The sequence below is a fragment of the Mugil cephalus genome, chromosome 3 (genome assembly GCF_022458985.1).
Source record: "Mugil cephalus isolate CIBA_MC_2020 chromosome 3, CIBA_Mcephalus_1.1, whole genome shotgun sequence".
Taxonomy (NCBI): Eukaryota; Metazoa; Chordata; class Actinopteri; order Mugiliformes; family Mugilidae; genus Mugil; species Mugil cephalus.
The window spans coordinates 5,074,178-5,135,125 of NC_061772.1; the positions used below are offsets into that span (position 1 = coordinate 5,074,178).

The following is a 60,948-nucleotide window of genomic DNA, read 5'->3' on the forward strand; positions in this document are numbered from 1 at the left end:
CCTGCCGCACCATCCGAAGTATGATGGATGTCTTCTTTCCTGATCACACCAGGCTTTCCCCAGAAACCATGTGTCATTTGGGCCAGATGGGTGCGCCTTTGTCTTGGGGGTTTTAAGTTTCTGCATCAAGTTAAAGAGCACAAGTTTTGGAGGTGATACACTCAGAGTCAGGAGCCTTGCCTCGGTGAAGTCTCTCCAACTGTCTCATTGCTCTGGTCAGTCATCACAGTTGTTCTGTGAAGCTTGCTCATCCCTGTAATCGTTGGAGTTTGGGGGATGATTAGGAGGTGGGGGTGGAGGGAAAAGCAGGGACTGGTTTGTCTCAGAAGACTATGGAGGCCCAGTTGGGGTCCTTTGCCGAATCTTTTAAACACACATTGCGCATTACAACATTCATTCCGAGTCATTTTCAGAGGTTTGACGAAGAAAAGCTTCCATATACATGCACATGTAAAGGGATTAACAAGGATGGCGTACTGGTGGGTTGTCTCTGACTGACTGGGGTAAGCCACCTAGCCCAAGAATGCCAGTCAAGCGCTGGGTCAAAGTAAGGAGGCAACTAGTACAGAGTCCAACATTTTCTGGACAGTTGTGGAATTTGCTTGTTCTGACTCTTTGAAATAGAGTATTGATATAGAGGATGGTGGTCTGCCTCTGAAACGATAAGGGTTTTAAACTTCATCCCACCCATCTCCTCACCCACTCAGGGCTGTTAAAGCCTGGGTGACCTCCAAACTATCAGAATGTCCCTAGCAGTCATGAGGGACTATTGATCTTAAAAGTGGGTCACAGGCTGCAGCTATCACAATCACTTTGTACTGATTGGAGAACAATAAGGTTGGAAAAAGGAGACACAGGCTGCAAGGCTGATCACACTTGTTGATACAAATCTAAGTAACAGGAACCATTGGTGCATTATTTCTAAAAACTTGTGCGTTCTCCTTAACCTCATATTCCCCCTTTACTCTCTTGCACAATAAAACTACATTTCTTAGGCATCCTTAAGAAAGGGCCCATTTCTTGTAATCGGAATAATGATTAACTGGAACAAAGAGGCCATTGTGCGTGGTCCTTAAATATCAGGTCATCTAAATGCTTGTTTGACTGCATCCTTATAGAAGAGGAGGTTAGTGCATTAATAACAATAATAGTAATGGCATTTCAAGTGGCGAGAATGTTGCTAGAACCTTGAGTCGTGAAGATCCTAAACGAGGATATTGTGTAAAATTTGAATAAAAGAGAACTCAAAGATTGTCAAATTAGTTTAAAAAGATGACAGGAGCATGTTTACCCCTGTGTTGCATCACCTCTTCTCATAACAACACTTTGCATCTGGAAACTCTATCACACACAGCCAGATGCTGTGCACGTAATATCTACAACTAAATAGCCGCCATCTCTCAGCCCTGACATTCTGTTATGACTCAACAGTAATACAATCTCAGAGCTCTATGTCTGTCACTGTGCTAAAACTATAATCATAGGCTAGTATCTTGATTAGCCATGTGTTCTTGGGATGGATTAATCCTGAGAAGACTTCCCTTCTTCATTGTGCAACCATATGTGCCAGAGACTGGAATATATAGCTACGATGGTGCATCCTATAATGAGGGTGAAGTTATATAGTTGGCTCAGACATTATGTAATGTACTTGACTGTCATTATGTAATGACTGCTGGTTAACTGTCAGTTGTAATCTTTATTTTTCCTCTATATTTCGTCTACATATTTGATTTTCAGTCTGAGCAATAAATCACACTTCTGTTCAGCCCACCACATCCAGTGTGTTCACATTAGATGGGATTAACATTAACTAATTACATATATTACTCTTTTATTCTACTCTTACGTTGCATGTATGCCACTGGTGTATATTTGTAACACCTTACTTTCCAGAGTGGAAGCTACATATCATTTCCACTTCATGTGGCTTTCAACTGATTCATTGATTAGGTGACTGATTATTTATTTATTTTTTAATTAATGCATCAACTATTTTCTGAGTTGCGTATTAATCTTTTGATTAACTACTAATATGCAATGGAGCATTTTCTAATACATGTTATTCAAATGATTAAATGATGATATATTTGAACACCTGTGAATGAGAAACCTATTTCACATGGTACTGTTTAACAAAAAGAAAAGATGAAAGATGTTCATTTAGTACAGTCTGTTATTAATTAGTATACTTAGTATGATTTAACTACAGTAACTTGTGCTGATTGTAATTTGAAATTCTAATTCATTCAGTTTTATTTATATAGCGCCGATAACAATACAAATCGTCTCAAGACGCTTCACAAAAACCAGCCTGCAACCTCCAGAGCAAGCCTGAGGGCGACGGTGGCAAGGACAAACTCCCTTTTAACAGGAAGAAACCTTGAGCAGAACCCAGCTCATATGGAGGGACCCATCTGCCGAAGGCCAGCCGGTTAGAAACAGAGAAGATAGAGAGAAAAGAAGAGCAGGAGAAACAAGATAAACAAACTTCTGTCATAGATACATACATCAAGCTGAAGGAAACATGTAGGATCTAGTAATATAACACATAGCTGATGATCTGTGACAGTTTGTGAGTATAACAGGAATCTTGGGCAGGTTGGTGAATTGTTCATCTAGGTAGGAGTGGACAACTGGAGGAGGCCATGAAGACTGGGGCAGATGTAGTTTATGGAGCTCCACAGGTCTGATACACAGACTCCAGACCATGAAGGCTGGGCTGGTTGATGAGGCCACAGCAGCAGATGTAGCTTAGAACTCCACAGGTCAGATATTCAGCACTCCAGACCAGAGACCCTCACAAGAAGATGGAGGGGGAGGGGAGCGGAGGGGAGAGAGTAAGACACAGTGGTTAGTAAATTATAAAAGATAGAAAATAAAATGATAAGATATTAGAGGACAGGAGCCAGAGAAGAAAGAGGAGAGGACATGTCCTCAGTGTATCGTCCCCCTGCAGCCTAGGCCTATAGCAGCATAACTAAGGGATGGTTAAGTCCAGCCCTAGCTATAAGCTTTTTCAAAAAGGAAAGTCTTAAGCCTGACCTTAAACGTAAAGACTGTGTCTGCCTCCCGAACCCAAACTGGGAGCTGGTTCCATAGGAGAGGAGCCTGATAGCTGTGTTGCATCTGTATTATAATGCAGAGGGTTGCCATTCATACTAACGTTAAAGAAATATTTTTTGTGAGTTGCAGCAAGGGACATCCAGAGAAGTAGTTGGGAGAAGGGCTGCAACAACTCACCTTTAATGATGTCAACTGTGTAAATACATCACTTCACTTAGACGCACACATTTACTAATAGTTGAACTACTCCCAGCTATGGTTGAGCCGCTAATTATTTGTACTGTATTACAGTGAATTTAATCTGATGGTTGGTTGGTGGTCAGAGGCTGGGAGTCATTGTTGTCAGTTGTTTTTGAGAGAAGAACTCAACAAAAACTGAAAAGGAGATGCTAACTGGGATGCTAATCATTAGCATGGCAGCTGCACATATAAACCTATTAAAAGAACTGACATAAGAATTCAGTGACTTCACTCTTAGCATTTGGAAGTCACCTTTGGTGTTGCATCACAGCATGTACGTCTTAGGTTCTAATCTGTTGTGAAGTTTACATGTTGCACCTGTGTCTGTGTGTTTCCTCTCACATGAACATTTGGGTTATTTTAAACTATTACAGTGTCTGCTGACATAGACAGCATTAGTCAGAGCATGAGCTAATGTCTGTCATTTGTGGCAACATTGTAGAGTCTTGTCTGTCATGCTGTGTTCATATTACCAGTCAAAAAACAAGAAGCCCTTTTCAGTGGAAGCCTTGTCTGCTTTTTTTCAGGATGCCACAATGTGGGGATCATCAATCATTTGTGTTTCTTTCAAAATTTTTACCAGAATGACAACGTTAACAAGCTCTTGAGCACCACACCTGTGTTGCTAGCCACACTTGGCTGTTACATCAGGAGAGACTTTGTTCTGAATGAACAGTAAAGATTGTAATTGATAAAGAGCACAATAGAAACATGTAAAAGTATGGACCTCCTGCAGTCACCTGGCCTTCTATCTCTAATTCTGTAGGAGCCACTTGTATAAAACTGTAGTTGACAGTACAGCAAGATTGTACATGTCTGATCTGTTGGGGTCATGGCCGGCTAGACCAGCTTCCGTGTGGCGGTGCTCCCTGAGTTTATAATCACAAATCAAATTAAACAATGGTAAACTTACATTGAAAAGGTTGTTTTAGTCTTTTCACAAATGACAGCGTTGTTCAGGGCAGCAATGAAAAACAATATCATTGTTTGCAGTGGCAGAAATGGTATAGTCCACTATATATTGTTTCACCACAATACTGTATGTGTCATTATTATAGGAGTTGCCTCTAAACAATAGGAGCTGTGTTTCCTGAGTTCATTGTCCATCTGACAGTGACTGAAGATTTGCAACATTCACACAATGAGCTAAAAAAAAAAAAAAAAAAACTAACTGGACATCAGTGTGACGATAAAAATAACAATAAAATGACTCACTCAGTAATTCCATTCAAAAACTTTTCCTTTTGCCCTGCTAAAAGTGGAGATCGTATGGTTGTTTGACAGGTTTTTCTCTGTTGACTGTCAGATCTGGATTCCCAGATTTAAAGAAATTATATTTCTGGCACAACTTCACCTGCTGCCAAGGTGTTCAGAGGAGGAAAAGAAGTTTTATAAAGGTCGAGGCCGCAGCAGCACTGGCACAACATGGAACAACTTTATTAGACTGATGTGTTTGGGCTCTTGGCCTTCATCAGGATCATCAAGAAACACACTGCAAACAATTATTTGAAATAATGTATAAAGTAAAAATATGTGTCATTTGAAATGAAAACAGCCAATCACATACATCCATATTCATTTATACCAGTCCACTAAAGTGAGTATTGGACATACAATATTGTCGTCTGGTTAACCTATAAACACTATAAAAACAGTATAGACAATGTACACAAAAGATACAAAGAGACACGGAAACAAAAACAAAAAAAGAAAATAAAATTTGAACAGTCTTTTTGTTGCAGGTATTACTAATTCTTGTGAAGAGGATTCATACGTGACACTGAATGGGGGGTTGATTCATAGCAGCTAAACTAATATCTTGTAGGCTCAACCAAGCTGCTTGGCAGAAAATGATGCAGTAATGATTTTTCAGAGTTTGATCACATTCTCCTTGAAAATATCATTAACATTTAGAACTTCATTGTGCAGTGATATAGTTAATAGCAACTTTAGATGCTATTAAAGGAGAGAGACCCAGAGAACAACAATGGCGGACTTCTTGAAGATGATTGGGCATGAGGGGAGATTATCCATGTGGATGAGTCATCTTGAAAGTCGAGAGCAAACAATGGAAATCTTACCAGAGATGAAGCAGTGGGTAATTACATACAATCCATAACCATCGTACAAACAAAGTAGTGAGTCATAGTCCTAATCTCCAGGGACAGGTTTGACAGTCCATCTGGGGCAGATGGACAAGGACGGCGCGCGATCAACATTATCTTACGCCCCACTGGTTGCCCGGCTGCGACCCTCCTGCTTTTGATCCGATTAGCAGGTGAATGAGGAGATGGACATCAAACTGACAGTCCAGAACTGGCTTCTGTTTGGACACCTGACCTGCATACTCATTAGCCCACACATATGCTGCTCTACAAACTAGCATATTGCGAAAGGCTTCAACTAATTCCCCTAAACTGTTCAGTGTGAGGGGAAGTGTTTGTCATCAGTGGTTGGGGAAAAGATGATGCAGTGAGGTAGACTATGCAAGGTCGATTAATAAAATGCCAGAAGATTGGTGGGAAGCCCTCTTAGATTATTAATGATTCAGCATTAGTTCAGTGACTGCTGTCAGAGGGATCTTAGCACTAATCAGTAGATAAACTATGATGTCTGGAATTTCTAAAAACATTATAGACTCAATTATCTAGAAACTGGGACAATATTCTATGACATTGCAGCACATCCCTAGTAAAATGTTGCCTAGTAACATGGTTGATGTAGGCGCCAAGAGGCATCAAAAGTTCATTGATAATACAAGCATGGTCCTCGCATTTAACAAAATCATGAGACTCACAACCACTTTGCCTTCGTGAGTTTCCGAAGCATGACCACAAAGAATATACACACAGAAACAGAGGAATACCTTCATTCCTCTGACCGCTCCTCTCTAATAATACTCTCTGTTCTATTAAGTGCCCCATTAGCAATAAAACAACTACATGGTATTCAGTCATTGATTATTTATCTGTGTATGTCCTGCTGTGATGTGTCTGACTTGTATTGATTGATGGATTAAGCGGTGGACATGCAGAACTGATGGATACAGTTCATCTTAAAAAGAACCACACTTCACTGAATGCTTAACTAAACCAATGCAGAGCCTGGTCACTTTAGATGAGTTTCTATTTTCACTGCAGACATGCTGAAAAACTACTGGTTATCACTGTTGGTTTTACAAACAGTAAATTCTCATTACTTGAGAAGGTGATCCTCATGAATGTTCTGATAACAACAACTAATTACATCAATTATTTACGCTTATTGTGAAGTAAATTCAAGTCACCAATAGATCAAAGGAATAAAAATGTACAACCAATAGTGCTACAGTAAATAAAAACTTATGTTGGTAAAGACAGGCTGCTTGATACTGCACAATGTTGTTAGCTTGGCTTTGCGTTGATATTGTTGAACTTTTCAACAAGACAAATGCACTAATCACAACGTGGAGGCACACTATAAACATATTGATTTTCAGAAAATGGATTGTGCTGCAGTAAGTCCCCCTGTCCAGGGGAGGGTAGTATAGTTTGTGTGTGTGTGTGTGTGTGTGTGTGTGTGTGTGTGTGTGTGTCCATCTGCAGCAGCCAGCTATGAGCCTCAGAGCAGCAGCCTGTCCTTTGTCCTACTCTGCAGTGAATGTTTTGGACTCTTTTACCTGCTAAGACTCACTGCCTTGGCATTTGACACTTTAGTTTGGGGAGTTCCAGTAACCTTTGAAAAGTACTAAGTAATAGCCTTGTTAGCTTTTTGCAACAAACTCTTCTGATCCAAATCATTTTTTGTTCTTAGACACCTAACCTCCAGTTATCATCATCTGGCACGGGCATGTGAATGTGTGTATGAATGTGTGAGTAAATGGGTAGATGTGTCACTGTGACTACAGTTTGAAAGCACAGGTACAAAAGCTCCATATTAAAACAAAACCACTTGATTGAAAATGGGTTAAACTCCCATTAGTTCATGATTTTATTATAGATTCAGTTCTATTCATGCAGCCCATGTTCTCCACTGTACTGTAGGTATAGGGGTATGTTTTTAGTACGCATGATTTGATGGAGTTCTCCATCAAACACATAGGAGCATAGTTTCTGTCTTCCTTTGGCTCCTTTAATCCCTCTTTTATCTCCTGCACTACACTGTGTTGGAGCAGCTACTTTTTAGCTGGGCTGAGATGAACAATTCATGACATGATTGGATGTATTCTTGCAGCACTCCTGGGTTTGTTTAAGAGATTCCTCTCAACTATGTTGTGTTTGTTTTATAGAGCCTTGTGGATGTTTTTCATAGTCTTTCAAAGTTCAAGGTTTTTATTTGAGATATACTTAATATACGGGTACAGCAGACACCACATTAAATTGCAACATCTCCCCACAGTGCAAATTATTATTATTGTTATCATTAGTATGCTATATTGGAATGTCGTTGCTAACTTAAACTTGTGAAGTTTCACAGTTAGTGGTCTGACCACATCTAGCAAGTAGAGTACTAAAACATTGTCACTACTGACACCCTCTTGCACCTTCTAACACCTCTCCTGTGTGCTTGTAACTTCAATGAGAATAGGATTTTATTACCCTCTGGAGGAGGATTTGATTAAATGAGTTGCATGTTGTGCAAACTATGACATTTAACTACAATGAAATGTTATAAATGTTAATACAATTCTTTGAAAATACAGCAAATACACAGATATTATTGAATTATTCAAGTCTTAATTTCTCATGTTAGCATTGTTTGGTTTTTGGTCTTCTGTTTTCTTTGCAGAGTGTTAATTGGTATACTCACCTCACACTGGTTAGTCACCGTTAAATAAATAGCATGAAAGACACTAAAATTAGTATCATTATTTTGTATATCATGGTTGCCATGTCATTATTCACATGCACAGCCAAGACTGCAATGGCAGGACCAGCTTCTTCAAGGACTACAGCAGCATAAGACCTAATTTGAACTGAGATCTGTTTGATCCAATACTTGCTGCTAAAATATAGAAGTCAACCAGGGAACTGTCAACTGTGTTCCAAAGAGAGGTCAAAGCAAAAGGGACCTTATCCACAGTTTGTGGCCCAAATACAACTGGTATTGACAGACAGTGATGCCATGAAGAGTGATAAGTAACATACACCCTTCAAATATCAAGCTTCCTTTGCCATAGACTCTGGTCTGACCACTATCTAGTCAGTGCACATTCTTACTGATGCGCTTCTAAGTTTTATGTGGCAGTATAACATCCCGTGACCAACTTGTGAGCCTGTACAAGACACCATACCTTGACCTGCTGGAAAATAGAACTATTTAACTTGCAATAGCATGGTCATAAACAAGACTTACAAAGACTTAACAAAACAAACCTGTATCAGGCTTAGGTTATTGTGAACCTAACCAACGGCTGTGTCTTCACTACCTGCTCTAGCATGACTGGAGAAGTAACGTGCATCTTGTCATATCTGACAACCAAGTTAATTACATATATATTATTCGTGATGATCGGTAAAATCTTTTCATTTTATCACATTTAATCGAGTTTCTCCTGAGACCAATCTTTCCTCTGAGTGGCAGCTGGTTTACAATAAAATTTATAATGGAGCCATTAACTTTACTTCTCTGATTCTGGCACCGAACAACACAGCAAGATGACATGTTGATAACAGAAGCCTTCTATTCTGCTCTGCGGTTTTTGCCTCCAGCTAACCCCTGTGATGTACCCCATAAAAGGGTCTATATTTATTTGTTAGTCCATTTGAGACTGTTGAGACTTTTAAGTTAGTGTTATCTCGTTTTAGTTGTTGGCCCACCTCAGATAAATGCAAATTCTTCTTTAGCAGTTAGCTTATCAAGCTAGGCAGGGACAATGTGTAGAAGCTGCCACAGATAACACACGGCTTCTACAGTTATGAAAAGGCGTGGTAATGAATGGAGACACATTTTGCACAGCAATTACAAGTCTGATTTACATTTGAACTCTGCTGCTACCCTGCTGCAGTGACAGCAGTTTTGTTATGTTATATTGGAAAGAAGAAAAGATTACATTTACAATATTGTTTCTCATCTTGAGGTTTGGAGAACCTCAACCGAGTTGGTTCATAAATGTAATTTGTTCATCCATAATAATTAGCAAGAGGGATATTATTACTCCATTTTTATCGAAATACAGAATACCATCATACTACTTCAGCTATCAGGCTCCTCTCCTATGGAACCAGCTCCCACTTTGGGTTCAGGAAGCAGACCACCTTTAAGATTAGGCTTGAGACTTTCCTTTTTCATGAAGCTTATGGTTAGGACTGGACTGAACCATCTGTTATCATGCTGCTATAGGTTGTGACATGATGCACTGAGCACCTATCCTCTACTCTCTTCTCTGATTTCTTCTTGTATGCATCAACTATACAGTACCGTGTGTCATGATCAGATTCTTCATGTAAGCTTTCATGATGTCTGTATGTATATTTGTATCACAGATGTATGTTAGTCTTGTTCCACCTGCTGCCTTCTTCTCTGTCTTTTTCTGAGTTTTGAGCTGATTTCACTGCCACCTCAGTGCTTGATTTTGGGGTTTCAAGCTCTGGGTTCTGTAAGTGTCTTGAGACAATTTGTATTTTTAATGACGTTATATAAATACATTTGAATTGAACTTAACTTGAACATGGGTTCATTTACAATGTAGCACTGCCATCTGCTGATCATAAAATATGTTCAAACTAATCTTGCCGATGACTACTCGTGCTGCCAAGACATACGTGTTGGGGAGGGTAGGTTGTATTTGGGACAATTACGTCCCTTTGGCATATACACGGCAGAAAGAGAGAACACACACAGGATATTCAACCACAATGCTTAAAAGCTACTAGTGCTAAAATGCAAGGCAGGGACAGTAATAAACTGCTGTTGATGTTAAAGCAGCCATACAGTTTACAGAGCATATGACTCATATGACTGAATTAAAGTTGCTAATGCACGTATCTTGAAAAATGAACATAGTGTCTTAATAGTCTCTAATTCCCACTAGCCGCACTACCAGCTGACAACAGGCAAAAAGGCTGATCTGAGAATAGTCCCAGATATGGAAGAGACTGGAGAGATGGTAGATCATTGTCGATAGTGATTGATTTAAATGTTACAGGTTAGGGTGAGGCAGAGTGCCGTCTTGTTGAGGAAGATTTTCTCTTTTGATGTTCATGTGCAAAGTGGTTGTACTACAGTGAGTGGAGGTATCATATTTGGTTACTGAATCTTTATTTAAAGAATTATCACCCTTTTTGAGTTATTTCAGCATATCGTTAGCCTAATAGCATAATTATAATGTCCCAAAGGACGATGACGATGACGATGTGTTACAACCCAGCTCAGGTAAGGATAAGGGAATCAACATTAAAGTCAAGTGAAATAGGTTTTAGTTAAGATTTATTGTGAAATTATATAGGTAACAGAAAGCACAGCACTAAGGCTGGACAAGGGGTGTTGAATAAATCAAAAAACATAGTAGAACGAAACAACACTACACAGTTAATCCAAGCCTTAGCTAAAAATAAGATCTCAAAAGAAAATCCTTTCTCCTTAACCAAAACAAAACATACAAATAAACAACACTAAAACATAAAAGTGCCTATACAAAGAGAATCTAGCTAGTGTGACCACAATTCTATGGTGAGCTACAGAGTCTGCTGGGTGGCAGGACAGCACAGGGCTGGCTGATTGAAGCAGCATGGCCCTAGCATCCCCCCACTCCCCACACACACAGCCGCCCAGACCTCCCCATCCTCTGTCCTGCAAGCATTTAACCTCTGACCAGCAGGGCCAATATTAACTCTTGAGTGATTCTTTCAGTTCAGCTGACTTCCCCTGGCTCAGGCCCTGAGAACATTCCTGTTCCATCAGTCAAAGAGTCTTGTCACACTGCTGACCTCCACCACACACAGCCCTCACACCACCTTCTAGATAGCAACTTCTAGTAGTACTAGCTTACTGAGGTGTATTTTAGGAACTTGAAATGACCCATCTGATCACATAAGCGACATGTTAAAAGGGCCTTTTCTCTACATTCAGGTTTAGCTGACTTTAAGGGGAAGAACCCATTTTCACTCCTGTCTCCAAACTCATTCCCACCGATAGCTTCATCCAGGAAAGCTGTAGCCAGCCTGCAGCTTCTTTTAAGAAACTGCTCCACGATGATGGTCTCTGTAATTTGATCTTTTGTCTTGGCATCAAGAGCCATTCACTTGCCACTGAGCTTAACTTCCAAGCTTCCCTAAGGCTTAAGAGGTTAAAGGCCTTTCAATCCTCACCCTGTTGGAAGAGAAAGGATAGCTTTTTGTTAATTTTAACAACACACTGCATCCCATCTTTTTTTACCTTCACAAGGAAAGACGAAAGGTGATCACTCCTGGAAGATCAGCTGCTGTATATCGTGCAACAGAGCCAGGAAATGTTTGAAATGTAGTCAAGGTCCAAACCAATCACAGTCAAGGATTCACAAAATGGCCATGGCAACATTAGCACATGAGGTATTACACAGGGACATCCGCCTGCATAACTGTACAAGTGACACAGATTAACAAAGAGCTGCATTAACAGAAGGGATCTTAACACACACTCACATACATTGTGCTTGTTGAACTGACAGATGCTATTGTCTCTGTTCTAACCTCCTGCATTTTCATGACCAAAACCCATTCTTTACATGGACTGTGTCTGCTATTTTGCTCCTCTTTCTTCTCACACAGCCTCCCATACACACAGCTTCACATTCCATCATACACATATGCTTGCCTGCTGGTGTGTGCTAGTGATAGGGATAAAGAGGTGACGATATAGATAATGCTATAAATTAGGCACGGTTGTTAGTGGTGGTGGCCTCAGCACGGCACCTTGGGGAGCTCCCTGTAGCTTCATTGCACGTAAACGTAAACACTCAGAAAAAGTACAAGAAAGATAAAGTGAGGTTAAAGTAAAAAATTACAGAATTAGCATTATGAACAAATGTACAAAAAGTAGTTAGCAAAACAGTGCCCAAGGTGATGTGGTTGTTTGGCTAGTTGCATAGCAACAGCAGCATGGATCGTCTCGCATGGTGTTTCCTCGTCCTTGTCGCGACTGTTTGGAGGCACAAGGGACACCTACACAGTGGGTCATAATGTTATGCCTGATCAGTGTATACTCTGATAAAAAAACACATACTGTATAAGCCCAGCTAAGGACTGCAAAAACAATATTGTATTGCACTGGGTCAGCCTGGGTCAGGCTGTAGGTAGATGGTTCTTAATGCCCACTGCAGGTGGGACTGATTAGGGCAATTAAGTCCATGAAGGACTCAAACCCCTTGAGCTGCCACTGCAAGGCTGTTAAGGGTGCAGAATGACGTAACAGCTTGTTCTGGCATTGTGCAACACTTTTTTGTTTCCACTTAACACACTGGGAAACATAAAGGGTATGTACATGGTTATGTATTAATATTCCCAAAGGTCTCTTATTGCAAGTTATATTAGAATGAAAGAACGATCAGATACCACCATGACAATATGCAGAACAGCATTTTTATTTGTTTTAAATGCAAAAACTAATGCATCCAGCAAAAAATAAAATTAATGACATTCTATTATCAGTCTAAAAGGCCTAACATTAATACAGATGTTCACCAAGTTTCATCTAAATAATTTAGTTTGATGCTTTCCTTTTTGTACATTTTCAATATTTCAAAATATTTGTCTTTGTATGCAAATAATTTGACTGTGCAATGTTAATGCCAACATTTATTATTTCTGAATTAAATTACTGTAAAAAAAAGATTTATAAGAAATTATACTGTTACACATTACTATATTTATGTAATATGTTCCCCTTTTTCATGTTGTATATTAACTTTCTTATGATACATCTTCCATTCATGATGTCCACTCATCTATAATACAATGATCATCATCAGTGATGTAGTTTTCTGCCTCTGTGCTCCTGTTTATCCATTTAACAGTAACATTATGAGCACACTATATACTCACTCAGTTGTTTTATAACGAATGCATTAATATCTGGTGATGTCTATCATTTTCAACATCTTCATTTTCAGTGAATAAGCAAGTATCATGCGGCCTCCTTGCATCATCTGTGTGTGGTATGCTGCATTATGCTTTATCCAGGTACATAAGGTTGAGATGCTTGCTTCTGACTCTGTTGACTTATTTTGAAAGTGAGGAATCTTGCATGAAACAGTGTCAACATGATGGAAAAAGTACGAAAAATTGGATTTGGGGTTTGAACAAATCAAGGGGGTATTTGTGATTTACTGAGTATGTAGGTCTTTTGCACAAAAACCACTTACATATTGTCTTAGTTTTTTACATAAGCATCATTCTACATTACAATACAACGTAAAACCATGGTTCTCTTTTTCTGGAACAAGCACACATGCAGTGGGATGCATGCGCAGATTTAACAGAGGTTTACATGCAAAATTATATTTAAATTCCATTGAAATTGTAATTGTCTATTAAAACACATACACACATACATAATTGTTGAATTTAATTGTTAACACTAACTAAAGATTCCTTTATATCTTTGAAACTTTTGTTGATTTGTGAATAAGTGGATGCATATATGCCTATAGTAGGAAGTAGGGCCAACTGTGAATAAGTCTGAGATTAATTATCTTGATGGTGGATGCACAGTCTAGTCAACAGTGGTCAACCGGAACTAGATGCCATCCAAAAATAAAATAAAGAGATCTGGGTTAGATGCGGAGTGGACTCTGATGAGCTGGAAATGAGTTTACTACCACAACAGGGCAGCAAGCCGGAGGCCACGGGGCTGGTGGGCTGCAGTATTGTGTTGGGGGCAACTGTCTGCTCTGACCTATTGTCTGGATGAGCGTGACTGTCTCTGAGACAAAAGAAGCACCTGCCTGATCATCCACACACATATAGTGGTCTGCCATGTGTCTGACACAGGGGCTTGTGTGTATGTGTGTCTGTCTGTATGCACACTAAAATCATGGGTATTGCCAGGAGAGTGCTGTGTGTATAGTGTGTAGTTGAGCCTTGTGCGTTGGGGGTGGGAGGGTTCACCCTGGGGGTCAGTTTGGCGGGAACGTGAGGCTTGTTGATCATACATATGTCCAGCAGTGTACCAGACTGTGTGCTACAGAAAACACACAAGCTCATTCACACATTTGTGAGGAAGAGAAAGGCAGCATTTTGGACTTGTTCCTTAATTAACAACAGATCAATCTTTCCATTTCTGTGTGTGTCCATGTGTGCACTGAAACATCTGTTGTCGTGTTAACAGCTACCACAGTTAAAGAGGGTCTCTGTTGATCCAACCAGTCAGCCATAATCATCCAGAAAGGCATAGGCAGACTCACTCGGGTCCTGTTCACACCTGGCATTAACATGCGCATTGTGGAATCTGATTATAAGTGGGCAGCTGTAAGTGTTCACACCTTGCACTACAATGTGTTTCAATATACATATACCAAACAGTCCCTTAGGATTTACTCATCCACGTTAGCCCCTGATGTTGGTTTGTTCAGAGAGCCACAAAGTTCAGATCATAACTTGAACCGTGGATGCATTCAGATGCAGGAGAATGTCCCTGCTGCACTGTTTGCTGTCTTAAAAGTGCAAGAACCTTGGCTAAAAAAAAAAAAGTCTGGACATAGAAGTATAACATTAACTTAATTCCACTTGGCTACTTTACAGACATCACCATGAGGCATCATCATTTATAAAACATTACTCACTTAGCAAATGTCCGCAGCTAATGATTGGTAGCTTTAATTCTGGAGGATTCATGCAGCTGGTAACACTGCTGGTACAGACAATGCATCCCATTTTCACATCATTGTCAAAAATACAGTAGCATGCTGAATCCTAATTGACAGCTTTCTCTCAAACACCACTTCTACAGTGCTCAAACTGGACCTTCTCAGTCTGAAGTTGCAATCTTCGGCCTCACTTTACTTCAGCGATAAAACACTATTTAATCACCAGTGTTGACTGATCTCTGGTCAAGTAATTTTACTTGAAAAAGACATTTTAATTACTGTTTCATGCTACATGAAAGATGGAAAAAACAAGTTTAAATTATCTGTTGGGATGCTTTGTTCAACTTTGATGTAAACTGACAACATATCTATACAGAGAGCTCCCAGCATGGAGACCCAAGGCAACTGCTAAAGTTAGCTAGCTAACATGAACTCGCTAGCTATCTAGGTCATTAGTTAACATTAAGTTAACTAATGTTAGTTAGGCACTAATATCACCTTACCTAATCTTGCTAGCTCAGCGTTAACTAGGTAGATATCACTATTACTTTAGCTCATTCTAGCCTTACCTTGGAGCAGAGGTATGTATGCTTGTTTATTTTCTTGAGATTAAGCTGGGAGTGGGGCCTCCCACACTTTTTGATCCGCTTAAGGCGTCACTGCTGTTGTGTTTTCGGTTTCAGGAAGAACGCAACTTCCCCAGTCAAACTCTTATTGTACCTAGTGTCGGACTTACATGTGCTACACACACCGCTTCACCATTTTGCTTGTTGGGGGTCTGCAGCTTGATAGACTTTGTTTACAAAGCAACAGTTGCCAAGATATATGATTGGACGATGAGGTTTGGGGGCGGAGTTTTGTTAAAGTTCAGTTGATAGATAGGCCCAGTTCTGTTTGTTCTGTCAACATGTATGATTTTGCTTTATATTTTGATTCATTTTAAATGAGCAAGGTTTATATAAAACTAATCCAATAAACCATGCAAAATGAAAAGGCAAGTGTAAGTGTATGCTTGTCCAATGTATGGTTGTCCAGACACACTTGATCAACTGAGTCCACAAGAACTCAAGGTTACGCAGGATTTAGCCCTGTCATTGGCCCTGTTAAATCTGTTAAATCAAGTGAAAATAAAGTGCACATCCATCACCAAAAAACAATACCCCCGACATTATCTTGCTAAGCAGAGAAATCTCAAATCTAGGGCTTAGACAATCAACACTGCTAATGTGAGTTAATGCTATGAAGCTGAACTAAAGCTAAATGAAGTTGGGATGAGCTTATTGAATTATGTAGAGACTTTTCGACAGGAGACATAACTAAGAGACATTTGTGTCAAACTGTAAAAGGCTGGACTGGGACACACATAGTGGGCTTGTGTGTGTATGTGTGTAGACAAACATGTATATATATATATTGCAAATGTGACGTATTGTTCTTTGTGACATTTATTTTGTGATTGTCTTTTGATATACAAAATTTTGAATATTTAAACTGTACATATACAAAAACACCATTTAAATCACCTAGTGTGAGTTACTTGATATCAACTCAAATTTGATAAAAGGAGAATATCATAACATTATATAATATTCTTAAAAACTGAAACAATATACTGTAGTATAGGTACCAACTCATTTATTTATTTGTGTTATTTGGTCAAATTTAAAAGCAAAAAATAAAAAAATAAAAATACATTAATACATTAAGCGTGCCACAGTCCTGGCCCATAGTACTATAACACGCAAATTATTTAAACTTCTGAGTAGTTACATGGGACAGGTGTTACATTTGGGTTTTCTTTTGTGCATGTGAGTGAATGACTGAGCGTAACAATGGGAATGCATCTGAGGACTCACTACAAAGTATGTGTTGTTAAAGCAATAACTGATTGTCACCTCATCTTTAAGCATAGTCATCTGAATCACAGTTTTCTCTGAGGGTAATATGATATGGTTGTGGTTAAATAGAAGAGAACAGCCAGGCCTCTAGATGATCATGTCACAGCAGCTGTAATATTAATATTACTTGACCGTTCATGTATTTTTTGGGTATTCATGTATTTTTTTACTTGGGCATTCATACATTCATGTTTGATTTTTTTTCAAGACTGGTGTAGAAAAGTAAAGCAGACCAAAGGTTCATTACAGTAACAGGAGAAAATGTGAGTAGTTACTTCCTCCCTACAGTGTCTGTGTGTGTGCATGTGCCGGTGTCCTCTTTATTTTGATAACAATGATTGCTCTGTGGAGGGCTGCTCCACTTCAACCCCTGATAGAGAGATACAGGGAGAGGGAGGGAGCAGGAACAGAGACAGCATGGAAAAAGTGAGGACTTATTTGCGGAGTGTGCCTCGCACCCTCTTGTGGGCGCTCCCTCTGCTCTCCTCCGGTTGTCTCTTTCTCCTCTCTTCTCTCTCTTCTCTCATTCCTTTCTTCTAAGCCACTCTGATGTAATCCAAAAGCCTCCGCAGGAGCAGCTGCACAGCGAACCAGCCCCAGCTCCCTCCCTCTCCCTTTCTCTAAATGTCTTTCTCTCTTTTCTTTGCACTTCCAGAGGCATGCAATGGGCAAAGTGAGGGAGAGGAGGGCCCTCAGAAACAATTGGGGTCTTTTTCTGCCCTGAAAAAAGGGGGCTATCGCCTCACATCTCCTTCTGTAGCCCCTCTACTGTAATATACTCCAGGTGGGTGGCTGCAGGGGCACAGTGTCTTGGTCTGCTGTTAGTATAAGAAGACAACTGCAAATACTGGAGCCAGACAGAGGATTTAGCTGCAGACAAATAGCAATGGCTTTAAAAAGGCTCATGTACAAAACCAAACTCAATACATATCTTAAGTTGAACTCAAGTAATCAGTATCCCAAAGCCAATCAAAACATCAGTGACAGTAACACCCTGCTCTCTGCAATGTTAGTACACGTCTAAAACTCTCTAAAACTCACTTTCAATTACTCCTCACATTAAAGTAGCACTGGAGAGATTAGTGTGTAGAGTGTAGTTCAAAAATCTTTCTGGTGATCTTTGTTAGGGGTGTGTAGTTCACAAAGATTGTTGCGATCTTCCCTGTTCTCAGATAATTTCAAAGCCAGCAAGAAACTCTTAATTTTGCCCAAACAGTTCTGTCTTTAATGTATTTTTTTTTTCTTTATTGCAGGCCTGGTCTTTTTGGAAAATCAGTGACGCCATTAGTGGGAGCTATGAGACCTCTAGTGTGTTCAAAACCATGTATTGACTATTGTCTTGTAGGACTAACAGATGCACGTTTGCTTCTAAACTTCTGAAAGAGTGTGGGACTTAACTTCCAGTTGTTGTTGAAGGAACTTGAAACTGTATATCAGACAAGTGGCATTGATCTGTGCCACTGGGATGTGCAACACTCACACCCAGCTCTGACAAATAGCTTTGATATGTGTTGTTTTCTTGCTATTCTATACTATCAGTCTTTACAAGAATATGCCTTTTTTTGTCAACAGCAAACCAAGAGAAGCAAGCTTTGCCACACTGAGCACTGCTCTGCAAGGAGGGGAGGGGCCTTGTTTCTGCCCTAAAAGTTGCAAGATGGAATCAAGCTCTACTGTAGTTGTACTCCCAGTTTTCTGTGTAGTTCCATGAAGCGTGGCCCAAGAAGGGGACATCTCACTAGTGGTAAATGTCCCAACCTCAATTGTAGCTGTTCAGTCAGACTTCACTAATCAAGTGTTCATAAGCAGTCCACAGGTACCAGACCAGCAGACTGTACATGTGCCTGGCATGATCAAAATACCGTAATGAGAATGGAGTAACCACTTCAGTGAATTAGATTACATGATTGTATAATTCAAAATATAGAAAATAATCAATTCATTCACTATGTTGACAGTTCATGGCCTGACCATGTGGTTAGTTTGTTACATAAGTAAAAAGAAACCTGTTTTGACTGTAGTTGCACAATGACAGTAGTACCAGCAACATTTATTAGCGGTTGAATGAGGTAGAGGGCTGTGATCCTTTTTACCCTTCTGTGTGTAACTAACTAAAAACCCTAACAAACCTAACTTTTGGTTTGTGCCAGCTAGCCTATACAGTTTCCTTTTTGGGTGGTGTTCCATGCTGGTTCCCTCACACCTTCCACCTTCAAACACACTGCATCACACTGGACAAATGTTCTAGCGGGATCAAGCTTCTGTTGTCATTACGGCACCTAGTTAAAGGTCCAGTCAAACCGCCTTCATGTGTCTTGTGAGGAACTCGCCATGGGGTCACTTTTGCTGATAGCTAGTTGTATTGCTCATCTTTGTAGAACAGGAAATTGGAGCCTCCCCTCTGAATATGTCGATGTATTTAAGGACTGTTTGAAGCCTGAGTCTGTGACCCTAATAGTACTTGACTATAAGGGTCACAGACTCAGGCTGCAAGCAATTGTGTACAGAATAATTGTGAAAGCTGTGTTAATGCTTGCTCCTGGGGGTTCAGACTGGGTTCTGTTATTGGTGCTATATAAATAAAATTGAACTGAATTGGATTAAAATCCATCATGCTATGATGTCTATTGTGACCCTTCCAAGACACAAATACTTACACAAACACGAACACACAGTCTATTTTCTATCACTCACAAGACATAACTGTGTAACTGTGTGACATAATTGAAGAATTTTGTGACAATGAAGCCTACAGGGACTAATTGGGCAGGCTTTTCAAAACAAAAGCCCTAAACTACTTTTTAGAAGTCACCAGAAAGTGTTGATGTGTGCCAGATTGTCCACTATCTACGTTTCTAACAATTAAAGTAGCATTTTTTAATATGGTTCCACGTGATGTTAGGGTGTGGAATACATTTAACAGTTTAGACAGCTTGTTTTTGTTGTTGTTGCTGCAGAGAGAAGAAGAAGCAGTCTGGAGAGATGCAGATGCTGCAGTAGCATTAGGTCTGCAAGATGATACATCCAGCAGGGACCATACAGAGACCGACAAGAGCAGGTGGTGCCTTAGCTCAAACTACACCAATCTCAAACCGAACCATTCTGCTGACGTGAATTTGGCTGTGCACATTGTGCGTGTTAATTTTGTGTCTGTTGGATGCTGTAGTCTATGCCAGGACCAAGGGAGATCATGTGTGTTTGTGCCGTACAACGCACAAAAATGTCTCTCATCACTTAGACAGAGGTCTGTTGGCAACTTGCTTGAAAGCCTCCAAAACCGTTAAAACCAGCAAGGCTTGGCTGTTGTTACTTTTGCCGTTTAATCCAACTGGCCACCAAAGTTACAGTTATAAGCTAAGTTGATGACAGATGGCAACACTAAACTTTTTAATATACACTATTTGGATTACACACTTCCAGTGTTATTCAATTTATGGTGTTTTTTGCCTGTGTTCTGAGGGAACAGTCACATGATGTCATTTACATTTTGGACTCTGACATGTTTGAAGCACACGCCCACCTACCCACCACTTGTACATGCATTGCAGTACTGGCTTTGTGAATAGGGCAACTCAGAAATCTCTGTTTCTTTGTCACACACAGGGAATGTTTGCTTAATTTGACTGTAATCACCATTAACAGTGATGGATATTCACAAAAAGTTCTTAACCTCTAAATTTGCTTTGGATACAGATCAGATCCTTTCCTGGGGAAGACTCAAAGGTCCTGTTGTGGCAAAATGGATTTGGCATTTGAACTTGTGCATCTTCAATAAAGTATAATGTTCGTGTTTGCCTGCCACTCAGATCATTTCCATGTTGGATGTTACAAGCACAAGCCAAGATGAAACTTTATAGCTCGACAGCTAATCCTGCTTTGACGAATGAAAAACCACTTCAGGTTTGATATGTTATGTTTATACACTAGACTCGGCTCCTGTAGGGGTTACAGAGGTGCATTTATTTAAAAGGCTATGAGCAGGTTTGACAATATGCAGGAGGTGGTACTGTCACTCATATGTGACTATCATACATTTCTTTGACATTGACCAAATGGCAAAATCGCAAATGATGTCCTGTGCTTCCATCTACTGGTGGAAATGCTTTAACATAGTTTGATGGTGAAATCTGCAAGTACCATATTATGTAAATGCTCTTACGGAAAAAATAAATGAATTAAATCAGGACACTCACCACCAACATAAAACAAAGTATAAGAGTTAAGAACTCCTGAGTACTCCAATAAGAACAGTACCATCAAGAACAAGACAAAGAGTGCGCAGCCAACAAACCTGAGCACAGGAAGGACTGGATTTGTATTTTATGGTTGTTGCTTCCACACAAGTCTTGCTGTTTGACCAGCAGTTTCAGGCCCTGGATTCTGTGTCTAGAGACAGTTATAATTGTTATATGGAAATAAAACTAAAGCACCACTACAAACCTCAGTGCAATACTACTGACCGGTTCTGTGATAAAGTTTGCTCCGAGTTTATAACATACAACACTAAGCTTTAAAATACTGGATTTTTTTTAAAGCTTTTATTTCTGGTTGTCCTGGACTGTTCTTGCAGGACCACTCAAATAACAAGTGGCATGGTCTACATTATCACTGTTGGGAATTATCCAAACTAATGAGATATTACCAAGGAATTTGGCATGGTAAGAGAGCATCCTCAGGTTCATGGCAAAGGGACCTACATATAGGGCAGCTGGCAAACCTCAGACTGGACGTACAACTAGGCCAAAGCTATTCATGCAGAAATCAACCACATGATAATAGTCAGTGGATTGGCCCACCGTTCCAAAACTCCATTATCTGCCATTTGAATTTACTGAATTAAATGTGGTGCTTATTTAAATACTTATTTACACCTTGTCTCCGGACTTTTAGAGATTTAAATTTACAGTCAATACAGACAATAGTGTCTAGTAATTGTAACTGAAGAGGCCTTTACCAAGCTTAACACTATTTATGATGATTGAAATCAAATTCTCCAAGAGTGCTGTTGAGTACAAAAATGACATTAATGTTAGATCAGCAAATACATAGTGACTTCTTGTCTGATTACTTAAGTATGTGTAATAACAGCATCCATAAGCATAAAGATTTTTGCTGAAATACAGGAAAGAAAGGATGATGGGGTGCTGGTGACCAACCACTGCAGTTGTGAGGAAGAGACATCTGTGCTCCTTGGCAAACCATTGCTTCACACTCCCATCTACTGGCAAAAACCTGCTACGTCAGACCAGTTAGTCCCTTTCACACCCACATTTGTCATGCAGACAGACAAATATATATTTTCGGCAGGAAAAATAAAATACAGAAACCTTCTCAAATTGGTGAACACATCAAAACTAAATAAATGACATCTACAAATATGTGATCACTCTTAAATGGGCATCACACACTCGCACAAATGAGTAGTTGCGATTCTTGAAAGTGTTTGCTCTCAGATCCACTGAACCATACCCTCTAAAACTGAAGACTTGCTCCAAAAGGGAGCTGGATGTGATGTGTCTCAGGCCTCTTAGTGTTTACACACAGACATTTTTAAATGACATAGCATGCACATCACTCACTTTCCTTTGTCATAAAGTGCCAATAGAACCTTAAACTCACAAGGTGGAGTATGGTGTACTCATTGTTTGCCAACATGGCCTATGTCATTATGGAGACGTTTGAGAGCACTGAATCTGAAAGGGAAGAGTAACTGCCTGAGTCCATTCACCTGTAAAGGAGAGCATGTTTGAGGTACAGCCTCGAGAATGAGCTTTTGGGTGGTGCCGTTTTGCAAATTTTATCAGTTAATTTCTCAAATGCTCCTTCACCTGACCTTCTTGCTAACTGACACGGTAACATCAGTCCTTGTCTGGCAAGCTGGTTTAGAGTTAAACTAAACTAAACCTCAGTAGGTACAGTAGGAGCGTTTGTTGCCAACCTTTACAGCATGGCCTCCACCAATCTTACATTTAATTCTGTAGTCAGCAGGTCACCCCTGAAACCTCCCCTGACCCTTTTTTGGAAGAGGCTCTACAGTCAGACCCTGGGTATTTCAATGTAGATACATTATTCCACATGCCATCTGGTTTGTGCTTAGTGGAATCATGATTGTTTTTTCAAGGACAATGACCCCGATGACAGTCTATGGGTGATTACAACTAAAAGTGCATTTTCACTAATGCTACACAAGTACACAGCTACACTGGTATTGTACTGCAACAGAGAAAGTGGTCCAATCACGTGACAGAGAATATAAACTTCCCAAACTTCTCAGACCACTGAATGTGCTCAGTGATCTGGCATCTGGTCAGTAGTGGCAATCTTGACGGTCTCCATTCTGTAAAGGTCATTAGACCTAGAAGGAGAGTGATGGAGGGCTGCTACAAATGACCGGAGCTCCACAATCAAATGACCTGGGATGAGTTGGACCAACAAGCCAACAAACGCTCAAGACATGTAGGAACTACTGTTGGAGATGACAGGAATGAGAGAATGTGTGCAAAGCTCTCACTGAAGCAGCGAGTGCAATCTAAATCATAAAACATGATTAGTTTGTGAGCACATAAAACACGCTAATGCAATCTCGGAAACGAACTTTGACCTTACAGTAATTACTACTCTATGAATACCATTTTAGATTTTATCAGATGTTTCATTGACCATAATTCAAACATTGTGGTTGTTGTAAGTTTAAAGAGACAGACATATCTTTATTGTGTCATTGGCTCAGCTTGTAAGAATGTACAAGTTATACATAACCATCCAGGTTTTGAATGTGATGCCTTGTCAACAGTGTGGCAATCCAAATTTGATGAAGTCTTTTAAAGTGCATTTTATTGTTAGATTAGGCCATTTAAAATAAATCCAGTATTTAAACACATATTATACTCACTGACCATACACTCAATGTAGTCATCTGTACAAATGTTGTGGCAATTTTTTATGTGAAACATGGCTTTGTTCAGCTTTGTAGACCTGTATTTATGTTATATAATATACAGTATACTTTATATATTTTATACAGAAGACCAAAGTCAAGAGGTCCATGAACAGTGCAGGCTTTTGGAGAAGCTGTTAGATGAAATGCCAAATCAGAAACACATCATTGTGTTTGTGAACAGTGCATGTTTTTAGCTCCTTGCTGATATAAAGCTTGAAATATTCTTTGCGGTATGGCAGGCTGTGATATGGCAGAGGTGTCATTCAGTTTTAGGTCATACAATCTATATTTATTTTGCTCAGTAGATCTACTAAACAAAATGCATTGCATGATTTTCACCATTTAATGATATACTCTCTCTGGATGGCATTACTGTGGCCAACTTTGATTTGATCAGGATATGTCCTTTAATTCTCACATAAAGCAAGTGACCAAGAATGCTTTCTTTCACCAGTGTAATATTGTTAAAATTGTGCTCCTGATCTGCAGAGCACTGTACTACTCATGTGTGGTCCTGGTCTCATCAACCTGTCCAGTCTGTCAATGCGCCATTCTCCAAGCTGCTTATGATACCTCTTATATTCAATCATTAGCAACTAAACTACTATTGTCACTAACACATTTTTTTTTATCATCATTATCAATCTCTCATGTAGCACCAGGTATATCTAGATCAGATTCTACATGTAAGTCAGACATGTGTTTATCTCGTTCCTCCTGCTGTTCTCTTCTCCCTCTTTTTCCATCTCTACCCAGCCGGTCTCAGGCAGATGGGTCCCTCCATATAATTTGGGTTCTGCTCAAGATTTTTTCTTTTGCCTGTTAAAAGATAAGTTTTTCTTGCCACCATTGCCTTAGTCCTTGCTGGGGGTATTAGGCTGGGTTCTGTAAAGCATCTTAAGACAGTTGGTATTGTTGTTGATGTCATATGAATAAAATTGCATTCAATTCACTGTAGTCCTGTTTATCTTCTGACCTGACGTCCCGCTCCCTGAGCGGTGGCCTCACTTCATTGTCTATCTATGGCATTTGGTTGGGAAACAACATCATTGTCCTCCATGTTGTCACATTTGCTGTGCAGGAATGAATGTATCCTGCATCTTCCTCCAGATCTTCTCCCTCTGCCTCTTCCCTTCCCTACCACTCTGTTATCAAAGCAGTCCTGCAGTTTCGAGGTGACTTCCACAAACCACAACTGGACCATTCTCACTGGTGGTTTTACTCTGCAGATCCTGGGTCTGCAGGTTGGGATCAGAGTGAGTGAAATATGTTCTGGTAGTCCTAGCACATATGACTGGCAATAGAGTTCAGTTGGTGTAGACAAACAGAAAAGAAGTGCACAAGTGTTCATTTGTCAGCTTTAACTGCAAATGTCCACACTGTGGGATGAATAAAGGATTATCTTGTCTAATCTTATCTTATCAACATAGCATTCACTTGTTCTTGTATTTAAACAGAAATGAAGTTACAAAGGTTATTTACATCTCCGCACCTCTGCTATAACAATAAACTGTTAAGTGTTATAGCTCGTTGGCCCTGCTTGCAGACTGTTGACCGTGAAGTTACGTACCTTCACAAACAGAAAAGCCAAGGTTACTATGACTAAACAGTAACCAGGCATCGGGTCAAAGACCTGAAATGTTACTGTGTGAACTTTGTTTAAAGACCATGCAACGCTTTTGTTGAGACTTACTTTCCTATTAGGATGTGGAGATGGTGCAACTCAAACAAACAAACAAACAAACAAACAAACACAATGAGCTCCCAGAAATAACACTTTTAACTAATTCATTAATTTGAATGAATTTGCTTAAAATGTCACACAGTCTCAGTTTTATTACAGAAGGGAGTAATGACATGATGTGCAGACTCCTCCCTGTGAACTTTAGAAAGCTCTTCCTCGTGCAGCTTTCACTGTATTGAGCATTCGAACGCTCCCTCCTTCTCATTGCAACTAGAACCGAAACAACACAGAAGTGAGTACACTAATTAAGTTTTTCGTTTGTGTGTATGTGTGTGTGTATGTGTGCGTTTAAATCAGTAAACTCTTGTGGAGCAGTACTTCTCTGGGGTCATATTTGCAATGAGGCTTGCAGCTGATTCTTAAATTCTTATTTCACATGTGCTCAGCTCTTTTACGGGAGGGGACCGTATCTTACAGCCTGATAGGTTAGCACTGTACAGTAGAATGATGGAATAGAACAGTGCAATACGCACAGTATGAACGAGTGTTCATATGTTCTTATGTAGTAGCAGGCTGGTTTATAGAAGACACACACAGTTATCACCATGCTTATTCTTTGTCCTTTTACACTGAAAAGTGACTTTCGTGACTCACGTGACTCACATCTCTTGCCCGTGACTTTTCATTTATTTTCCTCTTGGCAAGCTGGAGCCCTTATTACTCCTTCTACCAGTGACTGTTTTACACAAAGGTTTATCAACTAAATGGCTCAGTTTCCAGAGAAAATGAATGAATAGCACAGCAGTAACTTTCCCATACCCTCAGCAATGCCACAGTGAGACACAGTCAGGAGGAACTACCGAAACCCAGGAAGTACAAAAATGACTGTGTGGGATCAAGATTTCCACAGGAAATAATAACTAATATAACTGAAAAAATATGAAATTCACAAAAACTCAACAAAATGATAAATAAATGTTACAATTTGGAAATGGATGATTACAACTAAGTGATCCAACCACGTGACATAGAATATAAACTTCTCAAACTGCATGTGTTCAGTGGTCTGACTTCTGGTCAGAAGTGGCAATCTTTACAGTCTTCATTCTGTCCTTTCCTGCAGCTGTAAATGGTGACCGCAGATGTGTTTATGAACCTCTAACCGAGCACAGCTTTGGAATATCTCAGCAGACGCAGACACACTTTGTTACCACATTTGGTGAGAGATAGCTAATTCACATACTGACTTAATAATTTATTGACACTACTTTGGAAGTCAGGAGCTCAAGTAGATGCTAGCTACACAGTTAAGCTCCTTCTCCATATCCGGCAGTTTAGGTGTAGCACAGTGTGCTCTCCATCTAGATTAAAGGGCTGTGAGCATTCAATGCTAGAACCACAGAGAAGCGATTACAGGCTCCAGTGAGTCAATAGCTGAACCTCGCTGGACGAGGTTGGTTGATTGCTGATTAGTTGAAAGGTTGGCCTGCTGCATCGATGCAGTTACTTTTCCCTTGTGGCCAGTTCCTCTCATCCCTCAGTCAGGCTCACCTCTACGCACTCATCCACTGCTTTCCTCCTTTTCAGACTGTTGGTCTCAGTCCGCCCTTTTGGGAGTCCTGATTGTCCATTAAAATCTGGTAATATCGAAAATCTGGTGCATTGACCATTGGGGCGACCATTGCTCAGTAGTTGCTGGTGTGTGAATGTGTGTCTACTTGTGTGAGCGAATTTGTAGATGCACCTGTGAATGTACCAATTAATAGACAGAAAGATGCTTTGTACAAGCAACACCATTCAGTGTGGGAATGTTAACCAGCTTGCATGCAATGAAACACGGGAGTCTAAAGCGCACCGAGCAATAAATACAAGACCATTTACAGTTTAAACTGTTAAATAGCAGCCAATCCCTGCATCAGCCCTGTCACCGAGCAGCTGTGAAGATGAAAAGAAAAGTACTGCTAGAAGGACAGTGTTACAAGGAACTGCTGGAAATAGAATGCTGAATAACATTTCTTCAAACCATTACTTCTTATAGGTTTTACTGATGTTATAATAATACATTTTCAGTCCTGATTCAGTGATTGGAATGTAACAACTTTATGGGGTTTGTCTGTGAAATGACGTCTCAGGAAAGCTATAAAACAGCATAGTTTATGCATAGCGCGAGGTTCAGTGTGAGCGAGTTTATGTGTGATGTAGTCTCTCCAATAGTCTATTTTCTTGAGTGTGGAAATATCTTTGTTGTTTAGTATGGTTTTGTTCACATTTGATCCTCATTTTGTTTTGTGTCTCTTGTCACAATATATATTTAACTACCGAAAATGTGACAAGCAAATGCTTGGAAGAAGAGAGTTGTTTCATGACGTTGTGGTTTCTAAAACGATGCTCTTTCCCTTTTCAGATATGTTTGACGTGTCAGTACTATTGCTTCTCCTTCTGACAGGTAAATTAATGGCTCATTCAGACACAGACACAGCTGATTTTTATACATTTACATCTATGACTCTAAAGCTTTCTCACTGACACTTCCAGGGGCGAGGGCATTCATGATTCAGAACGCCCACAACAACCTGTGTTTGGAGGACTCAGCAGATACAGGGAAACTCATGCTCAACGAGTGCAGCTTGGACTCAGATTCTCAGCAGTGGATGTGGACGGATCAGGGCAGGCTGATGTGTGTTGGTTCTTCCAGATGTCTGTGGGCCCAGCAGAGAGAGACACCCCAGACCAGGTCCTGTCATGGGCAAGACGACGTTGCCGAAGGCTTAATGTGGGACTATGACGGGGAGACACTGATCAGCAGAAATAAGACACTGCTGCTGTCAGTCAGAGGTCAGGATCTGGTTCTCACGCGACATGTCAAACGTTCAAAGTGGAGACTTCTGGATGAGGGAGACGAAAGACTCCGTAAGTCTCATTTAGGATTATTTAATCCTAATATTTGGATTATTTTGTTTCTATACTTCACAGTTATTCTAACACAATTAAACTGGATTAAAATGCATTCATGCACAGTAGAAAAGAGGTTTATATTAGTAACCTGTCTGTTTTACTGTCTCCATGTGGCCCAAAAGATACATAATAAATATACAGTATGTATATAAATATATCCGACAGAAAACAAAATGATGATGATGTGTTCTGCTCTTTAGGACTCAGGAGGGGATCTGATTACTCAGAGTACACAGACGAAGAAGAAGAAAAAGTGACAGAGGGACAGGGAGGCATGACAGAGGAGCAGAGAGAGTATTTGCGCTGGTACTACCGCACAGAGGATCGTAAGTGCTGCTCCTGAAAAAATACATCCTCCCAGAAGTGTTTCTCTTAATTATTTAGAACGTATCAGGATGTGCGGTTGTAGGTACAGTAGATGCCAATTATGGATGCTGTCCGACAGAGGTCATGAGTTTTTAAACCAACACTTTACCTACTTTTAAACTACACTTTTATGGTACCCATGTAAACCTATAGGTCCACACTCCCTGGACTGCTTCGAGGATTGTTGCATTTCTCTTCAATACTGACAACAGCTAAAGAAATCTCCAGTGTTGAGACTGAATACTGCCTGGGATCTGACTCTAGATGCCGCTAGCTTCAAATAAATAACTGAGTTCCCTCAGCTGTCAGAGTGTTACTTCAACTGTGGATCTTTAGCTAAGTAGATTTGCGAGTCCTTTGCTTTCTTCATCCCCGTTCCTTAACACACAAACTTAGAAGCACTCATTTTAGATTTTAGATGCATTTACCCATCCACATAACAGTAAAACTGCCTTGAACTGAAGATGATCATATGCATCTTTGACCATGTACTTATTAGTAAAACTCCCTTACAGTCAAAAGTGAACTTGTGCACCAGCCAAAATCTTTTCTACGTTGCAAAGGCAGTTGGCAGGTTTAACTTCTGAATTGGGCTCTCTTTAATAATAACAAATGTTGAGTGGTGGCAGAAACTGATAATAATGCGGACCTGAGCACAGACGGATTCAGGTTGCTGGTATTAGCAGACATCAAGGAGACAGCTCCTTTATGCTTCTTACGAGAGGTTTCTTATGGAAAACATGCTTCTATACTGTTGAGACTGAAATTGTGACCAGGAGCCTGTAGTAAGTAACACAAACTTGGCACTTTGAAGTCGCTATCCAAATGCAATAATAGTAATAATAATATGGAACCAAATTAATGTTGATCTGTTTGACAAGTGCTTTGTGAACATAATTTTCATTGACCTCTCAGCTATTATGTGTTGTGATTTGTGATATTAGAACAAAGATCAAACCCATTTTATTTAGCATTATGATCTTTTCATAGTAGATTTTTACTGAGCTCACTCCTTTAGGATTAGGTGCTCGTATTTCTGGAGCTACCATAAAGGGAATCTTCCTCTCTTCAACACAAGGGCCTCTGGTCACATGCTGCACTCCGATTCTGATAATTTTATGATATCTTAGTATACACAGTTCAAAAGTAATAAAAATTGTAGCAATATAATAAAAAAATCAGGACATCTTCCAGCAATATTGAAATTGCCCTAAAGGAGGGGGCCAACACTGTTGCTGAATCTGGTAGGAAAAAATCATTCCCTTTGGTGAGGCGTCTTCCCACTGGAGAAACCGTCCGTGTCAACCCATCTGTTAAATGGAATGAGTTATTCTCTGAGCTGTTCAGTTACTCAGTGCTTTATTCAGCTCTGTCTCGTTGCAGCCACCATATGGAAGTTCGTGCTGCTGGGACTGTCCTTTATCTGTCTTCTTGTTGGTTTTCTGCTGCTGGGAATCGGAACCGTGGCCAACAAGTATGACCTGAAGTTATACCACAATCAACATACATACCATATGTGCGAGTACGCTGAGTGACACACTTCTCCTGTCTTAATTCCAACAGGAGCAGGAAGAAGATAGCAAAGTACAAGGCAGCAGCATCTCTGGCTAAGAAAAACGAAGGTGAGGAGATGCAGGCTATTACACCGCTCAGGGACACCACCACACCCACACTTCCACGATCAGACTGGCAGCTACAAGAAAGACAGTCCTCTGTGTCCAGCAGCCCCCTCAAAGCAGGAAACATCTCAGTCACATGGAAAGATGGTAATACCTCCTACCTGTACACAGTTCCTGCAGAGGAGGAAAAACAGGAGCATGAGCAGGAAGAGGTGTCCACGTTTCAGGAGGAGGGTCAGTGACAGAGCGAAGAGTTCGTGGTGAATGAATTCATCCCATGACAACGTTTATGGTGCTCCTCTTTGCACGACAGTGCACGCAAATTAGACGAATATGATTAGCTAAACAATGCTCTCTTTCTGGTAAAATATGGACTGAATGTTTTGGATCTGGTGAACTAATATTGCTGTGGCACTGATCAAGATTAAACCACTTCTGTGTGTCACACATATGTTAACGATTGTAGTTATAGTTCCACTTTTTTGTGACATCTGCCTGAAATGTTAATACAACAGTAAATAATTTAATCACAGGACTGTGTCTCTGCTCATTTTTATGATGTGGTGTAGTAATTAGCACTGATATGACCATCAGATAATAGTAACATGATGAAACTAAAGACAAACACAAGACAGTGTGATACAAAGCAGATATATTTATTACAACTGTCCACTTGATATAAAATGAAGAAAGAATCTGCAATATCATAAAATAACATTTTCTGTAGACTTCCTAAGAACATATCAACATCAAAATGTTGAAAACAGCATTTTCTACATTTCTACTTAAGCACTAAAGCGTGTTGTCACACAAGTTCCAGTCTCAGTGTAATGAGAGGTGTCTTTCAGTGCCCCATTTGGTTTAAAATGGGATTTGTCACAGTCTGATCTGACACATGTTTATGGAAGTGTATGATGGCACGAACAAAGGAACTTTCTGGGGAAAAAGAGTTAATCATCAGGCTGGAAAAGGTTATAAAAAAACATCCTTAGAGAGTTTGGAATCTGCAAATGCACATTCAGACAGATTGTGAACAACAAAGATCACTCAAAAAGGAAGACACACCAGATATTGAAAACTGGGGTTCACTTATTGACTTATGTGAAAATCCACTGAAGTTTTAAGTCAGTTTTGTGCAGAAATGCATAAAATTCTGCAATGTACAAAGTGAAGAGCCGTCACACATGGACCTGTGAACACCAGCACCACCATGGCAGGGGTGGCTGTCGTTGACACAGAACTATGTAAGTGGAGGACTACATGATGCTAGTCAGAGGCTAATAGAGACTGGATTCTGTTACAACTATCAACACAGTAGTTAGTGAGTGCTAATGGCGCTTTACAAGTCCTGTGATGACTTCTTTTTATGTGTGATGGACTGCTATAACCTGAGCTTGAACCTCTGAGGATGACGAATGGAGGCCAAAGCCTGAGATTGGTGTTTTGAGAATGGTTTTGTCAGGACTGGATCAATACATACAGTACATGTCTGGTGAGGCTGTCTAATCCTGTCTTCCCTATGGGAAACTGCCTCAAACAGGTTCAGACTTCAATGTCCCCAGGTCTCCAGGCAGTGCTCTGCTGACTTGTTCACTCTCTGTGTTATTTACTGACAGCACATTATAGGAACATCACAGTATTTGCATAGCACAACGTTTATTTGGTAACTAATAAAACAGATAGACACATCTACGAACCACAAACCGCTGTGATGAACCAAAAAGGTCCATTCTAGTGGCTTTAATTGAATCAGTGACAACATGTTGTGGTGATGTTTCTCTTAGCCTTCAGTTTTATAATGTCTCTTTGATGGCCACTGCTCCTTTAACTGGAAAGAAATCTTTAATTTCTTTAAGGACCATCAGTTCACAATTACTACAACTACTCATTTCATTTAGACTCACACAGACAGCATGAGTTCAATCAACATTAACATGTTTCTTTGTTCACTCTATTCAGCACGTGTGTGTTGATGCAGTGTTAGGCCGCACGCATCATTAGCTCTTCAAGAGCCCGTTCTCTGTGGTTCTCATGGACAAGCAGCACTTCTTTGATGGCATTCTGCTGGAAGCCCATCTCATTGAACTGCCTCAGTAGCTGAAGGAACTCCTCCGCCTCAAGAGGGAAAAACAAAAGACGTGATGCTTCACTACATTTAATGCTTTATCAGGAGAAAAGAGTCGAATTGTCTCTGAGAAGACTAAAGACTTGTGATGCTGTATCTGTATCTCTCCATCTCTTTCTGCATGTCTTACCTTTGTTTCACAGTTTTGAAACATCTCCAGGGCTTCTTCCACCTGAGCCATGTCATAACCCAGCTGACATAGGTGTTCACACGCAACCAGGTAACTCACGATCTGCAGACACACAAAACACATTATTAAGTAAGTACAGGAACAGAAGCTGAAAGCTATCTCCTTTCTGAGTTAGTCTAAAGGAAGAAACAAAACAACCCAACTTATTGAAGGTAATAATAATCCAAACAAATTAATTCGCTCTGCAGTGAACCATAGCCAGTGACATAATGAATCTAAAGGTTCAGCAATTTTACATGCGTGCATGTCTTTAGCTAATTGATATAAAGAGCAGGCAACTGGTAGCTGGAAGCGACAGGTGATCTTTCCACAGGGTTATAGCTTCATTTCAGCTTTGCTTTCATAATGATCCACTCTCCTTTATACGTTATTTCATTCTGCTTCTCAGGAATACACTAAACTTTATAGTTGAGGATCTGAGGAGAATCTTGCATTTTCTCTTGCAGAAATCAGTTCAGTGAAACACAGGGCATACAGTGATACACTCTGCAAGGCAGTGGTTCTTATCATAGTGATTAAACAGCTGAAAGATCAGCGTGTTTATTGACAACGAGGGAACGACAGATAATGGACTTGCCACTTACTCGGGATAAATGCTGTCATGCACTTTAAGACCTCAGAAGTATTTAACCAAGCCAACTATATGTAATTATATATAAATATATATAAAGATTTTAATATGAACTGAAGTGAAGAGCTGTTTGACGGCATTCAGATGTGACATAGTTACAGTCAAACTGAGTTAGCGTTGAGTTAGCTACATTAGTGTGTCCGTGCATGTCTCGCTTCTTCTTCTAATGTGAACTGTTCTGCACCGTTTCCCATCAACCCTGCGCTGTAGTTTGAGATATATTATGCAATTCTTTGTGGTGGGAGTGTAAAGCAGACCTAGCTCTGGGAGTAAGTTTATTTTTACTGTAGCTTACGGTGGCTTAGCACAGTGTTTCATCCCGTTAGGGTGTGTGGTGTTTTGTTCCTATTTTTAGAGTGCTGTGTTTGTTTTAAAACAGTTTTTGACCAAAAACACTAAGTGCAATTGTGATTTGTTTTTTGGCATCACAGTGGGAATAACTGCTAAAATTACCAAGCAGGGGGACTTCTACCTTGTGTTTACTAACTGCTAAGACAGTTAATAATAGCACCAGACAAAATAACCCAGTGTACTCACTTGACGAAACACTAAAGTTGATTGCATGTCTGCCAGAAATGTTTGCTCTTAGTTGGATACTGCACTGACCTGGTCGGGGCGCTGGTGACCTGTCCTCTGCAGGGCAGTGATGGCGGTGTATAGGGGGTAGCCCTGAGAAGTGATGGCCCTCAGCAAGTCTCTCTCCTCAGGGCTCAGAAGTGACAGGAGCTCTGCTGAAGAGTCAGAACCAGAGAAGGGAAGACCCCGTGGAGGTAAAGTGGCAGGAGGGTTTCTATAGACATCGGGTTTGAGGCGCATCTATAAAGGTTAAAACAAACAAACAAACAAACAAACAAAAAAACAACACTGTTGTGAGTACAGTGTAGGATTATGAAAAGTAACAAGGACAGATGGATGGAAAACAGAGGTTTTCCATCCATGTGACTTTTTAAGTTCTATATGACAGGTGGTTTAGGTTTTTATTTGTAAAAGTCATAACAATGAAAAATGTATCAGTCTTTACTGAATATGGATCACTTACAGTAGGGTGGTCAGTTGTACTGTAATAAATGTGTGGGGCAATACACTTTGAAATATTTTGCAATTAAAATTACCAAAAAGCACACGAATAGTGATTTTTTATTTATTTAATCAGCTTAAAGATGACCTGCATGTCCTGCTAATTAAAATAAGACAATTGCAATATGTTTCCACAAATGCGCCTGGTTGTCTCTTACCGTAGGTGATGTGTTGTGGTTGCTGATGGTGAGGAACCTGTCAACTGTATTGGCTCTGGTGGGAGAGGCCTTGGTGTTGAGGGATCTGGGTGACGAAGGGTTCTGGGGCTTGTTGTTTGTGTTGGGATTGAGCTGTGTGGGTGTGTCCAGCACTGAGAGGGAACACTGACGCAGGTTCTTCCTGCGCTGGTGTGGCAGACTGCTTAGACAGGCTGGGGGGTTGAGCAAGTCGGGGACGAAGGCTCTCTGCACTCTCTTCTGCTTACATGGAGCGTCAGAACGTTTCTCCCCTGATAAAGCTTTCGCTGACACACACATTTTGGCTTTCTGTGCAGCACGCTCTCCTTCCTCCTCGGAGTCTGAGATGGTAAACTTGGCGCGTAAGACAGTGGGGTTGAGGCTGTGGGAGCGCTGCCGAGGGTTGGGCTCCCAGAAGTCAGAGCTGTGGCGGCTGGCTAGGCGGCTTTGCTGTGGGCTTCTGAACATCATCCAATATGGCGGACAAGATGGCTGCAGTCCTGACGAAGAGGACGCGGGCTCCGGCCGGTTGCTGAAGCCGCTCTGAAGCCCAGTTAGCACCCAGTGCTCTAAACTGAAAACATACTGTCACATCAACCAAACAGCATGTTAGTCACAAAAATAAGCACTCTTTATTATTCTAAAATTACTTTAATTTGTCAAGCTATATTAGCATGCAGGAATATTGATAGGTCTAATAAATGTCTGGAACGCTGGATTTGAAGCCTAACTCTGTGCGATGGAAAACAAGTAGTAGCCAGTCATACATGGATTTGGGTCAAACCAACCTAGTCTAGTTCCCAGGGAGCTCCAGAGTGTTATTTGCATTGGCAGTAATGAAACCCAGTTAAACTACAATAGATCACCAAAAGTAATCTGAAATCAACTTGTAACTTTGCCAGAACCATTTTGGACCTCTGCTAGATCTGATGACATCTTTCCATAGCTGTCTGGGTGGTATCTATCACACAGTCTGACCTTTATAGATGATTGGAAAACTTTGGGAAAAGCTGATGAGGAGAGGTAGCATTCATCACACTTTGGCAGGTGAAGCTCTTACAACTACAAATCTGGGCAATTTTATTAGTCATCCCAAACCATGGCAACCAAGAGGTGAGGCCAGCAGGCAGAACTGTTCCCTGCTGTAGCAAGATATAGTCCTTATCAAAATATGAATCTGGTAACATGCCATTGGAATTTCTCATCTCATCTCATCTCCTAGTACTGCTTAATCCTCACTAGGGTTGAGGGGGTTGCTAGAGCAATGAGAGGTGGGGTACACCCTGGACAGGTCGCCAGTCTATCACAGGACAAACCAAACACAGAGACAAACAACCATTCGCACTCACACCCAGGATCAATTTGTTGTCACCAATCAGCCTAACGAGCATGTCTTTGGATGGTGGGAGGAAGCCGGAGTACCCGGAGAAAAACCACAGGGCACACAGGGAGAACATGCAAACTCCACCCAGAAAGTTCCCGAGCTAGACTTGAACCCGGACCATATGGATTACATTATTAGCTATTATCAGAGCCAACTTACCTCTATACAAAAAAATTGTGGGCGCGGAAAATTTGGATTGGCCAAACTCAGTAGAGGCTCTGTAGGTCATGTTTATCACTGAGCAAGACTCATGAACACAGGGGTATGAATGTGTGTATGCTTGTGTGGACCAGTGGTAGGTATGTTATTGTAACTGTAAAGCATTTTAAGTACCAAGAGAACCAAACCTCAAACAACCCTAACAAATGATAATGATACAAACTGTTATCAGAAGGTACAAGAAAAAGGAGCAAGTACACTATACATAGAATAGTATAGACATAGACAGAGAGGAAAACACACTGACCTCTGTTTCTCTGAGTACAGTGAGGTAATCAGGTAGAGTCACTTTGATGTCATCTTTGACTTGTTGTACGGCAGCAGCCTCAGGCATCTTCAGAGGGACACCATCCATACCGCACCGGACACTGAGAGACACAGATCAGCTGTAGTGTTCAGGGAGCACTGGTACAGAGTCTCTCAAGCTGGATGTCTTGACCACAACAAGCTAGTCAGTGGGCCACAACAAAAGGTCTGTATTTAGAACAAAAACATGAAATATTCAATTCAATTGATTTAAAATATTTTGTGTACTAACTCATTAAATTAGCAGTAAAACATTGCAGATTACTGCTCAGTGATGATCACATTCACGTTCACACTGTAGTTGAATAAATTGAGTCACATCACCTTCACTAAAGTCTGACATCTATTTTTTTTATTTTTTTTATTGGGACCCTTCTCACAGTGAAAATTTATGATCCCATGAGTTGGACCCATTTGGCCTCATTGAGGAGTTTCAGCTTGTGGTTTGGTTGCACTCATCAAGATCTGTATTACTGGAAGGCTGTAGCTGACTCAAAGTCTTTGTTCAGTTGATGGTATACATATTTGATGTAATTTACTGTGCAGTATAATGATCAAATGATGCAGATCTGTGTAGTAAACATTATCATGTTACAAATGACCTACGGCAGGGCTGACAAACTCATCAGCCCAACAAAAGAATAATAACCCAGTGACAACAACTCTCTTTTCCATTTGTTTTAGAGCAAAGAAGAAAAAGTATGAAATGTATGCTTGTTTACATCTGATAAACTATCCTTTAAAAATAATAAATAAATAATAGCCAGGTTAGATCCTCTGGAGGGTCACTTTTGGCCTGCGGGCCATATGTTTGACACCAGTGACGAACGGTGAACAAAGCAGCCTCACTGAAAGCGTTCAGTATGTCTTTAACAAGGTTCTCGCAGATACATTTTTCCTTTTTTAAAATATTATTTATTTCCACACTTATTTCCTTCTTCAACAATTTTTTTTTCATTTTTGTCACAAATGATGGAAGCACAGATCAAAAACATCTCTAATGTATTTATGAATTCATTTATTGCACCCTTTATTTCTTCTTTGTTCTAAGAAATTGTGTGATTTAATTTTGTACAGAGACGTGCTGAGTAGAGTTGTAGTTCTGAAGCCTGACTTGTCAAATAAACAACAAGGGGTTGTGATGAATAATTGTCTTGCTTGTGTTGCAATTGCAATTGTAAATGTTTACAGCTGGAGTGACCACTAAGAACCGGCTCACACCCTCTGCATCTCAGCTAAATACATGGATGAAAATATCTAAGTGTCCTCCAGGTGAATGAAAGTGAGAAAAGCAATTAAGGATTACAGTCCGCATAATACTATCTGCTTCAAGCCTTTATCTAATTTGTGGAGTGCCTTACACAACTAAGACTGAACCATGTGCAAGGAAAGGAAAAGAGGAAACAACAAGGCAGCATGTTACACTCACTATGGGACAAGTGAGCTTGTCTTCTCCAGTCAGTGACACTGTGGAGTCATTATCCATCTCATTGTTACAATGTAAAATGAGGCTTTACTTTGCTCAAGTTCAGATGAGTGAACAGATTGCTTCTGTCTACGTAGTAATGTCAGTTTGTTTAGTATTGGTCCCTGCTGTTCAGTCAAAGTTAATCAGACAGAAACACCAAAACACCGAGCAGACAGATGGTCTCCAGGATGTCCAGCGGCACTGAGTAGATGCTCCCTAAGCTGATCGTGGTGTTAGGTGTGTGCTTAGATGCTAATGCTACTGGACAAAAGTCACCAAATGCATATGACTAGATTATTAGTTTGCAACATACTTTTGACATTATTGTTAAACCTGTTAGAAAATGTTGCCTGGTAAAAATTCTGGTGTCTCATCTGAAATTTCCCATTTACGAGTTTAGTAGAAGACTGATGAACTGGTGAATATTCACAGTATCTTTGCACAAACATCCTATTTTTATAGATTAATATAATAATAATAAATATAATTGTGTGTTCTAAATAAAATGAACATGTGTAACACTCACTTGTCTGTCAACCACACGGATGTATTTTCCTATTTAGATTAGAAGAATAAAAGCTCCTACCTGTGAGTTGTTGTGGATTTCCAGTCGGACTGTGTGTGTGCAGATCGGAGATTGAAGCGTCACGCCGTAGGTCTGGCTAGAGAACCACCTGGAACCCTAATCCACTTACCTCCAGTAACTCCCATCAGCTGACTTACTGCCCACACAGTCAACACACACATCAACATGGAAAGTAAAAGCATCACACATTTTTACAGCAGTAAAGACAGACAATTACAGCATCATAACCCCCATGATGGCTTTTCATCGGATGCCTGTGTGCTGGTCTCAGCGGTTATAGTTATGAACCCTGAGGGAACCATCACATTACACTGAAGCTCGCTTGGCACTGCAGTGTGGCAGGTTGTTTTCAGTGGGTGTAAACGATTGAAGATTGTAGTCCAGATTGTGCACCAGGCCTTGGAAAGTCATTGAACTCAAGTACTTAAAGCTGCTGTAATCTGTGTATTTATATTCATGGATCCAAGTGATTGTGATTTGTTTCCTAGTTAAAGCTTGGCTGTGTCTTCCAGCACCAAAAGGCAGTTGTGTTTCACATTTAAAATGTGTAAAAAGTCACTGTGCACCACCTGGTCAGCAGTAAGCAGCACACAGATACTGTTAGAGATGAGCTGTGCAACACAATGGAACGTATGGTGGAGGCCAAAGAAATGAATGGCTTTTATTCAAATGATGATTGTGTTTGCTCTATGGCTACTGTACGTGGAGATAAAAGCTTTTGTTGATTCTTTACAGTAATCAGCTTTGTCGTATGTTGGGTGTGTTTACAGACTCATGCTCGTCATGATTAGCGTCACTGCAGGTAAGATACCCAACACACTGCCATGGAGAACGCTCATAAAAACTAGTAATATTCACTCAATAGTTGACAATAAAATGTTTAATAAACCTGGTGTTTGTTTTATCTTATCAGAGAAGGACGTCACATTATTTTAATAAAAAGTCATTTTATTGTTCAAATTATAAATACATTTCACAGTCAGTAGAAACATCAAAAACAATCATTATTCCATTCCACTAACCACTTGTTTTGGTCATCTCAAGCTGTGCTTACACACTGTGTGCACATAGGAGGCTCTGAGTGGCAGCTTTAACTGTCTAGACAGCACAGATGAGTCAAGGACCATCATGATCGCTTTCAGTCTGCACGGCAGACGCCCAGGCCTGGTCGGATGGGGGGGCTGGCAGGATCCAGTTCTGAGGTATAAAGGAGCCATCAGGGTGATCTGCTGAAACCACGAACATGTCCCACTCTCTCCTGAAACAAAACAGTTTCATTCAGGAAGCTTCTCAATGGAGACAATAAATGGCAAATAAAAGCTGTAAACACTGGTGAACAGTATGTGTGACTTCCAGGCGTCAGAAACTGGCAGTCACAAAATATCAGATGCTACTTCAATGCACAATTTATAGCACCACAGGACACTGACTGTGTAGCTACGACGTGAACCTCTCTAGAAATGGAACTACGTGCTGTGAAGATGTGGACTGTAACGGCTGTGATTGGTAAATCATATATTAAATGTGGATGTCTGCCATGACACATTCATCGTGACATGATACTGTGATTCTGTAACACATTCAGAGTCCAAAGCTCCGTAAAATTCAAATATTTGAAAAGAGACCATCCCTGAACAGACTGACACTGGGATATTTACTAATAGTACATCTTCCAAATACCGTCGCCTATTCAGTCCATTTACAAGCATTGTACATTATGGAACTCCTCCTTGAGAATTAACCTAATAAACTTCACATTGTAGCGCAACTGTTATCAAAAGCTTTTGTAAAAGTTATGCAACATGACCATCGTGCCCATTCAGAGTAAGGTGTTTTTTGAAATTGCCATTAAAACATCAGTAGCATCTGAAAGTACTGCAATCCCTGTGGGGGGGGGTTAAAGTGAGACACAACTAAAGTGCAGCCAGGCAGTGGGTGTGAGGGCCGGTTCATTGCTGCTTACAGCTTTAATCTATATTTGGACTCCTTCTCTCTTATAGATCTTTCTGAGGCTCCTTTAGGAAATACTATTAGGAAGCACTGCATAATCATTCACTGCTATGTAGATCAGACATAAGGACTTGGATGACCTGTTACTTTCTGCCCTCATTGTTTTTATTCCTAAACTCCTCATAGATTCACTATGTAGTCATTTAGTTTGTGGATGGTGTTACCCTGGCTTTGAGTAGAACTGTGAGAAACCTTGGGATTATTTATATTTATTCCAAAAGCCTCAAAAGTAGAAAGGCCCAATTAGAATTTGTCCCAAAAAACAAACAAACAAACAAAAAAAAACACATTTGAAAGAGCAGATGAAATTACGAGCAACCTGTTAAAAAATGACAGGAAGAAAAAAGTATGGAGAAAGCTTTGGATTAGGAATCAAGGCTTTTCTGAACAGTATTAAAACGGACATTCTATTTATGATTACGTTCATTTATGCAACTAAAATGTACACTTGTGTGGATGCGTGTTGGTAATATTTGCCGTCTTTCACTAAATGAGGAGAAGTACTAAAAACGTAAGTCAATTCATGTGTGTGTTGTTTTTTCAGAAAGAGCTCTGTCTTATGCAGGAGCCTGTGTGGAAAATACAGTATGTGAAAGCAAATGGAAATAAATAACATGAATAAATCATGAAAATCATAATAATTAATTTTTAATCAATCATGAATATTTATCTGAGTCTGTGTGTGAAGTCATTGTTGTATGACAACCTGACGTGAAGATGAAGACCAACCTGATTTGTATCAAAGCATGCAGGGAATGTTCAGCCTGGCTGTAATACTGAATGAACGGCTGCAAGACACTGTCCCTGGGAAGCTCCTCTGTGGAACACACCGAGAAACACATGATCAGCTACATTATAAAACACACCAGACGGTGATTCGTTCCCACCAGACAAACTCTCACCTCCAAACAGCATAGAGTTCACTCTGTGTTTCCTGTGCAAATGTCTCTCTTTCTCCTTCTTCATCCGTCTCTCGCGCTCTCTCCTCCTCTCTTCCTCTTGCTCTCCTTCCAGCATCACCATCAGAGCTTTCTCCTCTGCCGAGTAAACCGCCATCCTCTTCTTTATCACATAGCCCATGTGCTCCAGTCTGCTGCTGAATACCTGGTTGAACTGCTGCTCAGTGTCGATACCTGACACACACACACACACACACACACACACACACACACAGACACACACACACACACGCATAAAGGGTTAATGATTGTAGACAAAACAGTTTCACAAAAGATTTATAACTTATAACTAAAGATTCATAACTGTACCATATACAGTATGTAATAGTAATCTTAAGACATTTTGAATAAAAAGGTGAAGACCTTCTGGCAATATAGAAGCACTTCTCTAAAAGTATTGGCATGTTTTCTTTATAACCAATACACTGATCACAACCTGTTCCACCACAGTGACACAGCCTGGGAAGATTTCCTAAAACAATGCAGCTGAATATTGTCATCTAATCTTGTTTACGTCGACTTCCACTGAAAACGGGGGGTGTGGAGCTAAATAAATAGTGACCTCTCACCTTTCCTGGATGCTGCCTCTTTCCTCAGCCTGCGCAGCTTCTCCAAAGATTTCAGGACATCTTCCATCCTCTTCATGTCCGCCTGCTTCTTCCTCACCTCACACAGAACAGAGTCTGCAGCCAGCTTCAGCTCCCGCTCCTGATTCACAAACACAGATGATACTACGCCTTATGATCTCATCATCGTCCGTCTGTGGTTCTATCCTCAACTTTGACCACAGTGATTTATGTTTTTAATAAAGGGGATGTTTCCATTTCACGCTCTGGGTTCTGGAAAGCATCTTGACACAATTTTGTTGTATCTAGACATGAAATCCTGTCCTGTTGTCCACATCCATCTTGAATCATGTCCTGCTAAGTCGCTAATGATGTACATGACACAGAAAAACAGAGCTTCGGTCCATTTGTAATTATCTAAACATCATGTGGACAAACCAGAAGACTATGCCAGAAGAAAATGTTTTGTGAACAGATGAGACCAAAGTAGAATTGTTTGGTTTAAATTAGAGGCTCATGTCAGAGAGAAAACAACACTGTACTCCAGCACCAGAACCTCATCCCGTCTGAGAAACATGGGGCTGGTAATGTCCAGGATGACTTGCCATCATTGATGGACCAATATACCAGCAAATTTTAAAAGAAAATGTCCGAACACCTGCCTGTGAGATGAATCTTAAGAGAAACTGAAACAAGCAGATCATGTGAGATAACCCATCAACATCTCAGAAGTGAAGTGGTTCTGTTCTAAGGAATGAACTAATATTTCTCCCAGTCTCTATAGACCATTGATCAACTGTAACTGGAAATGTTCATCTGTCATTATAACCGCTGTTATAAGTTGTGTCAGACGTCCAAAACAAGGCTTCACTTCCTTTTGCAACTGACTGATCTGTACAAATAAATTACTTTCCTGAATAAACAAACGTGTGTGAAAATGCACTGATCTTCTACTGATCTTGTGCAAGGCACTGAACCCCAAGTTGCTGTGAGATGTGTCATTGTAACTGTAAAAGCCTCTACAGTTCACCAGAGCTATATAATCACAAGATCACTTCAACTCCACTGCAGCAATGGATCCTCTGCTGACAAAGTCCTTACCTTCTTCTTGTCCTCCACTTGCTGTATTTGCTTCATCATCCATTTATCTATAGCGGCCTCTTTCACAGAACGGCGGTCCTTGGCCTGCTGCTCCTCCATCTGCAGCTTTTTCCTGGCCCTCTCTCTCAGGGCTCTTCTCCGAGCAAAACGAGACGCGTCAGCTTTCAGTTGATCTAAACATTGGTCGTCACTGAGGAGTTTCCCTTCGTCACATATTTCTTTCATCACGTTTAAAGTCGTGGAATAGGATTCGCTCCACACAGTGACATCGTGCAGGTTGTGTTTCAGGCTTTCACAGGACTCTTCCATCAGTGAGACTAGTTGAGATAGCCGGTACAGTGTCTTTCTGACTGGAGGGACTGAGCTGAGGCGCGTCTGCTGCTGCTGCTGGGTCTTTGGAACCCTGGACTTTTTACTTCTGTTCTGCAAAAAGCCTCTGAGCCACTGTGTGTCCTGCATCCTCTGCAGGGCTCGCTCATCTCCCGGCTGTGTCTTAGCTAGACTCCTGTCACGGCCAGGCTCGAAATCATACCGAGGGGGCTGAGGACCCGCTCTGAACGGCTGGGAGAAGGTCTGACTCGAAGGGGGTCTGGAGCTACGGTATGCGTTCATCTGAGGGGGTGCCATGCTCAAGGGCCCAGGCGGTGGGTAGCTGAAAGGAGGCGGGGGGATGGAGTAGTCGAATCCATACGGGAGGGCGTAGCGAGGCCCTCCGGGGCCAGCTGCTCCGGGTGAATCGTACGAGTAACCGTCATGAGCCGGGGGTGTAGGTTCCCACGGTAGGAGACTGTGGTCCGGGGGCGGAGGTCCATGCAACCCGCTACTCGTCGGCTGTCTGTTAGCGATATACGGCGTCTGCATATTACTACCATCGTAGATAGGGGGCTGTTGATTTCCTGACTGGGCGTACTGATACGTCCTGTCCATGTCGGAAGCATTAACTAATTCAAAAGTTACTCTAAATACTCTCTTTCACATCTCAGCAACAGCAGCCATGTTTACGTCTTCTTCTGGTCTTCATTCTTCTTCTTTTGTTTTTTAACGGTGGTTGGCCGGTTCCCCCTAAGTGCTCCCCCTGTTGGCTGACTACAATATAGGTCAAAAACCCCTCATCCACGTTAGTGGATACGAGAAGAGATACAAGATTTTTATCGTCACATGCACAGTTATACACAACACAATGCAAAGTAAAATGAATTATTGTAGTGCACTGCAGTCAGTAGTAAAAAAAAAAACTACTACAGTAAAAACAATAGGCTAGTACGTCCACACAGCATACAAGATAGAACATGTATCAATGTATAACTGAGAAAGGGCAGAATAACATTGAAAATAAAAAAATAAAAAAATATATGAACTGTAAACTTGAAATGTAAACTTACAGGTGGTAGCACGTATACACATGAATTTACAATATTTTAAAGTAGCTGTGTGAGTAGGGCAGTAATGCAGTAGTCCACTTAAAGCTCAGACTTGAACAGACGCGTGGCATTATTATTATTATTATTATTATTATTATTATTATTGTTGTTGTTGTTGTTATTATTATTATTGTTGTTATTATTATTATTATTATTATCATTATTATTATTATTATATGTTGACGTATAATACGTATAAGTATTTGGGTGACCTACACAGTTTGATAACAAATCGTGAATCAAGCGCGTGCGAAGACCATGTCAGATGGAGGGCGGGGACAGAGAAGCGTATTGCGGAAGTGTGTGAAACAGAGTCATATGACCAGGTAGAAAACCAGGAGAAAATGCCACCCCGATATGGGTAAACTGCACCGGACACGGCGCCTAACATCCACAATCAGCACAGCAACAGTGACCTGAACTCGTTTCCGAACCCGGTGGACATCCGTGGTGAGTGAGCCACGACGTGGTGACCTAGTGTCGTTGACGTAGCCCTCCGACAGTTAGCCGTCTAGCTACCCCCCTCACAGGCACAGCTTGCTTCCTTCTTTTGGGCCACATCGGATTGTGAGTGGTTGCTGAGCTTGTTTGGTCCCTACATTATGTGACTTCTCGTCTCTCGCTGTGTCCGCAGATGGAGGAAATCAAAGCGTCTCCTGATTATAACTGGTTCAGAAGCACAGTGCCTTTGAAGAGAGTAAGTAGTTCATCCTTAACGTTCTTGCCTTGCTGCGCTATAAAACACATTTTCAACAGCAGACATTTTGATTTTGACTGATTAATTTCATCAACGATGTCTCAGGCTTGGTTAGACCTAACATCTGTCCTGGGGAATCCTTGACCTATGTGTACACACCCAGGACACATGACTGAGGTGCCTTGAGTCAAGCACCTTACCCCCACATTGCTCTCGGGCGTTACCCAAGTGCTCTGAGTGTACTCAGTCCTGTGTGAATGAACGGATGTATGCATGGAAGCTCCTCTGGTTGGAGTTATAATATTTGTGCAATTCTAAAATCGTCAAGATGCAGATCAGCAAATAATAACTGAAAATGCGTGCTCAAGTCACACACACCCACACACACACACACACACACACACACCACACACACACACACACACACACACACACACACACACACAAACAGCACTGTTCATAGTTCTGAAACTGCAGTAGAGATCATTAAAGGAACTGTAACGACTGTTGTAATATTGCACTGTGCCACAAATTGTGTCACTGTTTATTCATGCTCTTGAAAGCTGACTGAGGACACATGTGGAGTTACATTTTAATGCTAGGTGTGAAAAAAAGCACTAAAATCTGTTGGCTTGCGACTGCATAGCCCAGGTTAGATGTTAATGCACGGTCTGAACAGGGCCCCAGTAATCAGCAGCACTGTGACATCATTCACTGCAATCCAGACAAAACCCACAAACAGCAACGGTACTGAAGCTTCACTAAACAAGCAGAGGCAGCTAAGTGACTAACAATGGCCAGTGGTCGGGAATCAAAACCATAAAACCGGCGTATATTTCTGTATTATTCTTTATGAAATAAAACAGGTTTAATTCAGTTCAGTTATGTCTAATCACTGCCATTAATAGTCTCAAAACTGTCACAAGACATTTTACAGGAAGCTGAACTTTACACCCCTAGAACAAGCACTAAACAATGGTGGCACGGAAAACCTCTCTTGTAAAAGGAAGACGTCTCTGCTAGGCTGACCAGTTTTTTAAATCCTACATTAATCAGGATAAACATATACAAACATGGTTACATGACACATAAAGATGAGGCATGATGCGCTCGTAATGGGTGAGGGCACAGAGTTCATGACAAAGCATAACATGAAAGCATGGAGAGTTTGAAGAGAGGTGCTCAGCAGTGAAAATAAAGGGATGGTTCGGGGTCAAATCTTAAAAGTAGAGACTGTAGTGTCCTCCCATCAGCTGATGGGAACATGTGACCCAGTCCATCTCAGAGATTGGGTCTCAAAATGTGATCTCACTGCGCCCTTTGGGTGTTCACACCTGTTTTCTCTTTTACACTGGACACTTACGATCAGATTGTCTAAAGTTCTGATACTTAGGCAACTTAGGCGGCACCATATCGAAACACTCTGCTTGTTCAGTCTTGGTTTGTTCCGTGTTAGTTGCACAGTGTTTAAGGAGCTTCTGATCAGCCTTTAAGTCAAATAATTCCAAGTAGGGTAAAATCATCTTTAAATAGGTGTTCAGGACCACGATCTGTGTTCCTCACGTTGCTGTGTTTCTGTCTCCCCAGATCATTGTTGATGATGACGACAGTAAGGTGTGGTCGCTGTATGATGCCGGCCCAAAGAGCATCAGGTGTCCCATCATCTTCCTTCCTCCAGTGAGCGGAACAGCTGAGGTGTTTTTCCACCAGGTGCTGGCTCTGACAGGCTGGGGCTACAGAGTAATCTCGGTGAGCTCGCCACTAACACAGCATGACAGCTGTAGCAACTTGCAAATTTCAATGGGATCTTCACAAGGAAAACCCTAAATATTTAAGTACACAAAAATCACTGAAACAAGTGAGAAGAAGAGAAAATAATCCATGCACAAAGCACAGATCGAACCTGTTTTATATTTTATAAAATAGGTTAATAATCAAAATAATTATCTTGTTGACTTGACGTCTCTACATTTCTCAGCTCTGTAATGTAATAAAGGTGGTGACACAGGACAACACAACAAAGAAAAAAAGTCTGTACATAAGTTATTTATCTTCTCTGAGCCTCAGGTCTTAGCTGTTTACAAGTTATGGCCCTTTGCCCACTGCCAGCATAATTATCAACACAGGAAAAGGGTTTGTCAGCGGTATCTGATTGTATGGGCATGGACTCAGATGTTTCTTCATAATTAGCAAATTGTTTCTAAGTTTAAAAGACCTCCTTCGTTACATCTATAATGCTGATGCATGTCCAGGCTTGGTTAACCGTGTTATCCTTAATATAAACAGACAGTCATCAGACATGTGACTGACGCCTGGTGTAGGCTTTGTTGAAAGTGAGTCATTCACACTGATTCATATATATGTGATGTGTCAGTAAGCATGCTTGTTTTCACCAGAGTATCATTGAGAAAATGTGCAAACAATACATTTGCTGTAAAGGACATTCAATGGGTATTCCCATTGAATGTCCCAAAAGAAACATGCCAGCCTCATAAGCCTGCTTTGGGTAAAGGATAAGTGTTTTACAACTGCCATCACTGGCCTACATCTCTCTCTTCAGGATTATATAAGTGGCTTGTCTCTGTCAGGTCACTGTTATCAACTCGACCTGATATAATCAACATGCTATGATTTCACCATGATTGTTTTCCTGGTCTGACTTTCAGCTGCAGTATCCTGTGTACTGGGATCTCATGGACTTCTGTGATGGATTTCGGAAGCTTCTGGATCATCTGCAGCTGGACAAAGTAAGACTTTTTCAAAGACATCTGGTTTCTTTTCACCCAGGATTTGTGACACTACTGTGTAGTTCAGTGGGTTGTTGTCAGGCGAAGGGAGTAACAATAATGTTTTTTGCAATTCAATGTTCTGCTGGGAAACTTTTGGACCTGACATTCATGTGGATGTTACTTAGACATGTATCACCCACCTAGAGCAGATCAGACACCCCCACCCCATAGCAATGACACTCCTTGATGGCAGCACACAAACGCACACAAAAATGGTTTAGAACAAATCAAAAAACATCACATCATCTGTGGGATGATCCTCTGAGGCCCCTCCCCTCAACCCATAGGACCCAAAGACCCACACTAACAACATCCTGTTACCAGACACCACAGGACACCCTTAAAAAGACCCATGTCCACTCTCTGATGAGTCACAACTGTTTTGGAGGCACAAGGGAGACCTACACAATATCAGGAAGCTGGTCATAATATTATGAATGATTGGTGTACGTTTATATAACCTTTAATTTAAACTATGAAATCATAAATGAAATGTTGTAAATAGTCCAAAAAAATGTTTGTCTATGACACAGCAACAGTTGTCATCATTAACAGTGTGGTGTTGGACAGTTATCTGCTCCCCCCAGTGAACGCTGATGATCCTGTGTCACTTTACCTTCAGGTCCATCTCTTTGGAGCCTCCCTGGGTGGATTCTTGGCTCAGAAGTTTGCAGAGTGCACACACAAGTCCCCCCGAGTCCACTCTCTGATCCTGTGTAATTCATTCAGCGACACCTCCATCTTTAACCAGACTTGGACAGCTAACAGGTACTTTCGAGGCCATCCCTCACCTTCTGGTCAGGCTTACATTCATTATTCATCTTTTTTTTTCGCCGTTCCTCCTCAGTTTCTGGTTGATGCCAGCCTTCTTGCTGAAGAAGATTGTTCTCGGGAACTTTGCTAAAGGTCCCGTGGACTCTAAAATGGCAAATGCAATTGACTTCATGGTGGACAGGGTAAGTAGACACGTCTTTGGGACCTGCTTGTGTAACCTGAACATAAACTCTAGCCCACACTGCTCCAACCTCATCCTCAGCAGATAATATCAGGTTGACCAGAATCTGATACCAGAACATTAGTTCTCATGTTGTATTTGATCGATTTTAGATTTTGTTTCCTCCAGCCGCTGCAGTTCTGCATGTTCTCAGAGCAAAGCAGGCTTTTGATTGATAACAATAGGTACAGTTTCGGTGTTCACACCAGCCCGTGAAAATAATGTCTCATTAGTGCCACAGTGCAGTTAGCACCGTTAAAATGATTTGCTGATGGCTCTTTAATTACCGCTGACCCTGATGGCTTACCAACTCCATCTTTGCTCAGCTCCTTCCCACTAGTGTTGCTCACTCTACTGTGCAACGTACAATAAAAAAAAAAAAAAAAAAAACTTGCACTGAATTCATCTGTGTTTGATCTGAACTTATTTGTATGAGCTACATTATCTGCCGATGATCTTGTGGAAGTTATTTGGTGACATATATATATTCAGAGCTTCCTCACATCCAGCTTCCCATTGTCACTAACAGGGCAAGGGTTACGTGCACAAAAGTCACACTGGTGCTCACTACAGTCAGTAAGAAGTCTCACACACTGTGGATTAACATTTGATTTGCACACATGAACACATTTCACTGCAAACAACAAACCACGTTGCCCCATAAGTCCCCACCGGAGCACTGACTGGGACCTGACCTGAGCGAAGTTACTCAGCGGGGGAAGTGAGCAAATAAAGACCAACAAAAGAAAAGGAAGAAAAGAAAACTATTCCGCCCAAAGGACAATACCCCATATATCTTTGCCTGCTACCACCTCACTTGCCAGGACGGACTAGACAAAGGAAAAAAACTAAAATAAACCTCCACGGCAAGAGGAGCAAATGTCCCCGATGCATGTATGAGAACAAATATTAACCTTAAAATACTAATGTCGCACTGTATTGGACAAACAGACACAGTGGAAACTAAACTTGAATACTTAGGTGTCACCATCCTTCACCAACTTGTGTCTCTACAAACTGACGTGATGTCGACTGTGGACAGAACCAGGCTAGATGTTTCCGTGCGTTTATGCCAAGACCAAGATATCTGGACTTTAACAGTATAAACACTATAAATATTTAATGTCTCTGTGCTTAACTTTGAATGTTAACCTCCCCTCTCCATATGTCGTTTATGCTGTAGCTGGAGAGTCTGAACCAGAGTGAGTTAGCTTCGCGGCTAACACTCAACTGTCAGAACTCGTATGTGGAGCCACACAAAATAAAGGATGTTGCTGTGACCATTATAGATGTAAGTGTTAAACTTAACCATTAACCAACCAAAGTACATCTTCCTCCATTACTGTGACATCAAACACGTTTCCTGTTGATGTTGAGGTGTTTGATCAGAGCGCTCTGTCGCTGGAGGCCAAGGAGGACATGTATAAACTGTATCCCAACGCCAGAAGAGCTCATCTGAAAACAGGAGGAAACTTCCCTTACCTGTGCAGGAGCGCAGAGGTCAACCTCTACATACAGGTATGCTCTGCTTCATAGTTTACTGAGAAACAGTTGTTAATACAATACCACTTGTAGCCTGTATAAGGACACGTGCGGATGTTTTGTCTGATCACAAATGTTGCAACAGTGTTACGACATTTAGTATGTGCTTGCGAATATTTTTTTATTTTTTTTTTTAAATATATTTTTTGGGCAGATTCACTTGCGTCAGTTCCACGGGACAAGATACGCTGCCATAAGTCCCGACATGGTGAGCGCTGAGGAGCTGGAGGTGCAGGAGAGCCACCGGACGAGTAATGAGGAAACTTGAAGGCGGACCGTGGGATGACGTTTAGCCGCCAGCTGCTTCCTCTGAACATTTCCAGCAGCTGCTGTCTCCCTCCTCCTGAACTCACGAGACTCTGAGGAGGACGTTCACTGGATGTTCTAAAAACTTTCTATGGAGCCCAACAGTCAATCAGGAAATCCAGAGAATATTTTTGACAGAAGCAATATTTTGGTAATGACTTGTATACAAATGGTATTCCACTGCTTTGCTTTAAAAACAGACGACACCTTGCCTTATGTGAAAAGAATCATTGCACTTATAAACTGCCCAAACTTAGTTCATGTATATGTATTATAGAAATTGTTCCAGCGATGAACTGAACACACTGGTTGTAGACATGTATAGCTCAGACAATTTGTATAACGCACTGATATAAAATTATTTCTATTTCAGTTTTCTATTTTTTTCCTCTTATTTTATGTTATGCATTTCTGTATGTCGCTGTAAAAGATGCAGAACGATGTGAAAATTTGCCTGAAGGAAGAAAAAAAACAAAACATCTCTTCAGGTTGAGTGTATAATGCAATTAAAATGTGAGCCGTTAGACTGATTGTGTTTCACAGTTGGAGTGATTACGATTAGGACTAGTTTTATTTGGAGACCCAGGATCCTGTCCATGAGTTCAAACACCACAGGCTACCTCACACACAGGAAATATTTCCCGTTCAGTGTGAAACTCTTCTCAAAGAAACATTTCCAACACTGAGCATCACAGCACACATCATATATTTTTTTTAAAAGACGTTTTAATCTGCAGGAAATCTGCACCGTTTCCAATTAACATTACACTTCATTTTTCGGGGACTTCTAGCTTCAGAACATGACAAACCTGACGACTGAAAATTTCCCTCAACCACAGAACTCATCACTTACACACTAAAATCTCTGGAGGAACTATGTGGAAAAAGATATAAAACAAACTGTAGACTAATTAACACTGTTCCTTCTACAACAATCCACCACCTTCAAGATAACTTACACTAACCACCAAACTAATATTTTTAAACTGGAATCGGTCGCCCAAAGGAATAAATAAAATAAAAGCATTTGTGCAAGATCAAAAGTGGGAATCAATTTGGTGAAAGTGCTTATTGGAAAAAACAAAACAAGAAAAACAACAGTAATGACAACCTATTACTGTATACATGACACATGGTGTGTTATCACTGCACAGCTCTGTGATGGGTATGAATTGCCAATATGACAGACGAGATTATTCAACCATTATTAAAATGTTACTGTGCAGAAATACTCAATTGTAACTTAAAAGTTATGCTGATCAGTAGAAAAATGTGCCAAAATCACCCATGCAATTGCGTTTGAACTGGTTTCCCTGAATGGAGACAAAGATCTGGTGATCCATTAGATCTTGAACTGCTCGGCTACAGGACGTCTCCTTGTTTCTGCTCAGCTGTCGATTAAACTGCCACTTCCTGCCTGCAGTGGAGGACACTTCACCCTCTGTGCTGTTACTGGGCTGAGGAGCACCTGAGCTGCTGATGGATGAGGTGGTTGTTGATGTGGAGATGGAGTTAAGGTCTGAGCCATCTTGTGGTTTGTCTCCAGCCGCGTTAGCAGTAGGATCTTCTGAGAACAGAAAGTTAGTTCAACACTGATATTTAATTAGCTTTTAATAACATTGCTAGAATTCTACCTACCTTCTGTCTTATCCTCAGGAATACTGTGTGGTTGTTCCCCATTGTTTGGCTTCACTAGAATCACCCCATAGCCTTCATTGTTATAGATCATATTGTTCTCCATTGTGATTGAAGGCATTACATCCAGCTCATCAGCAAAGTCCTACAAACACATGCAGCATTTTAATAACAGTGGTTTATCAAACGTCAGGAGCAAATGTGACACGTAGTTGTTAAGTGTCATTGATCATCCTACTACTGAGTGACACATGTGGCACATCTTTACATCTCATCAGTCCTGGAAAAGCCTTGGAGCTAGTACACATAAGCCGTGCTTTGAGTAATGGATTTGTTTAATATGGCTTCGTAGATAAACATATCTGGGTTCATTTGCATAGGAATGGAAATGTATGCAGCGTTTTCCAACATTATCGCAGAAGGAAAGCTTGTATACTGTGAAAAGTATCGGCTCAAGCACAGAACTCTGTGGAACTCGACTAAACTATAAACTGTGTAGGAATTATGGTCAGTGCCCCTTAATGTATTTGCAACCCTGAGAAATTTCTATATTTCTGCATAAAAAGTTACCCCAAACATAAGCGGATTTTCTACAGTATCCAACAAAGGAAACACAAATAATGCACTTTTATATGTGTTCAGAAATGGTCGTCTCACCTTGATGAGTATCCCGTCCTTGCAGTGATGGATACCGTTACCAACCAGACTGCAAACACTTCCAGGGTAAATCTCCAAACCTGCACCCTGCACACAACCAAATTTAGTTAAATGTGATTGTTAGTGTTTTTACCCGATCTCCCCCTCATTTTATTGTAAGGATTTTATTACAAAGAGTGTTGAAACATGGTGCAACATTTTAGTTTAACCAGCTGTCTTCATTAGAGACTCTGGAAATGAGAAACCACTATGACATGAAGGGAAAATAAAAAATAGTTTGCTCATCAAACAAGAGTATTGGAGGCAAACTGTGGTATGAAAACTTTTTAATCAGAGTTTAGCATCAAGTCAATTTAACTTCTGGGACATTGATCTGATTAGTTATGTAACAGAGGGGGGTGTTTATCAGTATCAGCAGAAAAGTAGAAAAACAGGACCGGTATCTGCTCTTGATCAGCAGGGCCTGATCTTCAGAAAATATTCAGTGAAGAGGAGCCTTCAGTTCTGAGCAGTGCCTACCTTGGAGCCGTACAGGTCACACATGTTCATGGTGAGACGGGCAGACGTTCGAACAATAACGCCAGTGGTGGCACACTGCAGCACGCAGTTCTCCATGTTCACGGTGCCCTGGCGCACACCTGACAAATAGGTACAAACACCAGGATGTAAAAACAGATTTCACACTATATCACAAGGAAAGAAGTGCCTGCCGAAACGTGGGAATATTTTTTATAATAGTAACAGAAATGAGTCAGTCAGACCGTACGCATAGAACAGTGACAAATACTGTACATCTATGTGATCTTCTCCTCAATACCTTTAATCTGATTGTAATTGTTGCAACTTTATCAACTTCAATTCCAGATAAACAGTGATTGAAAGTAGTTCAGTAATAACTGAAACAATATAAAGTATACACACCTAACCTTTGCAGTGATCTGAGCTATTGTAACCTGTCTGTTGAATTAGAGGACATGCTGTCTCCCCATTTAGGATAGAAGACTAGCCGCCTATAACCCTTCACCGATATCTCTTCTCAGACCACCTGATAGCTCCTAACCACTGCAGACCAGGAACAGTCCACACCAGCTCACTTCCAGTTGTTTGGCTATTACCAAAGTCACTCAGATTCTTCCACTTACCCAATTTTCTTACATTGCTCACATTGTACCAACCTTTGTGGCCACAGAGCTGTACATTAGTGACATTCAGTACTCACACAGAATGCCTTCTATAGTGTCATGTTGGATGAACTTGATGTTGGACAGTCTGACATCAGCTCCTGTTGACTCCACAAATGAGTCACCTTTGTTTTTCTTCTCAATCACCACTTCATCAGGAAACCCAAAGCCTGGACACAGACACCGCACAGAAACCAAGAAATCAGCCAAATGCAGCAGGTCTGTAATCACACTAAAGTTGTGTGTTTCTCCTTGCACTTCTATCTTTGTTGGACCAGGACGACACATTGAATAACGTATAAAGTGTCACAACAAATTCAGCAGAAAATATAATGGTGAGAGTGTATTTTGTTCTTCCACCACCTTCAATAGTGATTGAATCTGGTATGAAGATGGAGTTGCTGATGCTGTAGATTCCTGGAAGAACAATCACCACATCGCCCTGATGGCACAAATCCACTGCTGATACTGGGTCTCTGTGGAACTAAACACATGACACAGCTTTTAGTTTCATAAAATATAACAAAAACTAGCACTTAGTAATTAAATGAATGATTACAGGGAAAATGATCCTGTTAATAGCTAGTACAGGTTGAGGGGTTTTAGAGTTGTACATAGACGAAACTGGCAACATTAAAAAGATCAGCATACATACTCAAAGCATGAAAACAGAGCAACATCACCATTAAACTAATCTAACTGAAGACAAAAGCATATGAGCATGTCAAAAACTGTCTCCCCTCTGTTCTACCTCTGTGCCTTCACTTCCACAGAAATAAAACAGGTTAGAGCAGAATTTGTGAAGTGGGCGATTTGAGCCGCTCCTTCATTGTGCGTTGCAGTGTTTCATGACAGTGTGTCGGTTTCTTAGACTTAGACAGACTTTAATGATCCACGGGGGAAATTACTTTGTTACAGTAGCTTTGTTGGACATAAAAGTAATTTTAATTCATTTTATGATTCTGTGTAGCAATGCAATGTTGCCAGATTAGCAAAGAAGAGTTGTCTGTAAGATCCTGCATTTGTGTGGATTAACCTTAAATCAGCATAACCTCTATCGAGATTTTAAATGAGAAGATGTAGGAAATTGCCTTGTATTTTGAAAAATAAACAAACAAACAAAAAAAATAATCCTAGGAACATGACTAATTTGAATTAGAAAACACATCTGTAAACACAGCTTTACTGTGAGGCATATGTTTGTTGCTTGGTAAAATTTAGAAAATGTAATTTCTTCTATTGTAATAATAAATTAATCAGAGATAGTAACCTAAATAAGCCACATTGTAACTGAGACTGAAAATCAATATTTGCGTTTTTACAGGCATTGCCATCAGTCAATACGCGGGTGCGTTGGCGATACATACTTTTTTTCCCCAGCAAGACTTACAGATAGACGCATCTACAGGCAGCCCTGTGCTGCTGGAGGACCTGTGCAGCCCATACATTGACCCTCCCTCACGACGCTGGAAGAGGCCTACCTCTACCTCTTTTTACCTGTTCATTTTTGTATGCATGACAGTGTTAAATATTCTTCAATAAATGTTTACGCTTTTGGCTAAATTGAGACTTTTAACATTTGTTATCATTGTGTCATTTTTATCATGTAAATGGAGGGAGAAAAGCAGTATCGACTCCAAATATCGGCTCAGAAAAATCAGCAGCACATATCGGCCACCGGCCAAGGCTGATGTAAAAAAACATCGGCATCGGCCCTTAAAAAAAAGCAACATATCAGTCGATTTCTAATTAGAACGTAGGCTTTTTTAAAGGTTTCTTCAGCCATTCTGTGGCGCTACAGTTGATTAATTTAGGGCTGTAATTAAGTTTGTGTGTGTGTGTGTGTGTGTGTGTGTGTGTGTGTGTGTTTGGTACTTACCTGGATCTCAGTGTCACCAGAGGAACACAGTGGTATCAGTCTGGCACTGAGGAGGGACTGGAGCTGGACGGTGCTGCAGGAAGCTGTGACTACATGAACCACTTTCATGCCCGTTGGTCTGAGGCCACGACTCTGTACAAACTGCTGTTTGATGTTTCCTCTGTAGGCCAGCACATACCTGGAAACAGTGGGGAGTGGGGTAATGGTCAAGGTTGCAGATAAGGCTGCAAATAAATCGCTGTCATTGATGACGCTAGGTACGTAAATATGTTGACTTGCATACAATACATTGGCAAACTGCTATGTTGACTTAAAAAGCCCAGACTCAAATGTCAAAAGTGAGGAAATTCATTAAACAGACCCAGACAGATATTTGTTGTTGTTAATACTTTTTTCCTGCAGAGGGCAGTGACATCAGCTACCAACTAACATTTACTAAAATTTAAACTACTCCCACCTGTAGCTGAGCAGCTGAATATTTGGACTACTGCAGTATAGATATATAGTCTCATTGTCAGTTGGCTGTCAGAGTGGGTGTCACTGTTGTGTCCTTATCAGTAATTTGAAGAAGAAGAAGAACTTGAATTTCTACAGCACCTTTCAAAGTACCCAAGGCATTTTACAAAAGCACAGTATAGCATGTTTATGCGTAGCGAGAAAAGATGACTCAAATCTCAAGACCAGATGCTAACCACTCACAATTCTTGTGGCCCTAGTTGCAGAGGAAGCTGGATAAGATAATCTAAGAGAGAACAGCGGTGATGGTGTTGGCCATTTCTGGGAAGGAGGATAAAGGACACACCGAGACCTCATACCTCAACAGGGGGTTCTCAATGATGTGTAGCTTGCGCTTGAATGTCTCTAGCTGGTCATAGAGCTTCAGACCCTCCACCATGGATACGTTGTCCAGCTCAGAATCTGAGTCAGTGCTGAGGCCACTTCGAAGCACAGAGAACTGCTGGAAGCACTGGGAGCAGTTCTCCAATAAAGACTGGTACTCTGCCACGAGGCCCGAGGGGACTCTGTCCTCTAAAATGTCGTAGTAACTTTAAAAAAACAAACAAGCAAAATAAAAAAGTCAGTGTTGTGGTTAACCTTTAAGATTTTTTAAGTTTTAGACCGTTACATCCCAAGTGGAGAGTACTTTAGAACAGCATAATCATAGTAGAAATTGTGTACTCACAGTCTGAGACGAGGCTCCACACAACGAACAAAGTAGTCATAGTCATCATCTTCATCTTCCTCATCCCATTCCCTCCAGATGTGCTTATAGAAAAACCTGAGAGGCAGAGGAAAGTTTGGAACAGCTGGACAGGAAATAACATCAGATTGTCTAAATGTGAGGTCAGACAACAGTGAACTCTATCAGTCTAGGCATACCTGAGGTGTTCGATGGCGAGGGCCGTCTGATCTAAATCTCCAGACTCGTCGTAGGTCACCTGTAGTTCCTGCAGGGGAACTTTGTGCTGAGTGGCCTCCAGCAGAGATTTCATGGTTTCTTCAGTAAATTCACAGTCTCTGGTGACACACTGCAGAGGCAGCACTAGCCTCACACATGCTTTGAGATTCTTTAGGTCCACATTTTGCACCTGAAAACAGCAGAAGTGGAAATTACCATATGCTGAACACTGAGAACCGGCTCAACTCGATTTGTGTGATTACACAGATTCATTTTTGTGTCTGCTCAACTCTTTCTTTCTCCTGCTATATGACTGCCAGATTTCCACCCCCTCAGGGCAACAAATGTAACCTATAGTAATATATATTTCTGTTCTGTTCTGTTGATTTGAAAAATGATATACAAATAAAGAATATTAAGTCAACACTGTGTCAGGATGCGTGACAATGCTCTGCATAGATGCATAGATTGAATATTGACTGTTAAAGACTATCAATACATAATTTGCTACAAACGCTACAAACTGAAGCACCAACACGGTATCATGTTGGGGGCTGACCTGCTGATATGCATGTGCCCGAACCTGGCTCTTTTTCACCCTCCACTATCTTTACATGTTGGGTCCATCCATAGCCTTAATGGTCTGACTATGTCTATCTGGACGTTATTAATGGACTGATTTAATGAGGCAGCTATGTGTTGAGCTTCAGCTAGAAACGTTATAAAGTGAAAAAGGCACGTCTAATGGTTGCTTCACCTCCACCAGAACATCAAAGACATCCGTGGACCACAGAGCTGACCAGTCACACGGGTCCAACACCTTTTCCAGGTAGTCTGTGATGAAACCCATCACCTCTGAGGGTTTACAGTCCCCTATACACAACCACAGAAAAAACAATCAAAAAGTGAGATCAGGAATCTTTTAACAATTCTGATTATCACTGTACTCAAGTCAGTCAGTAGCTGAAGTTACCAAGCATGTAGTCCTGGTACACCTTGAACCTTTCATAGAAGAGCAGGTGACTGGTCTGGAATGTGTCAGGAAGACTTGAACTCTCTCCCCCATGTCGCTCAAATCTCTGCAGCTGGGTCCCTGATTTTTCAGTGTTAAAGTTGTCTGTGCCACTGTCGTCATCATCATCATCGCTGTCACTGTAATCGCCTTCTTCCTGAAACAGGGCTGTTGGGGGAAATATTGGTTATTTATCTCACTGGTGGTTTAAACCAAGGTCATCATTCCCACCCTTTATTCAGACAACTTGTGTGAAATTACTTTTTTTTCGTCCCCTCGGACATTATAGTTTAATAGTATTTTATATCAACTAATTGTTGATTTCACAAAAGCCATTTTGTGTCCCCTGAACTAAATCGATCAGTAAATTTGAAAGATATATAGAAATTAAATATTGTATACTTAGAGTAAATTATATATGTGCGATAAAGAACTATTGTTTTTTAGAGTTTAAAACGATCTCTCTGTGTGAAGCGTCTTGCAAAAAACATAAAAATGTCCTGTCCCTCAATAGGATTTTTCTACTTTACCAGTTGTTGATCATAATACAAGACCTTTAACAATTTAATTTCTCATTAATTTGTGAGTCTGTTCTAAAGTATTAAAAATATCCAAAGGAACAACACTTACTGCAATTGCAAATTCTGAATCCATAATGATGGTTGCTTTAAAAATTAAATAAATACATAAATAAATAAATATCTTCTCATAAGTGAAGTACGTGCAGACTCCCTGGAGGCTCTTCTATGGTGAACAGTAACGTTACATCATTTTTGTATGTATGTATGCATGTATTCTGTCGTTTTAGGTACTTAATATAATGCTGATGTATGTTCAAGTGTACATTTTCTGAGAAGCTTCGTTTCAGTCAAATACAGTCGAAAAAACATGATGCGACATCGTGATCTGTGACAGTTGCCATTGACAACCGCTCAGTGCAGGGGGCGGGTCATTGATAAGGTGGTTCCACTCCGGCTACAAACTCGCAAGATGGCGCCGTCCGTATCCCCGGGACATTAGCTTGAGTATGGTCTTTCTTCCCCCTGCAGTCTATTGTACAAACAAGTAAAGCAAGTACTGCAAAGCAACAAGACTGTGTCACCGTGGACTGCACCACGATGTCAGAGCACGAACCCGCTTCAGACAAGGAGTAGGACAGTTGAACTAGATGAAACCGTGACGAATTAAACACACAAATTTCCTGAATTCGCCGAAAAGCAGATTTGACCATCCAAACCGAACACTGGCAAGCAGACAAAGTGTCTGGCACTTGTCTGGTTTAGAATAAGTGGCAAATAAAGAGCGTTTTCTCCCACTGGCTGCACTTAGATGAATGTTTTAGCACAGACTACAAGGAACGGGCACACACATTAACGTTACATTCACGACGAGAAGCCAAGCAGATCAAAATAAATACATGAGTAGTATCGTAAATTACTGCTGGGTTGAGCATTTAACAAGTCCAGAAAAATCCATCTACAGACCTTGTGTTATGTCCGACGCCCCACGTCCTACTTCAGAAATGCCGTTTCCCACGTCGAGTTCGGTTTTAACATCAGAAGTATCTATCACAACGAAGTCCGACATGTTGTTGTCAGGGCACGCGGTTTCCTGTGATTCTTGCTCCATGGAGAACCGTGTAGGCTTCCTTTTGATCTACTAAAAGCTAGAAGCGCTACGATTTTATCTCTGACAAAAACAACTCGGCCAACTATACAAACCCTGTTAACTTTCAAAAATATCCCGGTCTACGAAGCCGCAGCCAATCAGAAAGGAGAGCTTCGGGTGCCCCGCCCCCTGGTTTCGAGCGGCGAGGCTGAGCTCTCTCCACGCATGCGCGGCCAAACGAGTTTCGGACCAAGGAACCAGTGCAGTGTAAGCAGCAGTAAGTAATCACAAATACACCCAAATATTGAATTTCTTTGTGCCATCAGGCTTATATGTATATACATTTTTAATGCAGGTAGATAATTTTGTCTTGGGCATGGTTGAAGTAGTTCTCAAGCCAAATAAGAGTGGACATCCCTGATATAGTGCTTACAATGCCAATGCCATTAAATTACAATGGTGAAAAACTCCGAAACGGCAGTCCTATGTCTGATATTTACT

General features: G+C 40.8%; 5 protein-coding genes across 8 annotated transcripts; 2 read left to right on the forward strand and 3 right to left on the reverse strand.

Annotated features, from left to right (window-relative positions):
- Positions 1–25,768: 25,768 nt before the first annotated feature.
- si:cabz01068815.1 (solute carrier family 51 subunit beta) lies at positions 25,769–31,061 on the forward strand. Of its 2 annotated transcripts, none has more exons than XM_047581511.1 (6): positions 25,769–25,881; positions 27,994–28,035; positions 28,125–28,499; positions 28,745–28,870; positions 30,294–30,384; positions 30,474–31,061. In XM_047581511.1, exons 2-6 carry the CDS (start codon positions 27,996–27,998, stop codon positions 30,769–30,771), a joined length of 930 nt encoding a protein of 309 aa, XP_047437467.1. In that variant the 5' UTR covers positions 25,769–25,881; positions 27,994–27,995; the 3' UTR covers positions 30,772–31,061. The 2 variants fall into 2 exon arrangements, with proteins under 2 accessions (XP_047437467.1, XP_047437468.1); XM_047581512.1 differs by lacking the exon at positions 25,769–25,881 and adding an exon at positions 26,719–26,808.
- Positions 31,062–31,169: 108 nt separating this feature from the next.
- Positions 31,170–38,731, reverse strand: ubap1lb (ubiquitin associated protein 1-like b). Of its 2 annotated transcripts, none has more exons than XM_047581509.1 (6): positions 38,692–38,731; positions 36,579–36,805; positions 34,711–35,313; positions 34,082–34,291; positions 32,785–32,886; positions 31,170–32,644 (listed from the first exon to the last, which is right to left on the reverse strand). In XM_047581509.1, the coding sequence occupies exons 2-6, from the start codon at positions 36,684–36,686 to the stop codon at positions 32,510–32,512; spliced, it is 1,158 nt and encodes a 385-aa protein (XP_047437465.1). In that variant the 5' UTR covers positions 36,687–36,805; positions 38,692–38,731; the 3' UTR covers positions 31,170–32,509. The 2 variants fall into 2 exon arrangements, with proteins under 2 accessions (XP_047437465.1, XP_047437466.1); XM_047581510.1 differs by having other exon boundaries at positions 36,579–36,699; positions 38,692–38,725.
- An 887-nt stretch (positions 38,732–39,618) lies between these two features.
- Positions 39,619–44,375, reverse strand: pdcd7 (programmed cell death 7). Its single transcript, XM_047581508.1, has 5 exons — positions 43,328–44,375; positions 42,230–42,368; positions 41,604–41,834; positions 41,431–41,518; positions 39,619–39,949 (listed from the first exon to the last, which is right to left on the reverse strand). Exons 1-5 carry the CDS (start codon positions 44,252–44,254, stop codon positions 39,808–39,810), a joined length of 1,527 nt encoding a protein of 508 aa, XP_047437464.1. The 5' UTR covers positions 44,255–44,375; the 3' UTR covers positions 39,619–39,807.
- Positions 44,376–45,023: 648 nt separating this feature from the next.
- Positions 45,024–51,606, forward strand: spg21 (SPG21 abhydrolase domain containing, maspardin). Its single transcript, XM_047581192.1, has 9 exons — positions 45,024–45,198; positions 45,383–45,445; positions 47,033–47,194; positions 48,112–48,192; positions 48,857–49,002; positions 49,082–49,190; positions 50,412–50,519; positions 50,606–50,746; positions 50,925–51,606. Exons 2-9 carry the CDS (start codon positions 45,383–45,385, stop codon positions 51,036–51,038), a joined length of 924 nt encoding a protein of 307 aa, XP_047437148.1. The 5' UTR covers positions 45,024–45,198; the 3' UTR covers positions 51,039–51,606.
- A 119-nt stretch (positions 51,607–51,725) lies between these two features.
- On the reverse strand, positions 51,726–60,580 carry shcbp1 (SHC SH2-domain binding protein 1). Of its 2 annotated transcripts, none has more exons than XM_047581191.1 (13): positions 60,324–60,580; positions 58,801–59,007; positions 58,585–58,700; positions 57,809–58,017; positions 57,612–57,707; positions 57,244–57,474; positions 56,429–56,606; positions 54,913–55,033; positions 54,588–54,719; positions 53,888–54,006; positions 53,369–53,455; positions 52,715–52,856; positions 51,726–52,640 (listed from the first exon to the last, which is right to left on the reverse strand). In XM_047581191.1, the coding sequence occupies exons 1-13, from the start codon at positions 60,466–60,468 to the stop codon at positions 52,336–52,338; spliced, it is 2,088 nt and encodes a 695-aa protein (XP_047437147.1). In that variant the 5' UTR covers positions 60,469–60,580; the 3' UTR covers positions 51,726–52,335. The 2 variants fall into 2 exon arrangements, with proteins under 2 accessions (XP_047437147.1, XP_047437145.1); XM_047581189.1 differs by having other exon boundaries at positions 51,726–52,643.
- Positions 60,581–60,948: the final 368 nt, after the last annotated feature.

Excerpts from the sequence above, each read along its gene's own strand:
- si:cabz01068815.1 (XM_047581511.1), top strand. The coding sequence starts at position 27,996 with ATGTTTGACGTGTCAGTACTATTGCTTCTCCTTCTGACAG. Across the intron at positions 28,036-28,124 it reads ATTGCTTCTCCTTCTGACAG|GGGCGAGGGCATTCATGATT; the intron begins GTAAATTAATGG and ends TGACACTTCCAG. Across the intron at positions 30,385-30,473 it reads ATCGGAACCGTGGCCAACAA|GAGCAGGAAGAAGATAGCAA; the intron begins GTATGACCTGAA and ends TAATTCCAACAG.
- ubap1lb (XM_047581509.1), bottom strand. The coding sequence starts at position 36,686 with ATGGATGGTGTCCCTCTGAAGATGCCTGAGGCTGCTGCCGTACAACAA. Across the intron at positions 35,314-36,578 it reads CTGTACTCAGAGAAACAGAG|TATGTTTTCAGTTTAGAGCA; the intron begins GTCAGTGTGTTT and ends TTGATGTGACAG. Across the intron at positions 32,887-34,081 it reads GTCACCAGCGCCCCGACCAG|ATCGTGAGTTACCTGGTTGC; the intron begins GTCAGTGCAGTA and ends GTGTGTCTGCAG.
- pdcd7 (XM_047581508.1), bottom strand. The coding sequence starts at position 44,254 with ATGGACAGGACGTATCAGTACGCCCAGTCAGGAAATCAACAGCCCCCT. Across the intron at positions 41,835-42,229 it reads AGAGGCAGCATCCAGGAAAG|GTATCGACACTGAGCAGCAG; the intron begins GTGAGAGGTCAC and ends TGTGTGTGTCAG. Across the intron at positions 39,950-41,430 it reads CATGCTTTGATACAAATCAG|GAGAGAGTGGGACATGTTCG; the intron begins GTTGGTCTTCAT and ends GTTTTGTTTCAG.
- spg21 (XM_047581192.1), top strand. The coding sequence starts at position 45,383 with ATGGAGGAAATCAAAGCGTCTCCTGATTATAACTGGTTCAGAAGCACA. Across the intron at positions 48,193-48,856 it reads ATCATCTGCAGCTGGACAAA|GTCCATCTCTTTGGAGCCTC; the intron begins GTAAGACTTTTT and ends CTTTACCTTCAG. Across the intron at positions 49,191-50,411 it reads TTGACTTCATGGTGGACAGG|CTGGAGAGTCTGAACCAGAG; the intron begins GTAAGTAGACAC and ends TTTATGCTGTAG.
- shcbp1 (XM_047581189.1), bottom strand. The coding sequence starts at position 60,468 with ATGGAGCAAGAATCACAGGAAACCGCGTGCCCTGACAACAACATGTCG. Across the intron at positions 59,008-60,323 it reads GGCGTCGGACATAACACAAG|CCCTGTTTCAGGAAGAAGGC; the intron begins GTCTGTAGATGG and ends TTCCCCCAACAG. Across the intron at positions 54,007-54,587 it reads CACTATAGAAGGCATTCTGT|GTGTGCGCCAGGGCACCGTG; the intron begins GTGAGTACTGAA and ends CCTATTTGTCAG.